At 38.7% G+C, this 61,147-nt stretch overlaps 2 protein-coding genes across 2 annotated transcripts; both read left to right on the top strand.

The window, feature by feature from the left end:
• Positions 1–2,964: 2,964 nt before the first annotated feature.
• On the top strand, positions 2,965–37,353 carry LOC105070763 (uncharacterized). The gene is given in 7 exon segments (XM_074362022.1): positions 2,965–3,090; positions 5,142–5,201; positions 10,253–10,379; positions 11,819–11,911; positions 13,507–14,748; positions 34,188–35,182; positions 35,184–37,353. Coding segments are annotated over 6 exon segments (2,556 nt in total). The 5' UTR covers positions 2,965–3,090; positions 5,142–5,186; the 3' UTR covers positions 35,268–37,353.
• Positions 37,354–51,588: 14,235 nt separating this feature from the next.
• On the top strand, positions 51,589–55,138 carry LOC105070751 (lipocalin Can f 6.0101). Its single transcript, XM_074362021.1, has 5 exons — positions 51,589–52,356; positions 53,078–53,188; positions 53,549–53,650; positions 53,844–53,889; positions 54,860–55,138. Exons 1-5 carry the CDS (start codon positions 52,227–52,229, stop codon positions 54,864–54,866), a joined length of 396 nt encoding a protein of 131 aa, XP_074218122.1. The 5' UTR covers positions 51,589–52,226; the 3' UTR covers positions 54,867–55,138.
• Positions 55,139–61,147: the final 6,009 nt, after the last annotated feature.

Raw genomic sequence — 61,147 nt, 5'->3', positions numbered from 1 at the left:
CTTAAAAATTTTAAGATTTTATTTGAGCAAAAAGTGATTCAAACTGGACAGCACCAAACCAGAGGTGGTTAGAAGTGCTCTAGGCGGGAGCCAGGGGCAAGACTTTTATAGAGGAGACCCAGAAGCAAAGCAAGGAAATTATTTGACTGCGTGTCGCTTAGGCAGTTACCCTATTTGGGAAAGCCTTGTTGGCTATTTGTGATTGGTTGTCCTTAGGTTTTGATTTCTGAACATTGAGGCATTCACAGGCTTAGGTTTTTATTTGCCTACAAAAGCTGCCAATGCATTGGAATCATCTCAATCAAACGGCCTCCTTGTTTAATTAACTTACAGTAATAGCACTATGTGGCTTTATTAAAAAAAAAAAAAACAACAACTGGATCCCAAAGTGCTTCTCACTGACACCTATTTCTTCTTTATGTCAGCAAACAGTGAAATACCCAAATGAGTATTTCACAACCTTCCTCTACTTCACAAAAGAGGGAACTGAGGAAAAGTGGCTGACCCAAGGCCCTAGAGCAAGTTCAAGACCAGGTTGAGGGGTTCTGAATTAGCCTTCAGTTTAACCCTGTGAACGAAAATACTCCAATGTGAGTGAAAATACTGCAAACGTATCAGTAAACAAAGAATGCTGAAACCAAGTCATCAGCGGCTGCCGCCACCCCCTCAGTGGGGACAAGCCTGCAGCCCAGCCTCTGCAGCCACTCACAATGGTGCACCCTGAGGGGACTCAGAATAAGAAAGGACAGGATACTGGCCCTAGATAGCTAGGTGCTTGCAAAAGGAATGAATTCAGTGAGCCCAAATGTTTGCTTCCTCCCATACATAGAAAAGCACTAAATTCTTTAACTTGAGATGCCTGATTCTCTTTAGACAACAAGTAATCTTTTATTGTTCCAACTACCTGGTCTTTGTTGTAAAGCTCCTATATATCCTAGCTCCTCCCCTACCTCTTCGGAGCAGCCCCTCAATCCCGGCTCGAGTCCTCCCACCAAGTAAAACATAACTTTCAACTTTTAGGCTGCGCGTTTATTTCAGTTGACAACCCCAAACACCTTCCTCTGCTGCTATCTGATGTACAGATTTATTTAGCGGGGGCAGAGTCTTTCCAACCCAATTAGAGGAAGTGTTCCTGTTACGGAAGCGACAGGCCAGCCAAGAAACAAGCACCACTGGGAGGGTTGGAGTACTCAGATGTATTACGCTGGCGGGCTCAGAGGGGCTTCTGCTCCGAAGCTCTGAGCACCTCCAAGACATGTGCGTGAGGTTTTACAGGGTAAAGTACAAGCTTGGGGTATTTGGCCAATAGGCATGGAACAGCTTTAGCAGCATCATTATCACAAAAGTGGAGGCAGGGAGGCAGCAAACCAACATTCCAAAGCTAGATATCTCTTTGAAAATCCAGCTGGCTAGCAAAAAAACATGAACAGCAAACCAACGCTAATTAACTTAGATTTACAAGTTAGTCCAGCAGAACTCAGATCAGTATTCCGATACTTAGATTTGTGTGTTATCTTGTTAGCACAGCCCAGCTTTTCTTTCACATTCTTAGACTTGTGAGTTATCTTGTTAGACCAGCCCAGCTTTTCCTTCACATTCCTAGTGTTAGAGCAGGCAGATAGCTAGATATGAGCAGAGAAAGGGGGACACAGACCGTACGGCAGGAATTGGGCAGAAAGGAGGGGCACAGGCCAAATGCAGGAAACCACATATCATGTAAGCACCAGGGGTCCCTGGGCAGAGAAAGAAAAGCAGGAACCTTGGGGCTGATACAGGATCATGCCTTTTGGGATGACAAGTGGCCTGGAGAAGAAGAAAGAAAGGTGAGAAAAGGGAGGAATTTCTAGTGTCTGAATATAACCTTTTGCTCATTATGTCCTCATTTCAATAAAATTAGCCTTGCAGATCAGAAGTACCCATCAGGCACCAAAGCCATGACACTCCCGATCCAGACTAAACAAGGACAAAAATCCCTCCTCCCTTTGGGAAGGTGGAGTTGGGATGATAATCAGGGAATACGACCCCAAACCCTTCCCTCCCCAATGAATTTTCCGCCCATTCATTTTTACACCCTAGGTAGCTAACTTGCCAAAGAAACTCAGGGCAGCGGCTCACCTGAGCCTGCCCGCTCTCCCCTGAGAGTGTACTATCCATCCTTTAATAAATCCTCACTTTACCTTTTTTTTTTAACCTTTAAGTCTTGTCTGTGAATTCTTTCTGGGACGGGACAAGAACCTGGAACACCGGTTGCATCTATTGCAACACTAGGAGAAGACTTTTGAATTTCATTTTTCAGGATGATTATCTGAAGTTCGCCAGATGAAAGGCAACCTGACTTCCCCTCTCCCAGGGCTATGTCCAACGGAGAATATTGCACCATCCTGACTTCTGCACCTCATTTAAAACTCGGTTAAAACCCACTTCAGTAAACATACAGCAAATGCTCAATAAACGTTTACTGTTATTATTATTACATCTCAGATTGGCAAAATGAGGCAATGTGATATAGGTCAACCGACTTAAGCCCTCTGAGTCTCATTCTTTTCGTCTGCTTAACACAAGGGGCTTCCCTTGCTTCGCTATGCCATTTTCCCCATCTTTGCTTTGCACCTTCCACTGTGTTTCCATTTGCTGCACATCTTAGCTGAATAGGTCCCATTCTCATATACCTGGAATTCTTTTCTAGTTTACGTCTTTGCTTCATTGTCCCCGTGTACCTTTTCCATGGCTCCCATAATTTACCATACTTTGCTATGAGAATTCTTTTCTGTACGGCACCAACACCTATTCGAAATATGGCTCCATCCAGTCTGTCACACTTTTCGCTCAATGGGCGCGGCCATGTTAAACCCCTGGCTCAGGGAGACTAACGACCTGGAAAGTCTCGCGATAAAGGCGAGTTAGGGATCGCGCGAACTTCCGCGATAGCACCGAGGGTCTGGCCGCCGGGGCATTGGAATGGGCGGGTTGTAGCGCCGGAAGAGGCGGGAAGTTGAGGAGTCCGGTTCTCAGAAAAGGAAGTTTGAGTCACTGGCTGCGGTGTTGGGAGTAATGGCGTCGTGTATGGTCTGCGACTGATCGTTCGTAGAGGTCCGTATTTTCCGTTCCTGTTGTGGTTAGTAATTAAGGGGACTTGCCCTAGATAGTGAGTGACGCCCAGAGGTGCAGCTGGTAGTGGACTCTGAGGAATGTCAGCGGCCTACTGGGGACTTATGTGGCTAGCGATTGGGCATGACCGTGTGAGTGGTTCTGGGTCTTTCGGGGTCACGGATTGGGATGACATAGAAATCAATAAATGGGGCCGTGAAAGAAGGTATCCTTCATTAGGTTATTTTGGGTCGGTAGGGGCTGCAGTCCGCGACTATTAGGCGCCTGTGTGGTAGCTTGGGGAGCACGCGGCTCGTGATCAGTGATCCGGGCTCCAGCCTGAATTTTAAAGTTTGCATCCAGGCTGCACTACGCACACATCATGAGGTGGAGTTTCTTGTGTGATTTTCTTAGGCGGGTGAGGATGTTGAGGATAGAGGGAAAGTTCCCATCCTTCTCCCAGAGGTTCTGTTTCCATCCCTGAAGCTATCTCTCTGATTATATTCTCTGCTGCTAACTTTGTAGCTAGTCAGGTACTTCAAGCTGAACTCTTCCCTCAGGCGCTCTCAAAGCTTCTTTGTCATCTCCCCCTGTCCCTCAATCTTTGCGCTATCTCTGGACAATTGCAACCACACTCGTATCAGTTTTCAACCTGAAAGTCATGACTTGACAATCTATAGCTACAGCCCAGACGTTTCTGACAAGCTCCAGATTCACAGTAGCCAACTATCTCCTACACATCTCTGTGAGGTTTCCTTATAGGCACTTCAATCTTAGCATGATTAAAATAATTTATCATCTTCATACTTTACCTGTTCATCCTGCTATTTTCTACATCATTGTAAACGGCATCACTTTTCATCCAGAGAGCCAGAGTGAAAATCCTGAAGACATCTGTTTTCTCCCCACCCTTCTCCCATATCCCATCTATCTTTTGATCCTGGTGATTTTGCCTCCCTGACATCTCTCCAGTTTGTCCTCTCCGTTCCCACTGCCATGGTCTTAGTTCAGGCTGCATCATCCCTTGCCTTTTAAACCTGTATCAGGAAAACCTTGTATCTTAGTATTGGACTCTCTGGGGAAGTCAGAGTAGGGATGGCTGATTCTATCCAGGAGGCATCTTGAAAGCCTTTCTAGAGAAGGTGACATTTGAATTAAGCCTATACATTTGAACTGATCCTGTAAGTCTGGATGAGAGTGACTATTACAGCGTATTGAATCCCTTTTTATTTTCTTTCAGGCAAACTCCCTTTAGTGAATTGTGCCCTTTAGAACTTCCTTGATATGATCTTGGGTTAAGATGTTGGAAGGACAATAGCTGATAAAGATAATTACCATTTTTTTGTTTCAAAAATAATACAACTTATTCTAGAAACATTGGAAACTGGAAATGCTAAATGCAATTTAACAGAAACCACTTATAATACTGCCACCCAGAGATAACCATAACATTTTTATGTATGTCCTTTTAGACCCTTTTTTCTTGAAAATATATTTCTTTTCAATATATTTATTGTTTTATAACTTATTTTTCTTGCTTTGTAATTCAACAAGAAAATTTTTTCCAGGTCTGTAAGTACTTTTCTAAAACATTTTTAATGACTGTAGTATTCTATTCTTTCAGTAATTGATTTAACCAGTCCTTATTGTTGAGCATCTAGGTGGTTTCTACTTTTTAGGTGATAAAGCAGCACTGTAATAATGAATATCCTTGCAGATATATCTGTGTACATCCATGCCTATTTTTTTAGAATAAATAAATTTGTAAGGGTCAAGAGGGAGAAGCATTCTAAACATATAATAGAGTACAGTCACATTCTCAAATGAAAAACATCATACATGTTCCAACCCTTTCAGAACTGTAAATTAATAGATTGATATTATCACAGCATAATCCTTTGTGATCTCTCTGAATCTTTGAACAGGGCAGTCTCTAAAGGGTAGTCTTTTATGTAGTTGCTCATAGAAATTTCTAGGCTGATGATTGTGGGAATCGCAGGGCCGGCTCAGACTCTCAAGGCTATCTTTTTTTTTCCTCTCCCTGCTCATCGTAGCTCTCTATACTGATATCTGCTGCTTCTGAAGAGCAATGAGAGAAAATGGCCAAGTCTCAGGTAAAGTGAACTATTTATACCCCGTTTTGTTTTCCACTATATTTGAGGCAGTTTAAAAGAATTAATTCAGTTAAATGAAAAAATGTAAATAGAGATCAGGGAAAATAAAATAGAAGATCTAGACCAAGGAAACTTGGAACATAGTCATAAAAGTTACAGGATTTTTCAGAGTTAAAGTTAAGCATACCACCTGCAATTATATGATTTACATTGTACATTAAATGTGATAATTTCTTGAAGAAAGTAAAAATGTTTTGCACTTAGGTTTGAAGTTATTCTCCTGATGGGTCTGCATACATATGATATATAGGGGTCAGTGCCCGTAACATTTACCAACCCATGATAAATTCCATAGCGGGTTTCCCCCTAGCTGTTTCTTAAACCATTTCTCAAAATAAGTATAGGGCATAATAACAAGGCAGAATTTAATTTCTAGGCAGTAAAATTAGAGGTCCAAGTACACAGCTGCCAAACAGCCTGGCTTGATCCAAGAATAAATTCTATAATTTTGGGAGCAGCATTTTTCAACACTGAGAGTTTGTAAAATTAGTCCAGGGGATTCATGCAATTAAATGTAATACCTAATTTGCATTTTTTAACCAATAAAGGAAGTAGTCAGATATTTTTCCTTTACAATGCAATAGACTGAGAGCCTCGAAGTGTGTATCAAGTGAGCATGCTTGGTGGATAGTGGAGATAAAGTAAATTTGCTGATTTCTGTTGGTTTTTCACTCAGCTAAACACTGCTGCCGGAATTTTAGCTGTGATTGTCATACAGTTTTAAATGCTTTTATTTGAAGGTATATATTGTTTAATTTTTACCTATAATATTCCATTGGTTATACCCACTATGCAGCGTATAGCTTCAGCATAGTAGTCTTTAAAATGGGCAGCATGCATTATTTAGGAGATGTGCAAGATAATTCCCTGGGGTATGGGGAGAAAAGATGAGAACTTCTACTTATATGTCTTTTTAATGATCGTAATATCTCAGTATTAAGTACTTATATATAATTTATAGGTTTTTAAAGGTATATATTATTGATGTGCATCCTTTTTTTTTTTTTAACTGAAAAATGTCTCACCAAGAATCACCTCATTAGAACAAAATATGCTCCTGTCAACCAGGATTTTTGGAGCTCTGTCAAAAAAAATCAGACTCAAAAACCAAATATTAGAACAAAAGATGTTCCTAGTACCTTTATCCTTGGGAAATTACATAGGTTTTAGGAGCTATGACCAGGAGCCAGGGATGAACACCAAAATATGTTTCTTGTCATATCACAGTATCATGGTTTCCAATTTTAAAAGTTTGGGGACTCTTGTCTTTTTTTCTTGAAGTGTATTTGCTGTACAGTATTATAAGTTGCAGGTGTACAATATAGTGATTCACAATTTTTAAAGGTTATATTCCATTTATAGTTAATGTAAAATATTGGCTATATTCCTCATGTTACAATATATTCTTGTAGCTTATTTTGTACCTAATAGTACCTCTTAATCCCCTGTCCCTATACTGCCCCTCCCCACTTTGCTCTCCCCATTAGTAACCACTAGTTGGCTGTCTATTTCTGTGAAGACTACTGGGTTTTGTACCTATAATTCTGTACCCAATTTCAGTGTGGGGTTTTCCTCCTACGTACCACCAAGCAGTCTTTCAACGCCAGCTGAGTGTCCTATAATTTAACTTAATTTAATTTTGACACTGCCTACCTGGAGAAAGCATCAGATCCTACAGGTTAAGGACTTAGTCCCACAAGGCTGCTCTCCATCTCAGATGCCAGTCACAAGTCCAGATTGTTACCTTTGCGTCTGACCTACTGGCTATAAATCGAAAGTTCCTACCACCCACTCCTTTGTTTTGATTTATTTTCTAGAGGGGCCCCAGGACTTAGGAAACCAGTTTACTCACTAGATTACCAGCTTGTTACAAAGGATATTAAATGATGGGAATCAATAGTCAGGTGAAGAGATATATAGGTCCCAAACAAAGGAGTTTCTGTCCTCTTGAGTTTGGGGACCACCACGTGGCACATGGGGACATTCTGGTTCACCAGCCTGGAAATTTTCTGAACCCCCTTCTCATCGGTCTTTATGGAAGCTTCATTACATAGACATGATTGATTAGCATTGGCCATTGGTGCTTTGTTCAACCTCTAGCCCCACTCTCCTCTCTAGAAATCAAGGAATGGGGCTAAAAGTTCCAACGTCTATTCATGGTTGGCTTCCCTGGAACAGCCCTCATCCTTAGGTGCTGTCTTAAGATACCTCATTAACATAACAAAAGATACTTTTATCCTTCTCCTCACAGGAACTACAAGGGTTTTTAGAAGCTCTGTGCCAGGAACAAGATGAGGTCCAAATATATTTTATTATAAGTCATAGTATCACAGTAGTTTTGGTACTAGTGTACCTCCTCATTTTCAGAGGTCATTTTCCTTTATCTCATCTCAGCCACCAGCTCCCATAGTCATATACTAGATTTATAATTACCAATAACTCCAAGCATTTCACCCTCTGGACATTACTTCTGTTTCTAGATTGTTTACTCTAGTATCTTGACTCCAACAATTCTTCAGTTCTGTACAGACCTCTGATCCATTGACTCTTCATTTTCTCATTGTCCATTACATTCCTCTCCTTATTTCTTACTTTTCTTTTTTCTCAGCTTGAATTCTGTTTCTTGGTTTTTGTTAGGAGCAAGTGTCACCCCACTGAAGTCCAACTGCCTACCCATTATGGCCACACATAGATATCTATTATAATAGATGTCATGAACTTAACTGAGACAAACAGGATTTTTTGTGGTAAAACATATATAGTTTGCCATTTTAATGATTTGTTATGTCTACAGTTCAGTTACACTAGTTATATTCACAATTTGTGCATCCATCACCACTATCTGCTTCCAAAATTTTTTCATCACCCCAAACAGAAACTCTATACTCAAGAAGCAATAACTCCCCATTTCTCCTTCCCTCCCATGGCCCCTGGTAACTTCAAAACTACTTTCTGACTCTATGAATTTACCTATTGTAGATATTTCAGATAAGTGTAATCATAAAATATTTGTCCTTTTGTGTCTAACATATTTCACTTAGCATGTTTTCAGGGTTTATCTATACTGTAGCATGTATCAGAACTTCATTCCTTTTTATGGCTGAATAATATCCCATTTTATGGATATCCCACATTTTGTTTATCCATTCATCTGCTGATGGACACTTGGGATCTTTCTACCTTTTCACTTGATTGTGAATAAAGCTTCTATAAACATTGGTATACAAATATCTATTTGAATACCTATTCTTAAATCTTTAGGTATATACTAGGAGTAGAATTTGCAGAGTCATATGGTTATTCTGTGTTTAATTTTTGGAGGAACTGCCAGAATGTTTTGCACAGCAGCTGCACCGTTTTACGTTCCCACCAGCAATTTATGAGGGTTCCAGTTTCTTCACATCATTGCTAGCACTTGTATTTTCCATTTTGTTGATCATAAACATCCTACTGGGGTAAAGTGTTATCTCATTGTGGTTTTGTTCTGCATTTCCCTAATGATTAATGAGGTTGAACATCTTTTCATGTGCTTATTACCAATTTGCATGTCTTCTTTGGAGAAGCATGTATTCAAGTTCTTTGCCCACTTTAATTGAATCATTTGCCTTTTCATTATTGGACAAGTAGAATTCTTAATTCTACCTCTCCCCTCTATCCAGACCAGCTCTTTCTTGTCTCCTGGACTTTAATGGGATGCCAGTTGCTTGGACCAACCAAGGAGTTTTAGTTGATTCATTTCCTCGTACATTGTCTTTCAGATGTATCTTGGTTGGATATGATTAGCATCAAATTTTAAAACAGGTAGAACTTAATCATGGTTTGAAAAGTAAGCAACAATGAGTTCATCAGCACTTTTGTTACTAACTGATCTAAATTATTCCATTCTTCTCATTATTTCTAGATGTACATTTTAAAAATTAATTAGATTAACTATTATTTTAAATTATTTAAACTTTAAAAACAATAGTTTCTAATTTAATTTTTAAAAGTTTTTTAATGGAAAATTTAAAAATACGTAAAACTTTAGAGAGCAATATGATGAATCCCTTGTACTTCCTCATATTTTCAATAATTATCAGTATTTTACCAATCTGACATTTTCACTCTTTCTCTTTTATTTATTTGTTCTCTGGAGTTGCACATTTTAAAGCAAATCTTACTCATGGCATTTCACCACCATATACTTGCTTTGCATATTTCTGTTGCTATCTTCATGTTACAACAAGTGATACTGGTTTTCCGTTTAGTGGTTTCCTTTTAAAATACATTTATTTAAGTAAAAAAGTTGAATTGAGTTAAAACTATTAAGTCAATAATAGTGCGGATGACATGACATGCAGATATAGTAAAACTTGTGAAGGTGATACGTTTGAGAGCATTATATTGAAATGCTCCTAGGTCCTTGAATTTATCATGTTCTTCATGTATACATGCCTTTTTACTACTTCCTTCATCTGGAATGATCCTTCTTCCTCCTCCACAGATTACCAGAGAATATACTATTAATTTTTTATGTTTCAAAAACTTTTAATTTTATCATTACATTACAAAATTATTTTTATATTTTCACTATTCATTTTGCATAACTTTACATCTACAGAGCCCAGCTCAACATTCCAAAATAGAATCACTCTTTCGTATTTCTATCAAAATCCATTTAACACCTTAATAGCATTTATATACTTACTTGCTTGCCTCCATCTCTAGTCTGTAAACCTTCCATGTTTTGTTCATGTTTGTATAGTGAGCACCAAATAGTGCTAGTCATGATGGTGCTTAATAAATGCTAATGGAAAGAGAATGAATGATTCTCAGTGGCAGTTTTTCTTCTCCTACATAGTAGAACCCAAAATTGGCCTCAAGGTAAACGTCTTCTATAACATTGTGATAAACTCTGCATTAAAAAAAAAAAAGCAGAAATGTTCTCATACATCTTTTACACATCACTCAGTGTTTTTTACTTTAGAATGAATAGAAATGTCCTCTTACAGGGATTTGTGTCATTCCAAGATGTGACTGTGAACTTCAATTGGGAGGAATGGCAGCAGCTGGACTATGCTCAAAGAAACCTGTACAGGGATGTGATGCTGGAGAACTATAGAAACCTTGTTTCAGTGGGTAAGGACATCTTCCCTCACCTATTAGTCACCTATTTGCTGTATAACAATTATTCCAAAATTTAGTGGTTTAAAGTAAACATTTTTTACAAACAATTTCTGTAGGTCAGGAATTCGAGCTGAGTGATTCTGGCTTGTGGTCTCCCATGTGATTGTAGTGAGATGTTAGCAGGGGCTGCATGCATTTGAAAGCTTGAATGGGACTGTAGGATCCATTTCTAAGATAACTCACTCACATGACAGGAGCCTTCAGTTCCTTGCTGTTCATTGGCAGGGGATCTCGGTTCCTTGCTATGTGGGCCTATTCTCGTGACGTGGCTGCTAATTTCCCCCAGAAAAAGGGAGAGCAAGGAGGAAATCACGGAGCTTTTTATGACCAAGTCTCTGATATCACACACCATCTCTTCTCCCTTACTGTGTTTATTAGAAGTGAATTTACTAAGTCCAGCCCATGCTCAAGGAGCATGGAATTAAGCTCTACTTCTTGAAGGGAAGGGGGTGAAAGGATTTATGGGGCTATATTAAACCCACCAAAGTGCCCAACTGACTGTCTTTCCTTTATATTTTACTAAAATCTCTTGGGTCTCCTCTGAATGCTTAATGGGTTTCATCTCAAGCCATGAGTCAAAAGAATATTAATTTTGAGTACCAAATACTGGTGGGCCTGAGTTCTTGATTTTTATAAATTAATTGTGATATAATGTATGTAATAAAGTGTTCAAATATTAATTACACAACTGGTGCATTTTTTCATATGTATATACCTACTTGACCACTACCTAGATGAAGGTACAGAATATTTCCAGTACTCCAGCAGGCTTCCTTGAGCTCGAGTTCCCTTACCATTTGTCTTCTCAGAGATAACAACTTATGGTTTCTATCACCATAAATTCATTCTGTTTTTGACCTTCATGTAAGTGTAATCACACAGTATGTAAGTTTTTTTGGTCTGGCATCTTTCATTTAACATAAAATCTGTGAAATGCATTTATATTGCTGCATGTCACAGTGGTTTGTTGTTCCTTATTGTTGTATTATATTCTGTTTAATGAGTATACATTAATTCATCAATTTATCCATTCTACTGTTGATGGTCATTTGGGTTGTCTCAGATTTGGGCTATTATGAATAAAGTGGTTATTAACATTTTTATATATATATCTTCTGGTAGAAATAAGCATGTCATTTCTGTTGAGTATATGCAGAGGAGTGGAATTTCTGGGTCATAGGGCATATGTATATTTAGCTTTAGTAGATAGTCCCAGTTTTCCAAAGAGATTATACCAATTTATATCATACTAGCAATGTATGAGAGTTCTATCAACCTTTAGTAATGTCAGTCTTTAATTTTAACCATTCTGGTGCACATGTAACGGATGTGAGTTCTATGATGGTTAGTTGACCACTAACACCCAAATCCCGTATTATTCCCATAAACAGGGTATCAGTCTCTGAATTCAGATGTAATCTTTTTGTTTAAACAAGAAGAAACATGGATGGAGGAGGGAGAAATGTCAAATTGGGCCTATTCAGGTAAGTGAGAACCTGGCAAATGGGAGGTAGGGATGTAAGATTCATATTGATAAATGAGATGTTTGTTTCTGAAATATTTTTTAGGAAATCATTCTTTAAGGCCATAGACATTTAATAAGGGCTGAAGACAATGTGGGATTGTCAAATACCTAAATGACACTTCTACATATCAAACTCCCTCACAGTACTTTTTCTTTATTTGACTTTTAGAGAAATAGATAACCCTCTTACCCTTACTCTTGATCTTATCTAACCCATGTATTTAGGACATTTCTTAATTAGTTAGCATTCCTTTGACTAACATCTTCAGCTCTCCATTCTCCCAGAGTGGGGTTATGCTCCTCTTCTCATGCATTCATGCGTTCATGTTCTCTTTCAGAGTAACGTACTTAATAATGTTCATATTCATATTCCTTCTAATTACCTTCTTTCTGTTTTTCTCATCTTCCTTTCAGTGTAAAGCATCTTGGAGTTAAAATCCTTTGCTTGTTTTTTAAAAAATTCTTCAGGGACTCCAATAATAGAAATATTCCTTCTTTGCCTGTCTTCCTTTTCCACTGCTTTCTTTATGACCTTTTAAAAAATCTGATTCTTTATGTCATTTTTATTATATTGGTTGTTTTCCTTCCTTTCTTCAGTGCTGCTTATTAAACTTCCATTTCCCATCTTTTCTCCCTGGCTACACCTTGTAATTTAATCTTTCATTTTTACTCCCCTGAGTTCCATCAACTTTTTTTCATTTTCCCATTTTTTTTTCAGTTTGTTTTTTGTACTTAAAGTTCTGATTCATGGTGATTTTCCATGTCTTAATATGCTTATCTGAGTATATTTAATTTTGCTTGGAGTTTTAATAAAATTTTCTTTATGGCAAGACTTTTGAAGGGGACAGTTACCTCCGTTTATTTCTATTTTGTCTTCCAGGACCCTAAGTTTCCTCTTTTTTTTTTTTTTCCCTCCATCACCAGCATCCAATTACCAGATGGTGCTTCTTCCTTCTTTTTTGCTTTTATTCTCCCTCTGAAACTGCCTGTTCTTCTACCTCAGGATCGTCCCCTTTAAATAGAGTCTATCTTATCCTCTGCCTTTTTACGTCATCTAACCTTTTAAGATGCATGTAGTTGGAAATCCTTTCCCTGTAGTTCTGCTCTAATCTGCCTGATTATATATAAAATGTTTTTATATTTAGTGTGTGTTTGATATTTCTGTTGGTCACATCAACTCACTCCATCCCCTTTGCTAGCACCCTTCCTCTGTCTTTCTGAAGTTATGTTTTTGGTCTGCCTTCATTCTTCACAGAGCCTTGTAGGGGGAGTGGAGATGGGGCAGAAGTGTGTGGGGCTTTGTGGGACTATGACACTGAGCTCATCAACTCTTCTTTTTCCATTGCTCCCCTGCTCACTTCTTATGTCTATTTCTTTTTCTGTCTTTGGGTTTTAATATCATATTCTTAAATTTCAAAGTTGATCCTACTCTTTATTAGATTTCTATCTATTTCCATTAAAATGAAGAGTTTTATTTACTTTTTGTTTTTGTGTTTTGTGTTCCTCGATGCTAAAGAGCAAAGTAACATCATTTACACTTGGGTTTTCTTTCAGACTTTGAAATTAGACCCAAAATGAAAGAATTAACTCCACAGAAGAGCATTTCTGAGGTGATACTCCATAACATGATAGTGTACTCAGGTTTTGAAGACTGGAAACTTGAAGATGAGATAAGTCAGCAAGAAAACCAAGACAAGTTTTTGAACCAAGTTGCATTTATTAATAGTAAGTCACTGTCTGAGGAGATAGACCAAGAATGTAATGCACTGGGGAAAGGAGTTCATCTGAACAGAAGATCTAATGAACACATCAGAGCCTTCATACATAAATCACACCCCTTTGCACAACCGAAAATTCTAACAAGCAAAAAATCATATAAATGTGTTCAGTGTGGGAAAGCCTTCAGTGGAAAGTCAGGACTTACTGTACATCAGAGAATTCATACTGGGGAAAAACCATACAAATGTAATGAATGTGAAAAAGCCTTTATTCAGAAGTCACGACTCACTATACATCAGAGAACTCATACAGGAGAGAAACCCTATGACTGTAGTGAATGTGGGAAAGCGTTCACCCAGAAGTCAAACCTCATTAATCATCGGAGGATTCACAGAGAGGAGAAACCCTATGAATGCAATGAATGTGGGAAGGCTTTCAAGAGAAAGTCATCACTTAGTGTTCATCAAAGAACTCATACTGGGGAGAAACCATATAAATGTGATGAATGTGGAAAAGCCTTCATCTGGCAATCACAGCGCACTGTACATCAGAGAATTCACACTGGGGAGAAACCCCATAGATGTATTGAGTGTGGAAAAGCCTTCAACAGGAAGTCAGAACTACGTGTACATCACAGAATTCATACCGGAGAGAAACCATTTGAATGTAATGACTGTAAAAAAGCCTTCATCCACAAGTCAGATCTCATTGTACATCAGAGAACTCACACTGGGGACAAAAGACATCAGTGCAATGAATGTGGGAAAGCCTTCATTCGGAGTTCAGAGTTCATTCAACATAAGAGAATTCATACTGGGGAGAAACCCTATGAATGCAGTGAATGCAGAAAAGCTTTTATCCAGAAATCACAACTCATTGTGCATCAGAGAATCCATACTGGGACAAAACCATATGAATGCACTGAATGTAGAAAAGCCTTTAGCAATAAGTCACACCTTACTGCACATCATAGAGTACATACTGGAGAAAAACCCTATCAGTGCACTGACTGTAGAAAAACTTTCAGCAGGAAATCTTCTCTCATTGTTCATCAGAGAACTCATATTGAACAGAAATATTCTTAATGGAATGAGGAAACTAATTCAGTGGTCAAAATTTCATTACACTTCATGGACTTCATAGGCTAGAAAGTCTCTGGATATACTAAACATGGGAAGCTTTCAACAATAGTTCCAGAACTATTAAGCATAGAAAATTCATACTGAGAAGCAACTATGAGAAATCACGTTTCCAAGAAACATTACATTGGTCATCTTGGTTGAGACCAAAAAGTTTTTTTTTTAAGTGTACTAGAGAAATCCCAATTACACATGATTGACTTATTCACAAAAAAGTACATATTCTTAAATGAGAAAGTTGATTTATCATGACAATAAAGTGACAACCACACGTAATCATTCTGCAAGTGATGTAAGAATGGCATTTAAACCCAAATTATCTGTTAATTGGAAATGAATATGCATTTTTAACTGGTCTGTCTTTTTCCACACTAAATGACACTGTTTTCCCTACCTCTTAATGTAAAAGGACAATTTACAACTGAAGAAGCAATATGGTTTGTTACTTAACAAGAGTGTAAAGAGAGATCATGTATGGCTCTTCCCCAACTCTTTTGTGATGTGTATAGACTGAAGAGAGGATGAAGCCGATGTATTTATAAAGACTTCAGAAGTCACTGGTAGTCTTAAGAAACGTTATTTGGTGTAAAACATATAGAGGTAAGAAAGACACTGAATAACACAAGACTGAAAGAGGGCAGCAAAGTGTCCCTAGCCCGCGTTGGCATACTCAACACACGACAAAGGAGCTCTACACAAGGAATTTCCTGTTCAGGCTCCTGTTAGTTTTCCACTCAGTATGGTATTTACACGAGTACTGTTATGCATAGTTTGGGATCGTTGTATCCTTATGATAATCAGAATTGAATTTTTTAAAGCTGCTTTTATTGGATGTTTCTACCACAAAGGCATTCTGCTAAGCATTTTGACATGTACTTTTTTATTTAATCACTACAGCAAATGTATGAGACTGGCATTATCACCATTCTATAAAATGAGACAAGTGGAGCCTGGAGACGTTCCCTAATCCAGCAGAGGCCACATGGCTAGTAAGGGTTGGGATTCAAACCAGCCTTTTAGCCCTCATACTATTCTGTCCCATTGGGGTCATTGAGGAGTTGGTGCCATGCCACTTCAACTCCAGAGAGAACTGAGTTTAATTTGATTGAACATTATATGTTATTCTGTGTCCTGCCCCTACATTTTGTTGAATAAATTAACAAGAAACATGCATTTTAAGGGGGTTATTAGATTTCATTTTCTTATATGTAGAAGCTGTTGGAGATACTACTTTTTTTGAGATATTTATCCAGAGGTACCTGTTTTGCTGCTCTATAAATTTCCTTGTGACCAGCCTAAACATTAGAAATCATACTATTATTTTTCAGTTTGCTTGAAAAAAAATTGTTTGCTTTGTTGAGCTGTTATTTTATTATCACAAATAAATTTTCTTACAAATTCAGTCATCCAAGGCCTGCTTTACTTTTAAAAGGACAATAACCTAATCTTATATAAGTATTCATTGCCAAGAAGTATTATGAAAAGAGGGATTGATATCAAAAAACCTTTTAAAACTTTTCTTGAATGAAGGTGAAGCTCATATACCACATTGAACTTAAGCTTAAATTTTTTATAAATGAAATGCTTCCTAAGATATTTAAATGAAAAATGTTTTAAAATTGAAATTATTGAATAATAACCATGATTATTAAATTTTAAAGTGTTTAAGCTTTCAAATTATTATTTAAACTAAAAGAAGTAAATTGCTGTCATGCAATTTTTTATTAGTCACTTTAGAAGATGACTTTTATATTTTTAGTGGGTTGTAAAACAAAAATCTGTAAAACAGAGTATACAACAGAGACCATATATGGCCCACAAAACCTTAAATATCTACTATCTGGACTGTCATAGAAACTTTACTAATCCCTGAACTAGAACATAAACAGTAGGAAAAAGTCAATGAAAACAAAATGTGGTTCATTGAAGTGATCAATGCAATTGATAAATCTTTGGATAAGCTGATCAAGAAAATGAGAAGACAAGTTACTAATAGGAAATAAAGGAGATGACACCACTATTCTAGAATCAATAGATAACAAGGAATTTTTTTGTAACTTCATTTAAAAAATTTGACAACTATGATGAAATAGTTGAAGTAACTATTGAAGTAAGTGAGTAAAAAAGAAATAGAATACTTAAGTAGCCTTATTACAGTAACAGAAGTTAAATTTGTAATTTAAAATCCTCCCTGGGGAAAAAAAAAAATCCAGATCTAGATGACTTCACTGGTGAATTCTATTAATATTTAAGGAAGAATTAATATTAATCCTCCAAAAACTTTCAGAAAGTAGAGGAGGACAAACATTTTCCAGCTCATACTGGATCAGTAGTACCCTGAACCCAAACCAGATAAAGACATTCATAAGTAAAGAAAATTATAAGCCAAAACCCTGATGACTATAGAAGTAAAAATTCTTTAAAAATTAGTATACTGAGTCCATTAATACATAAAAAATGAAATACGTCCTGATTAATTCTTGGAGGCTATTCTAGAAATTCAAGTTTTTATTTAAACATTTGGTTATCACTCCATGTAATTTACTGTATTAAAATAATGAAGGGGAAAACTCACATAATACATACATAGATACAGAAAATGTGTTTAACAAATTCAACATCCATCTGTGATGAGAACTTTAGCCAAATGAGCAATATATGGTAACTTCTATACCTCTGCCATTTTTATGGTTACTACTTTCTACAAAAGATCACAAACAAAGCAAAAATATCTGTTCTCATTTTTATTCAAATTGTAGTAGAAGTCCTGGCCAGTGTAGTAAGAGAAGAAAAAAACAGGCATACAAATAGGGACAGAAGAAATAAAGCTTTCTTTATTCACAATCAACATGATCTTAGACATGTAAAATTCTAAAGAGTGTACAAAGATTAAAACTTATAAATGAATTTTGCAAGGTCCCAGGATAAAAGGCCAATATTAAAAAAAATTGTATTTCTATGAATTAGCAACCAAATATTGAAAAATAAAATTGAAGAATCCATTTTCAGTAACATCATAAACCATAAAATAGTTAGAAATAAATTAACCAAAGGTAAGCACTGGAAACTGCAAAATATTGCTAAGAGAAACTTTAAAACTAAATAAATGGAAAGATCAATCATCTTCATGGATTAGAACATGCAGTAATGTTAAGATGTTTGTCTCCACGTTGGTCTATTCAATCCCAATTAAAATCCCAACAGGCTTTTTTTGTTTTGCTTTGTTTTTTCCTGGGTGAGGGGGAGAAATTGATGAGCGGATTCTAAACTTATATAGAACTGTAAAGACCTAGAAGAACCAAAATAACTTGGAAAATGAACAAAATTGGAGGATAGATTTTTGTACTCTTACATTTATGTTTAAGAGCTGTTTTCAGTTAATTTTAATAATTTGTGAATTAAAGGTGATATATATATGTATTTGTATATGGATATACAATTGATCAGCATAATTTGTCAAAAAGACTATCCTCTATTGAATTACCATGACATCTATATCAGAAATCAAATATGTGTGACTTCTTCCTTCTTTCCACTGCTGTTGACATGTATGCTTACAACATTGTCTGGGTTTTGTAATTTTCTGTTAACTCTTGAAATCAACTTTATTCTTCTTTTTTCAGAATTATTATGCCTATTCTAGATCCTTTGCATTTCCATGTCATTTAAGAATCAGCTTGTCAGTTTCTACAAAGAAAGCTGAAAGGATTTGATTGAGATTTTATTGAACCTATAAATCAATTTGGAGATAATTGATATTTTAGGAATTTGAATTTTCCTTTCTACAAGTATGATATAACTATTTGTCTTATTTAATTTCTCTCAACAGTGTTTTGTAGTGTACAAAGTACAAGCCTTACGCATATTTTGTTAAATTTTCTCCAAGAATTTCATATGCTTAGGCTGCTATTGTAAATGATATTTTATTTTCATTTCAATTCAAATTTTTCATGGCCCATATATAAATACAATTATTAACTATATTTTATTCTGTAACCTTGCTTAATTCAGCTACTGGATTTATTAGTTTTTTGTAGATTCCTTAGGATTTTGTCTGTGTAAATTTTCTCTGTGTACATAAAAACTAGATTTATTTTCTCCTTTCCAATTTGTATGCCTTTAAATTTTTTTTATTCTTTTATTTTATTCCTAGCCCACTGGCTAGAAAAACTCTAATACGATGTTAAATACATGTGAGCAAAGTGGACCTAACTGCTTTTTTCTCAATCTTAGGAAGAAAGCATTACGTTTTCATCGTAAGGGATAATGTTAGCTGTAAAGTTTTTATTGTAGATGTCTCTTATTAGTTTGAAAAAGTCCTTTTTATTTCTAGTCTAAGAGATTTTTTCTTTTCTTTATTATGAATGGGTATTGAATTCTGTCAAATGCTTTTTCTACATCGGTAGAGATAAGCATATAGTTTTTCCTTTTTGTTGTATTAGTAGTTTTATTTCCTGACCTTTTTCTTTTTTAATTGAATTATAGTCAGTTTACAATGTTGGGTCAATTTCTGGTGTACAGCATAATGTTTCAGTCATATGTATACATATATATATTCCTTTTCATGTTCTTTTTCATTATAGGTTACTACAAGATACTGAAAATAGTTCCCTGTGCTATACAGTATACATTTGTTTACCTATTTTATATATAGTAGTATCTGCAAATATCAAACTCCCAATTTAAATGGGAGGCTATTAAAGTGTAAAAGGCAGTCTCAGTCTGGATGTAAGCTGACCTTTTGATGACTTACTGTCCTGATAAAGGCATCCAGAACATCTGCTAGAAACTCGAGGCACCTACCCTAAAGTAACTTGTAACTCCTTAAGGAAAAATATTTCCTGACTCACATCAGAGTCAGTCACAGTTATTGCCAGGCAACTTTTAATAACCTCGTCGCTTTTTATCTCTATAAGCTCCTGACCATTTCTCTTCCCTGGAGCACTCTTTCAGGGTTACCTGAATCTGTGTCTCCTGAATTGCAATTCTTAAGACCCCCCCAAGAATTCTTTTCTTATTTGCAGATGCCTGCAGAATATTTTGGTTGACACTATTCAAATATTTTATTTAAATTCAGTTTGTTGGAAAACTATGTTACTGAGATAGTCTGTGCCTGGGACCCTCTACTGGAGTGCTTGCATCTGGACAAAATACAAAGAAAGGATAAGGGACTAAAAAACCTGCATGCACGTACAGTTGGGGCAAATAAAGAACAGTAGGATACATAAAGGCCAAAACCCAACTGCCACTTCTGAAGTGCCAGGAGCAAAAGCAGGGTAGTGCATGATGCCTGAACACAGAACCACCAAGGAGGTGGGCAGACCACCTAGACCACCCCTCCAGCCCGACCCACTGATCTGCCCCTACCCTCACCCCATTTAAGGAACCAGCTCACCACCTTAGGGAGCAAGCAAGGGTACCTGTTTCTTATTTTTGCTCCCTTATGCTGCAGCATGAGTCCCAATAAAGCCTTGCCTGAATTTCTTGTCTGGCCTCTTATCAAGTCTATTGATTAAAGAGCCTAAGAACCTGGGCCTGTATCATCAAAATTAAAATAATGGAGAATAATATTTATTTTTTAATTAAAAAATTTCAATCAATACCTTAATAAATCCACATAGAAATTCACTTCAAGTGCCTTGATTAAATCCTGCTTACATAGGACACTTAGACAGGGAAGCAATGTCAAGACCATACACAACAGATAGAATGGTTACTGAGGCAGGAAGCCCCATAAAAAGACCGGCAGGAGCCCTAGACAGGGATACTGCTCTCCTCTTAGCACCTTCCGGTTCCCTGGCCCAGAGACTCTATCTCACTTTTTGCCTCTAAAGCGGCTAACTTACACCTAAAATTCTATTGGTTCCCTGAGCTCACTTTTGATTGGTTATTTCCTTCACTCCTGATTGGTTATTACTCTCACTCCTGATTGGTTATTACTCACACTTCTGATTGGTCCACTTCCCTAACTTCTGACTGGTCCATTTATAGTACTTAATTTGCATGGAGCTCACTCCTGATTGGTCTATTTGTACAAAGCTTGTTCCTGGTTGGCCAACTTCTGTTGTACTTTATTTGCATATAATGTTGCAAAGTGTAAAACTGGCAGCCTATAAAAGGCTTGTGTAAAGCTATGGACGGCGTCCAGAGCTTGAAGTGTTAACTTTTTTGGGCCGGCTAGCGTAACAAACCTGAGTTCTCCAAGTCTTGGTCTGTCGCCGGGATCCGGGTTGTTGTTACAAGTGAGCTGTAACACCGAGCTTTAACACATTTTTCCCAATATTACTCCATCTTAATTTACAATGGCCCAATATTATTCTACCCCATGCATGTAACTGCTCATATCATTGACAGAGTAATACTTAAAAATATGATGGAATAGCTACCAAGAAATTTAAAAAGTACTTTCAGTATATGACATTGCTCTATTTTTAATCTCAAAAGTATATATAATACGTGTTAAGTGTGTATCTCTTAATAAACGATTTCATTTTAAAAATATGTAATACATACTTAAGCGTATGTAATTGTATATAATTTGCATACATGCATAGAAATAGTCTATATTTGTATAATACTGAGTATCTGGGCTTTTATCTGATTTTAATTTTGTTCTGTTTTCTTACCTCTTTTCTGCAGTCTATATGTTCTTTGTATAGGAAACAGGTATGTACGTTCCTTTTTAATTAAATTCATTTATTGGACATTATTCATAAGAACAGATGTGGAGGGCACATATTAAAGTACAAGGAGTCATCAAAAAGTACTATTTTTGGTAGCATTAAAATGAACTTAACCTAAATTCCTAACAGACAGACAAAAAAGGCTAGAAAAAAATTTATCGTATAGTATAACTTCATTTTTGGTTGGAATCAAGCGCGCGTGTGCGCGCGCGCACACACACACACACACCATAACGAAGAGTTGGGGCGTCAGAAAGATTTTTTAGAATGCTTGTGTGCACCACAATGTTAATAGTGATTCTCTGTCTTACGGAATTCCATCTAATTTGGGATTTTTTTTTTCTGTCCTTTTTGCTTATCTGTTGCATGAGAGGTTATTTATAAATCATCTATTGATATAATGAACAGATGTTACTTTTGTGTAAGAGCGAAAACGTTTGTTAACGAAAAATTTGCATCCCTTTAAATTCCTTTTTGTCTATATCGAAAGGAAAACCTTTTTTTTTTTATTTAAATAACGACGGTGAAACGCACTTTTGCAACTTGCAAGGAGGTGGGACCGCCCAAGCCCAGTAAGAGTCTGTGCGCAGGCGCCCTGCCTTTGCAGAGCATGCTGGGAAATGTAGTTAGCGGCCGAGGGCGCGTGCGCATTTCCTGGCTTGAGGTGGGCTGGAGGTGGACCGAGTTCTTCGTTTTTCGGTGTAGCTGGTGAGCTCGTTTTAAACTTGCACGCGGGTGGGAGTTAGGGAGGGAGCTCTGTTTAGGAATAACACCCGCCCCCAGGGATGGGGAGGGGCTGGAGAGGCCTGAGAATGCATTGGTCGAGCTTGGTGGCGGGGGCGAAAGAAAGGCGGAGATAAGTGCTGCGGGGTTGGTGTTTGGTTCGCGTTGGAGTCGAATGCGGAGTAGTGACCTGGACCCCGCATCCCAGTTATGCCTGCTTAGAGCTGTCTCTGGGTTACAGGGAGACAGAGCCTTGGTTGTGCATCCCAGCCTTAAGGACGAAGGGTTTGAGCTCTCACTGCTGGGTGGGGGGCGTACGGGGTGGGGAATCACGACAGAGCTTGGGGCTTTTGGGCTTTGTCTCTGATGGGATCAATCCGACAGACAAATACACGAAGGCGAGGGGCGGCCACTCCAGATCTAGGCAGGGAATTACAGGAAAACTGATCTGTGAACTTAGTGGCCCTAAATTTAGGTCTCCTGACATCCAGTTCTTTGCTCTTTCCCTGAAATGCACCTCCTCTAGAGATGGTTTTTGTTTTGTTGTTAATTTTCTGAAGACTCTTCTGTAAAGAGCTGTGGAATTGATTCTCTACTTTCTGTGGGCTATGAAGAGCAGTTGATTGTTGTTTTTGGCATTTGTGAATGAGTTGTGAACAACTTAAGATGTTTTACAGGTGTTACGCTTTTTATCAGTAAACAGGAGGGGGCTGATTTACCAGATGTCTGTTCTTGGGAAGGCCAGGGCTTTGGAGTTAACCCTGTTTCTGGATTGCAAGATTGGAACTGTGCCCCTGAACACTGCAGTGCTATAGACATGGGATCAGAGCTCCAGATGGCAATGTTAGTGGCCTTTCTCTTTGTACTCTGCCGGAAAGGAGTCTGTTCCTAGACTCATTCTGACCTTTTTAGGGAGGGTGTGGGCTACATCCAGGTGGTCAGACAGGATTCCCATAAAACAATCCTGATTTTTTAGGATCTCTTTCCTTTTTCAGCTCTGTTTTCTCAGGTTTCTACTTGATTAGATAAGATGGACTTAAGAAGGAGGACCTGACCATTGACCCCTCAATACAAGTCTTTGGTGAGCAAAACTTTTTAATGTTTTTGTATCTTGCTGGGTTTCACTTCTAAAATTAACACCTGCAGTTTGAACTATCACATGTAGTTAAATATCTCTTGAAATTCTCTTAATTGCTTATAATTTATGTGTACATGTTATGTGTACATAGCTTTGCAGTACTATATGATATAAATGTAACCAAATACATTCTTTAAACATTAAAATAACTCTTAGCCTGGCAAGATGCTCATTTAGGAGAGCCATGTGACATTTGAGACTGAAAACAGCAGAGTCTCCCATCTCACACTTAACTTCAGATAGCATACTTTCTTGAGCCTATTTGGCAAATTTGTACACATAAAGCATACAAGTGACATCTCTCTCCTGAAATGTCATCTCTGTGCCCAGAGGGAGGAAATTTTTTTTTCATTCATTGAATATTATTAATTAGAGACCTGCTTTTTGCCAGGTAATGTTTGAGGCACAGGAGATACAGCAGTGAAGAAAACAAAGTCCCTGGCTACATGGAACTCACAGTCTAGGATGAGCACACAGACAATAAACAATACACAGTGGGTCAGATGGTGACTAGTGGAAGAAACAGCACTATAGCAGTGATGTTAGGGAGGGCCTGAAACAGCTGTTATTTCGTATATGGGGTCAAGGAAGGCTTCACTGGTAGTGTGACATTGAGTAGAGACTTAAAGAAAATGAGAATATGGGCCTTGCAGAAATCCAGGAGGGGAAAAGTTCCCAGACAGAGGGAACAGCAAATGCAAAGGCCCCGAGGTACAAATGTGCTTAGCCTGTATGGAGAAAATCAAGAAGGCCAAGGTAGAGGTTGAGATGACAGAGGAAGAGGAGTTCAGATTGCACAGGGCTGTGTAGGACATGTCAAGGAGATTGGCTTTTACTCTGAGTGAGAAGGGAGGCCACAGGGAGGTGGTTGTAGTCGTTATTGTTTAATCAGCTCCATCGAGGTATAATGTACCAATTTCCATAGGAGGATTTTGAGGAGAGAAGTGACATGATTTGACTTGTATGTTAAAGGAACTATTTTGGGCGCTCTGTTCAGTATAGACTGTAGGGGATTGAGGGTAGACACAGCGATGCTGGTTAGGAAGCTAAGGCAATAAGCCAGGTGAAAGTTGATTTCCTTATTTCCTTCACTCTCCTGCTCTTTAACCATCTGACACTTCACTCACATCCGACCTTCAGCTCCTCCCCCATCTTCACTCTCAGTTGATAATCCTGCTTCCCGTTTCACTGAGAGAAGAGAATAAGCGGTAAAGAATGCCCAAAGTCTCTCACCACCACATTCACCACCTTTCCTGGAAGCATTCCCACAGTCTGTCCTCCCTCCTGGTACTATAGACAAAAGGTCTGTGCTCTGATTTTTGGCCAATTTAATGTTACTTGTACATTAGATCCCACGTCTCACCTATGCAGGACAGTGCCTGGCATAATCATTGGGCAAAATTCCTGATCTGTCATTCATATTCTTTTTAAAATTTATTTGGATGTATGGACAACATTAATTTTCCTAGAAAAATAGAAAAATTCAAATGCAGATTATTAAAAATTATAAATGACCTAATACCCATCAACACCTATTTGCTCTAGAAGAAATCTTTACAAATATATTATGCTATTATCATTCTTGAGTTACAAGGGACTTCTGTTAAGAGTTTAACTGTAACCCCATTGGAAGAGAATTAAACACATAGGATTTCCTTCCTTTTCATGAATATCTCTTCCTATTGTTCTATTTCTCACCCCTTTCCAAGATCCTGTCTCATTTTCAAACTTAGAATGTTAAGAAAAGATATCTTGGCCAATTCTCAAAGTTCTGGTATATATATGTTTAGTCTGGGTTTAGACCATTTAAATATATCTTGATCTCACTTCAATTGTATACATACTCCAGTGTCATTAGTAAATGTAGCTTTGCTTTACAGGCAATAAATTGCATTTGTCAACTATGAGGCTTTCCATTTTAAATGTTTATAGTTATGTGCCTGTTTGATTAAAATTAATACATTATCATGGTAATATTAGTTAAACATTTAACTTATAATGTATTCATGTCTTCATAAAGACTCACAGTGACCTGAATGGCTCATTGTTTTTTCAGTAAAATCTCTCTACAGAATTCTGAACCAATGACTTAAAAATCATTTTTTCCCTCTATGAATTAGAGTAATAATTCAAAATTATTCTTTGGGCCATTCTTTTTATTTTCTTTTCAGAAGTAGCGTTTGGATTATTTTTAAATGGAGAGGAATAACATTGAACTCAAGAATAGGGGAGAGGCTGTAGTCCTACCCTACCAGTGGCTAACTGTGTGACTTTAGGCAAGTCACTTGTGATTGTCGCCTTGAATTGGGTGTTGGGGAAACTAAGGATATTAATCCTAATGTTTCCTGAGCCTCTTTCTAGCTCAAATACACTGGCATTATGACATCAGTTGTGAGGCTTAGAAAGCAAGAGCCTCTAGCATCTGGTCCTTGTGTTCATCTTCTTGTCTTTACTGCTCTAACAACATCAGAGTGAGCCTTGAAAAAGTGAAGAATTCACAGTTAGATGGTCTGAAGTGTTGGCAAAGATTAGCACAGCCATGCAACCTTCCCTGGATGATTGGAGTTATGTGTTGGAGAGCATAGTAACCACAAGGTGTTTTTTTTGTTTTTTTTTGTTTGTTTGTTTTAATAATGGATGTCAGGTCACTAGCATACCAGGAAGGAAGAGAGACAGGGTCTAGAATTACATTTTAAGGGGTAATCATGGGTTCTGTCTGGCTGCTCAGATCCAGAAGCCACAGATTCAGCAGCAACAGCAGAAGTATAGTGTAGAATTCTGACAGGCAGGCTTCCAGAAACTAAACTGATAAAGGAGTACATACCAGTTTACAGAATGTTAATCAACAAGTACTCATTAAAACATCTACTGTGTGAGGGGCACTCTGCCAAGTACATGAGGGTTAAAAAAAAAACACTGCTTATAGTCCTTGCCCAGAACCCTAAGAGCTGACCACAAGAAACATTAACTCTAACTTTGGTTTGCAGTTAGAAGACATTCAGAAGTCTTGAATTGAAAAATGTAACTAATAATGTTTTAGCTGTAGATAGATCTGCACAGAGGAAGGGGGCCCACTTAAATGATATTTTAGGATCCTAAATCCTACCCAGTTCTGAACTTTATAGAAATATCATGAGGCAGTCTGGACATATTCGTGAACTGTTGAGACATATGAAAAAATAATGTCTTAAATCCCACCTCTTTAAGATAGCAAGTTTAACTAGCAGCATGCTGTAGTACAAAGACCACTTGATTGGGACTCAAGAGAAGACATTATTCATTCACTTGTTCAAGGAATACTTACTAAGTGTGTGACAGATGCCAGGTTCTATGTGTGGCCCGGAGGACAAAAGAGTACATAAGTTTGTATCACTGTTACAGTGTAAGACAAGACATTGGAAGTAGAACATTGAAGTATAATGAATGTAGTAATAGGGGAAACATGAGGTTCTGTGAGTTAATTCTTGCAGGTAACATAATTATTATTAATATGTATAATTTAAATAAAAATAAATTATTGTCATGAACCTGATATGACTGTAATGTGACTTTAATACATAGAAATAAGTGCCCTTTCCAGGAAAGATCCCATCCTCTTACAAAGGCTGTTTCAGTTTAAAAGCCCACTAACAGTGTATGAGAGCATGTGCTTAATACATACTTAAACAGCACTGGATGTTATATGCTTTTGACATTTTTTTTGCCAATTTGATGTTTGAAAAATGCTATCTCATTTTCAATTTTCACTTACATGATTAAAAGTGAGGTTGAAAATTTTGTTATATGTTGGCCATTTGTATTTCTTCTGTAAATTTCCTGTTCATATCTTTTGTCCATATTTGTATTGTGTTACATTTTTTCCTAACTGACTTGTAGAAACTCTATATAACTAATGTTCTTTTTCTGTTTTATTAGTTGTAAATACTTCCAGTGTGACTTTTCTCTTTTAATTTGCCCTGTTTGTGTAGTCAAATCTGAGATTCTTTTCCTACATAACCTCCAGGTTTTATATATTTTTAAGGATTTTCTCACTGTAAAATTACAAAAATATTCTAATAGTTTTCTGATTATTTTATAATTTTAGTTTTAATGTTTAACTAACTTATAATTTACTTTTGTAAGGTAGTGGTGGTAAGTTTATTTTTTTCCCTAGATGAATAAGCCAGTTGTCACAAATCATTTATTGAATTTCCAACGTTCTCCCAATTTTCAAAATGTCCTGTTTATCATTTATTAAGTCCCTGTAAGAGAATGGTCCTATTTCTAGACTCTATTCTGTTGTATTATTCCTTCAGTCTATCCTTGTATCAGTAATACAGTTTTTAATTAACATTGCTCTATGTTTTGATATCTAATATGGACAAATCTCCCCTCATCCGCATCTTTTTTCTTTTTCAGAAATATATATTATGTATATTAAGCTGGGGATGTATTAGTTTCATAGGGCTGCTGTACCAAAGTACCACAAACTCAGTGGCTTAAAACAATGGAAAGATACTGTCTCACAGTTCTGGAAGCTGGAAGTCTGAAATCGAGGTGTTGGCATGGCCATGCTGCCTCTGTTAACTGTAGGGGAATCCTTCCTAGCTTCTGGTGGTTTGCTAGCAGTCTTTGGCATTACTTGGTTTACAGCAGCATAACTTCAATCTCTGTCATCAGTGTCATGTGGTGTTCTCCCTGTGTGTCTGTGTCTTCACATGATCATCTTCTTGTAAGGACACCAGTCATGTTAGATTGAGTCCTACCCTATGACCTCATCTTGTTTTTTCTGCAATGATTTCATTTCTAAATAAAGTCATATTCTGAGGTACTAAGGATTAGGAGATACCTGTATAATACATTTTTGGCGGAGAACGCATTTAACTCATAACAGAAGCGAACTGGCATCTTTAAATTATTGAGTGTTTTCATCCCCAAATGTGAATTTTTTTCAGTCAGTTCTCTTCCGCTGTTGAGAAGTCAGGAGAGTATTGCAGCTGACAGTGCCACACCTGTCTCTTAAATGGCTTTTAAGATTGGTCTCTCTGTCTCTGATTTTAGAAGTTTGGCTGTGATACCCTTGGGTGTGCTTGTCTTTGTATTTACTTTTCTTATGGTTTGGGACTTCTTGAATCTATAACTCATTAGTTAGAAATATCTTCTATCATTATTCCTTCAAATATTATATTATTTCTATTATCTCGTCTTGTTTTGAGACTCCCACTATATGCATGTTAAGCCTCTTGAGTTAAGTCTCACAAGCCTCTTATGTTCTATTCTTTTTTTTTAAAAAGAGATAAGCTTATATGAAAAGATACAAAAAGAACTATATAGACTGCATCATCAGGAAATAAAACATAAGACAAGGCTAAATGATGGTCAAAAGGGAAAACATAAGTTATAGGAAAATCGTTGGGGTGAAACAGGAGATTAACTGAAATATAATGAAAGCTCTTTTTGTTTTCATTGATAAACTTTTTATTTTAGAATAGCTTTAGATTTACAGAAAAATTGCAAAGATGGTACACAGAGTTTCCATATATTTCACAGCCAGTTTTCCCAATTAACATCTTACATTAGTTCGGTACATTGTCACAATTAATGAACTAAGGTTGATGCATTATTGTTAACTAAAGCCTGCATTTTATTCAGATTAACTCAGTTTTTAACCTAATTTGTTTTTTCAGTTCTAAGATCCTATCCAAGATCCCATGTTATAGTTAGTCATCATGTCTTTTTAGACTTCTCTTGGCTGTGATGTTTTCTAATCCTTCTTTAAATTATCAATAGTCTCTCTCTCTCTCTCTCTTTTAACCTCTGTGCTTCAATATGTGTATTTTTATTGATCTATCTTTCTCTCAGCCCAATCTGTTGATATACCCATGTAATTGAGTTCTTAATTTCAGGTATTCTGTCCTAAATGCTTATTTGATCCCTTCTGGTTGATTTTAAATTGCTATTGAACTTTTTCATTCTACTTTGTCTTCCTTCTATTTTGTTTTCTCTGGATTATTGGTCAGTGGTACTGACACTTTGTATGTCTTCTAAGCTTTTATTATGTGCTTGTCATCACGATAAAATTACCATAGAGGTTCAAGTTGATGTTATCTTTCACCAGGAAGAGTTCTGTTTTTCTCTCTTTAAAGTAGATAGGATCACCTCAGCCAAACTGAGTTAGTGCTGGGTTGCAGTTTTGATAAAACTTATTTTACCTCTTGGTTGCTTCTTTTCCTAGGATATGGCCCTCCTAGGCACTCAGTTGAAAATGTGGTAGCTTTTTGTCTCCTCAGCCCCGAGAAACTGTGGGAGATTTCCTTCTGACATTCAGAGGTTTTCAGCCTGGCTCTTCAGACTCCCAGCCCATGCAGCCTAAAACTTCAGATTCCTTGGAAAGAATCTGATCATTTGTTTGAGGCCCCTTCCATCCCTAATTACGTTACTTTAGACACTTGTAAATGCCAAAATCTATACTGGTTTCTTTGCCCTTCTGGAATGGCCTTCTGTGTGGGGTCAAGTTTAGGTTCTCAGCCAGAATTGGTAAGAATTTAGTTCTCCAGGTGAAGAGTGGCTGTAAATGCCCTCACTCTGTCTGTGGAGTGTGTACCTGCTTTAACTTTAACCTAAGCACCCAACCCCCACACCTCCTGGCCTTTCTCTTGCCTTTTGAAACAGCCTACACTCAATACAGTATGCATCTCTCTAAATAAATCTGCCTTTACTCAAAAAAAAAAAAAAGTTGCTGTATATCCTCATTGTCAGTTTATCACTCTTCTAGAGCTTTCTTTTGCCTGTTTTGTTTTCAAGCTCCTTCCACATCTCCATTAAATTTTTCTTTCCAAATAGAAGACATGTCTTTTAAATATCAAGTCCTTGTATCTGTTATATCTTTTCTATTATCTATATAGGGTAGCACAAGGGAAATTGTATTGCAGTGTGAAATATGACAGACAGTGTTTTCTGGGTAAGTTGATTAGCTGTTTGACCTCTGAGGAATCTCACTGTGGTACTTCCCCATCGTCTAGGGTCTGATCCTCATATTTGCAGATTCAGAGAGTTGAAGTCAGTGGAGAGATAGATTCAACCGTGTAAGTTTATAAGTGACTGATGAGTTAAACAAAAAATGGATTTATATTACATTGAGTTCTAGAACTACCAAGGAATTCAGATCTTTATGTTGTCTGGCAAGAAAGGGGAAAAAAGGCAACAAAATTCTAATCCTAATTTTGCCTTGCAAGTGTGGAGTTATACCAAAGGGAGTTAATGTTGTGATGCAAATATGCAGTGCTCTTAGACAATGTTATAAGTTCTAGCCCCACAATAGAGTTCTGCCCACTTACTGAGGTAAACAGATCTATCTAGTACTCAGTGCTAGTCTCTCTTCTTCCAGATTATGTATGAATAGGAAGAACCTACTATTTTTTTGCATCTCTTAACACCTCTTTTTTAATATGTTCTGTTATCATCACTTTGCTTTTGATTGACCCATATTTTTTTATGTATTGCTACCATCAGTAGGGTTATAACTATGTCTATTTATGCATTATCTATTTATGATACCTATATACTTTGTTATTTCTTGAGTTGAGTTTACATTTCTATATTTATAGTTTATTAATAGATAGATGGGTAGATAGACAGACAGTTCATATTTTCAGTGTTTTTGTAGGGAAACTTCAGTATTGCTTCTGTATATTCTCAACAGGTCCACAGTAGGCACCAAATAAGTACTTTTGGCCACTCTTGAACTTAGAACTTTAGATCCCTGAACCATCTTTGAACAATTTCCTAGCCCTCTACTTCGTTATTTTCAGTTATCTTTACTCTTTCATAAGTAGACACATGAAGGATCCCTTTGTAAATAGGTATTTGTTTGATGTTATAGGAATGAGTGGCATTGAAGGATGTCCCAGTGGGCTTTACCTTGTGGCAAAGAAAAAAATCAGAACATTATCAGATACTGTACAGGGGAGTGATAACAACTGCAGGTGCCATAGCTCATTGGATGAGTATAGCTTTATAATTACTACAGAATGCTGTGACTTTTCCAACAAATGTCAAAATATGTGGGATTATGCAATTTACAAGTTCTTATCTGAGCTGGACTCTGAGTTTAGAGGCCAGAGGTTTTTTAAATTTTATTTGTGCATAGAGACAAGATATTTCTTTTATTATTAAACAAATGATTGTTCTTTCCTTTCAAACATTGTGTATATATATATAAGTTTATTATGTTACTTTAGCAGCATCAACAGTCCTATATTTCAGAGTTCCTGAAGACAATTTAGGACACAATTCTGAGATCCATCATAACCACCCAAGCCCATATCCTTCACCAGGAATACAAGCATCAGCTTTTTAAATCAGGTGTTATCTTCTAAGTAGGAAGAACCATATTAATAGATAACAGAGGGATAAGTGAGAAATGTCACAAAACACTTAGCCAAGAAAGAATCAGTAACAATCAAGTAGCTAGATATCCTTGTAAATAATAGTCCATTGGTCCATTGTGATGGTGGACCATGACAATGTTGGTCCTGGATGGGAGACTTGGAAGTACTGGTTAGTGTCTACTGTGCAGAGCCCCTCTTGTCTGTGTAGAGAATGGAGTTCATCTCTTGGGAGCAACATCCAATTTCATTTCTGCATATCTTTATCCATCTTCTCACATATTTTTGTGATCTCAGAGGAAGAGATTACCTTCTTTCATTTGTTAATAAATCCCTCTATTTGTGCCCCAAACTCTATTGTTTTTCTACTTGTTTTGGGGCCTTGATTTAATGATTATTTCATAATTCAGTCTCTCCCTTTTCTAAATTTAGACATTCAAAAGATTTTTCTTGCTTTTAAAAGAACGTCTTGTATAACAATATTTTATTTTTAATTTACTTTTTAATTTTATTCTCTCCTTTCATTATCAAACTTTCATACTCATAGCTAACAGCTTCAATTCTATTCTATTTTAATCTTTGAAGTTAGATTTTTGTTGTTGTTGTTGCTCTATTTTTTTTTAATTTAATTTTTTTAGGTGTTTTTTTTTTTTTTTTTTTTTCCGGTTAGGGGGAGGTAATTAGGTTTATTTATTTATTTATTTAGTTTTAGAGGCAGTCCTGGGGATTGAACCCAGGACCTTGTGCATGCTAAACATGTGCTCTACCACTTGAACTATACCTTCCCTCCAGAAGTTAGACTCTTAATGTATATCTTTCTACTAAAATTATTTTGAAGAGACCCCCGACTCCTGAATTCTTTCTTGATAGAAACCTGTTGTTAGTTCTTTCCATATTCAAACTTTCTGCTGCATTTGATATTTTGTCTTTGCTTGCGTGACATCACTAGATTATTTTCTGTTCTAATCTCTTTCCAAGTACTTTTCCATTAGTTTCACTTCCTCCCTAACACAAATGCATGCCCTTTTAAGGTTTTTTTTTTAAACTTGTTGATTTTTTTATCCCAAAGAATCTATGCATTCTGATATCCTCAAAAACAATCCTTCCATGTCATTAATTCCCTGATATATTCTTTTCAGCCTGCATATCTCATTTGATTTCCCATAATTTCCCTGCTTAGAGTCTATCACTACTTGAATGTCCCACTTCACTTTAAATCACTTTAAACACAATATGATAAAAAGTTAAATCACCAACTTTCTCTAAGTAGCATCTTTTTCCTTCTTCAGTATTTCTATAATTTTTACCACTATTAGTTCCAGCTTTCTTGGCTAGAAACCAAGTATCTTTATGAATCTCATTATGTAAAAATTCCTCATAATCAATGTCAGTATGTTTTTATTTCTTCCTTTTTATGTTTTAGATTTACTCCTATACTAAATTCTTACATATTATCCCAATCTTGGCCCATGTTCTTTATATTATACTTTCTTGCTGAATTTGATAGCTTTATTCTATTATCCATTTTAGATGAAATGAACAAGCACTTCATTTAAAATACTGCACATTTTTCATGTTGCTACTATGACTGAAACCTTCAATTTTTCTGTCTCCTACTAGATGACATTTATCTGCTTGTCAGAATTTGTTACTCCCATTTTCCTTTTCCTTTCTTATTTTTAATCTCTTCTTTGCAAATACATTTATTTGAATTAGTATCATTGACTATTTTTCATTTACTATTTGTATCTTTACCTTTGATTATACTATGAATTTTGATTCAGTGCTATCATTCCTTTTACCATGCTTTTCTATATTAATCATTTCCTTGTTTAAACTTCCATATTAATCAGAACCTATGCTGTATACTTTGTTTTATCAGCACTAGTTTATTTTTATTTTTATTATATATTTTTCTGTAACTAATGAGTGAGTCTTATTCTCCCCTTTATATTCCAGAGGGAAGAGATACTGTCTTCTGTTTAATCCTGAATACTATATCCAAAGTCAGAGCATTAATTCCAAAGCAGAAACCTTCTGAAAAACAAATAGTGTCATGGCATAGTGTTAGAACATTTTTCAGTGATGGTTCTTCACATTAGAAGAATTGAAATTTGATAACCAGTTTGAGAAACACAAGTAAAATTAGATTATAAGGAAAAGCAATTCAAGAGGAAGATCCTGAATATAACGATTTGAGGGAAATATTTAATCTCAGCTCCAGTCTTTTTAAACTGAGAGTTTCTAGAAGATAAAGACCTCCTAATTATGATACAAATGGTCAGAGCTTAAACCAAAATTCTGCTTGAGTAGAGTTTTTTAAAGGCAACTTATAAATGAAAAATGTTTTTAGGTATGAGAAAAGATGTATTTGTATCTCAAACCTTACTTATTCTGGAAATGATTTAAAAGTAAAGCTATAGTTCAGTACAAATGGAATCTAAGAAAATTTCTATGAGAGAGAAACATGAATGTAAACTATGTGGTAAATCCTTCAGCCGAAACACTAATCTTATTCAACATCAAAGAATACATACTGGGGAGAAACCTTATGAGTGTAATGAATGTGGAAAAGCTTTTAGTCAGAGCACTAATCTTACTCAACATCAAAGAGTCCATACCGGGGAGAATCTACCTTATGAGTGTAATGAATGTGAAAAAGCCTTTAGTCATAGATCATCCCTTAGAAATCATGAGAGAATACATACTGGAGAAAAACCCTATCCTTGTAATGAATGTGGGAAGGCTTTCAGCCATACTTCAGCCCTTACTCAACATCACAGAATTCATACTGGAAAGAAACCATATGCATGTGTGGAATGTGGGAAAACCTTCAGCCGGAGCACACATCTTATTGAACATCAGGGAATACACTCTGGGGAGAAATCCTACCAGTGTAAGGAATGTAGAAAAGTTTTTTGCCACAGCACATCACTAATCCGACATCAGAGAATTCACACAGGAGAAAAACCCTACAAATGTAATAAATGTGGAAAAGCCTTCAGCCATACTCCAGCCTTCATTCAACATCAGAGAATCCATACTGGAGAGAAACCCTATGAGTGTAATGAATGTGGAAAGACCTTCAATCGGAGCACACATCTTACTGAACACCAGAGAACTCACACTGGAGAGAAACCTTATGTTTGTAAGGAGTGTGGAAAAACTTTCAGCCGAAGTACACACCTTGCTGAACATCTGAAAATACATTCTGGTGAGAAACCCTATCGATGTAATGAATGTCAAAAATTGTTTTGCTACAGAACATCACTAATTCGACATCAGAGAACTCATACAGGAGAGAGACCCTACCAGTGTAATGAATGTGGAAAATCCTTCAGCTTAAGCTCAGCCCTTGCTAAACATAAGCGAACACATACAGGGGAGAAACCTTATCAGTGTAATAAATGCGGTGGTGTTTTTTGTCATAGTACATTGTTAATTCGACATCAGAGAACTCATTTCAGAAATGAAACCTTATCAGAGTAGTGAATGTGGGAAAGTGTGCAGCCATAGGTCATCACTTACCTCTGAGCACTCGCAGTAGTAAAAAACAAACAAATAAACAAACAACTCTAGGATTGTTATGCAAGAAAAACTTTAGGCAAAATACTCACCTACTCAGTATTATAATGTTTGTACTGAGAAGAAACAGTGTTCTTATAATTCATCTGAAAAATGTGTTATTGTGATGAAAACTTACATGGAACTGTTTATTTCCAAAACTAAAGTTTGTTTTTCAGAGAAATATAGGAAATTATTTTTTGAGATAATTTATTATAAATGTATATATTTACTTATACTAAAAGCCTTTTCAGATACACAGAAGTTTTAGAGGGGTGACAAAAATTGTTTATATGTCTTTTTAGTAGTTCTCATTTAAAATACTAAATAAACACTGTTATGGAGGGTTTGAATTTTAAAATTTGACAAGTTTATTTAATAGCCATAGACAAGAATGCTTTCCCCCACAGAGATAATATGCATTATTTTCCAGTATTCATGGAATATTTTTAATAGACTATATAGTACATATATGGCTACAAAGAAAATATCAACAAATTCTCCCTGAGGGAAACATTCAAGCTTTCCCTGTTTATTTTTTAGTACAATGAGATGAAAGAAATGAACAACTAAAAATAGCACCACAGTGTTATTTAGAAATTAAAAACATTTTTCTGAGTAATTTTTGTGTTAAAGAATATATTCAAACAGAAAAAAATCAGTTATTAGAAAATAATAAAACTGGAACATAGGCATTCAGTTAAAAAAGATAGAAAACCAAATAACAATATAAATCCAAAGAAAATAAAAGAAATGCATTAATAAAGATTAAAAAAAAATACATTAATGAACTAGGTACAAAAAGTGCACTTGATAAGCCAATATACAAACTCTAGCAAGTAGGATGATGGGGGGAAAAGGAGAAAACACAATATCTAGGAGTAAGAAAAGGAACATAAATACAGATAAAAGGGAAGTTAAATATTCTAATTGAATCATTAACAGGTCAAATCTAACAGTTTAGTAAAATCAATACTGTGATTTATCATAGGACTTCCAGACTAGTTCAAAAGTAGAAATGTACATTAATAAAAAATGTATCTTACTAGATGCTGTGAAAGCATTTGGCAAAATTCTCCAGGCATTGATGTTTTTTCTAAAGTTAGGAACAGAAGGAAACTTCCTTAAATTGATTAATGATATTTACCAGAAACCTACCAAACACTGCAGATAACTAAAACGTTCTTATCAGAAGCAGGAATGAGACAAATGATGGTCAGTGTCACTACTCAGCATTGTTCTAAAGATCCCAGATAATTCAATAAGAGAAAAAAGATACAGGCTAGTAATGTTTGAAAGGAAGAGAGAGGAAAAAAAAAATACTTGACATTATTTGAGATGATATATTTGGTAACTAGAAAATCCAGCTAGCAGAACTACCAAGATGGATATGGATATATACATATGTAAAATCTATCAACAGTGCCCAAGTAAAAAGCTTTCTTAAATAGAAGAAATAAAGTGTAATGGGAAAAAGTGACAGCCACAGTATTGACCAAAATAAATAAATAAATAAATAAAAATGCCAGGAATAAAAAAAATTTCAAGAGATTATTATAGGATAATGCTTTCATAATGAACATAGAATAGAGTAAATGAAACATGATTGAAAAACAGTATAAAGATGTCAGTTTGTTTTAAATTTATCTTTGATTTGTAAATTTAAGTCAAAATCTCAATGGAATTTTAAAAAACCAGCTCTATTGAGATACGATTTTCATACCACACAATTTGATCTTTCAGAGTACAATTCAGTGGTTATTAGTATATTCACAGACTTGTGTGACTGCCACCACTGTCTAATTTCAGAACGTTTTCATCACCCCCAAAAAGAAACCCATACCTATTAGCGGTAACTCTCTGTTACTCTTCTCCCTCCAGCCCCTGGAACCACTCATCTGCTTTCTCTTTCCATGGATTTGCCTATTCTGGCTTTTTTGTTTTGATGGAATCACAAAATATGTGGCCTTTTCTGGCTGGCTTTCACTTAGCATAATGTCTTCAAGCTTTGTCCATATTATAGCACACTTCGTTTCTGTTTATGGCTAAATAAAGTTCTGTTGAATGGATATACCACATTAAAAAATCCATTTATTGATGGACAGGTTGTTTCCACTTTTGGTTATTGTGAATAATGCTGCTATGAACATTCATATATAAATTTTTGTGTGGGCATGTTTTCAGCTCTCTTGGGATATATATACCTGGAAGTAAAACTGTTGAGTTATATGTAAACTCTATGTTTAGCCTTTCAAGGAAATGCCAGACTATTTGCTAAAATAGTTGCACCAGTTTTCAATTGCATCAGCAACATGTGAGAGTTCTTATTTTCCCACATCATTGTCGGTGCTAATTTTTTCCTGAGATATATATATGTATATATATATATATTTATACACGCACACATACTGGTTTTTTTTTTTTTTTTTGGAGAAATGTCTGTCAGATGCGTTGCCAACTTTAAACTAGGTTATTTGTCCTTTTGTTGAGTTGTAAGAGCTCTTTATATATTCTGAATACTGAACTCTTACATATGTAATTTGCAAACATTTTCTCCCATTCTTGTTGATTATCTTTTCACTTTTTGATGATATTCTTTGAAGCACAAAATGTTTCAATTTTGATGTAGTCCGGTTCATCTAATCTTTATTGTTTGTCATGACCTTCACCCAGGGTTGTGAAGATTTACATATTTTCTTCCAAAGGTTTTATAGTTTTAGATCTTACTCTTAGGCCTATGATCCATTTTGAGTTAACTTTTTTTGTGTATGGTGTAAGGTGGGGTCCTGCATCATTCTTTTGTATGTGGATAGTCAGTTGTCTCAACACCTTTGTTGAAAAGACTGTTCTTTCCCACATTTAATTGTCTTGGAATCCTTGTCATTCAATGGGATTTTAAAGTGAAATTTAGCACACTAACAATAAGTATGTTAGAATAACTAAACAACTGTTAAAAATTAGAAGCAACAAATGGGGCTGGCCCTCCAAGTAATTCAAGTGGTAGTCTGTAGGAAACAAAAGTAGTTAGTATATCACAGATGAAACAATTCTTATCTATAGAATAGGAAACAAAGAGAACTTATTCCTTTATACATGAGAATTTAGTGTATAATAGAAACAATATCTCAAAACAGTAGTGAAAGAATGGATTATTCAATAAGTGACATTGGGATACCTGGTTATTTGTTTGGAGAAACATCTCATAATATGCATAAAATTAAATTTCAGAAGGGAATAATTGAGTGCTACTTTGTTTTAGTTTTCCAGAAGACATGAGCTGGGCACACAAATCTAGAGTCTTCTTCAGTTCCTTCCATAACCACTACTGGGTAAGCACAAATTTTAAAAGAATTTTGAAAAAGTTTTATTATAACCACTGATAGAATTATAATGGCATGGCTCTCTTCAAATCATTTAAAAGTTGGAAAAACAACATTACTTTAGGGGAAAAAAAGAAAAATAATAAACCTAAATAATAAAATAGTAAAAGTAATTAAACCTAAAACAATAAGATTGGGTATAACCATTTTATCAGTGAACTTTTAAATTAGATTTACAAAAAGGACAAGTAACATTTGTTGGTTTCTAAATTCAATAGTACAAGAAATTAAGGTGCTAAGGTTGTCTAACTCATCCCAGCTTTTAAGGGCAGAACCAGGATTACAAAACAAAATACATCTAAAATTATGCAAAAACTTTCATAATAAAAAGTAGACAAAGATAAATTTGTAGGGTTCTGATGACACACAAGGGTCTATGCCATAGAGTAGATAGAGCCCCTTACTGGGCAGAATACTGACAACGGAAGCCCAAGATATATGCATATTCATTTCCTGAGGCTGGTATAACAAATTACCCCAAACTAGGTGGCTTAAAACAACAGAAATGGATTGTCACACAGTTCTGGAGGCCAGAAGTCTGAAATCAAGGTATTGGCAGGGCCACATTCTTTTTGGAGCCTCTAGAGGAGAATTCTTTCTCACCTCTCTGACTTCTGGTAGCTGTCAGCATTCCTTTTGGCTGCATCACTCCAATCTCTACCTTCATGTGACCTCTTCTATGTCTGTTTTCTCCTTTCTGTCTTTTATAAGGGCACTTGTCATTGGCTTTAGGACCCACCTGCGTCATCCAGGGTGGTCTCACCCCAAGACCCTAACTTGTATCTGCAAACACCTTTTTCCCAAATAAAGTAACAGTCACAAGTTCCAGAGGTTTGAACATAGACATGTATTTTGGTGAATTCTGGGCAAGAGGGATGTACATGGGATTGTGCACAAGCACAAAGTAGATCTTCATGTCTCAGAAAGAACCCCTTACAGAAGAGGCACTTGAAACCAGACATACCAGCAAATTTCAACCAGGCTGTGTGTCTTTCCACCACAGAGCTTGTGCAGTGAGCTCGTGAGCTGAGAAACCAAGATCGCAGGGGTGGAGGTGTTACCTGAAGGGCCCAGCAGCGTAGTCTCCTCACCAAGACTGAGCTGGCTAGTGCTGCTGTTGAACACCTGAAACTTTAGCAGCAGAGGCTGACTCTAAGCCTCTGTGGTAACATCTTCAAAGAGATCGGCCAGCCGCTTGGTGGCAAGTTGATTACAATGGGCACATTCTATCCTGGAAGAAGAGGTGATTGGCCTTACTGGAATTGACAACTAACCTGGATGTGGGTTTGCCTTCACTGTCTGCAGTGACTCTGGCTGCAAAACTAGTTGAAAGCTTACTGAATGCCTGCTTTATGCATGTGGGACCCTACAAATCATGGCTTCAGCCCAATCAGTGTGCACATTTGTAGTGAAGGACGTGTGAAAAAGGGTGTATGATCATGAAATCCACTGGTCCTACCATAAGCCATATCACCTAGAAGCTGCCGGTCTAAGAGAATTTGAGGATGGCCTCTTTAGGACTCAGCTAAGGTACCAGTTTAGGAATGACTCCCTTCAGAGGTAAAGTGCTGTTGTCCAAGTTGTGATACATACATTGAATCTATGCTCCCCAATTGTTCTCTGTCCCTGAGTTTGAAAGATTGAGTTCTTTGCTTCCTGAATAGGGAAAACCTAGTTCTCCACCTCCTGTGTGTCTCCTTTTCTCTCACTACTACCACACTCACACAGAACCCTTCACTTCTGCTCACCCAAGCAATTCTCCATGGCACCAGCTGGGTGTCCTACAATTTAACTCAATTCTAACACTACCTATTTGGTGATAGTGTCAGATCCCACAGATCAAGGGCTCAGTCCCACAAGACTGCTCCCACCTTAATTGGAGGCCGGTTGCAAGTAGCAGGTCCTCAGGTTACCACAAATTCTGTCTGATTTGGTTACAAATAAAGGGTTCCCATGACCCCCTCCTCAGTTTCAATTAATTTGCTACAGCAGCTCACAGAACACAGGGAAACACTTTCTTACATTTGCCAGTTTATTAAAGAATATGATAAAGAACAGAGGTGAACAGCTGGATGAGGAGATAACATAGCGTGAGGTCTGGGGTGGGTCTCGAGCGCTGGAGCTTCTGTCCCTGTGGAGTTGGGGTGTGTCACCCTCCTGGTGTGGATGGGTTCACCAACTCAGAATCGCTCTGAACTCTGTATCAGTAGGATTTTTTGAGGGTGGTAATTAGGTTTATTTATTTAATGGAGATACTTGGGATTGAACCCAGGACATCATAGAGCAAAAGGCTGGGTCATTTATTTTTAGACTTTTCTTTTTTCATAAAAAGAGGTATTTAACACTACAAATTTCCTTCTAAACACTGCACTGGCAGCATCCCACAACTTTTGATATATCATATCTTCACTGTCATTTAACTGACCTGAATATTTTCTAATTTTCTTGTGATTTCTTCTTTGGCCCAGGCTCTAGCCGCCCATTCCCAGCTCCAGTGGGCGCCTGTGCTGAGTTCTGGATGCCTTCATCTCAGCCCATTAGGTGTTCAAGTCTTTGTAACTCTTAGGCTTTTTTCTTTTTCTCAAATTTAAGTATAATGGTCCTTTTAGATTTTTTTTCATTAACCAGCATGTAAATCAGCTGTGTGTTTCATTTTATATTCCAGCAATGTATGGGAATTCCGGTTGTTCCACATTCTTCCAGAATGTGATGTTGTCAGGTTTTTGTTTTTGTTTTGGGGGGCTTTTTTTTTTTTTGCCATTCTAGTTAGCAGAATATAGTTGTAGTTTTAATCGTGTTGTAGTTTTCAGAGCATAAACAACAAAATATAAAAATATCATTTATGTTCCCCTCCTACCCCAGGAAGAAAAGAGTAGTAATATCCTTTTTGGCTGAGTAATTTGGACACCAGACTGTCACATGTTGTTGCTGGAAGTATAAATTTGTGCAGGTTCTTTGGGGGCAATTATCTATTCGACAAACCTTCACTTACTGTCTGTCTACACGCCAGGAACCGTCCTAGGCAATGAGTATAATGGGGAATAAGACGAAGTCCTACCTTCATGGGAAAGACATGATAAAAAAGAAAATAAATACAAGATCTTACGTATCATTATCAGTGCTAAGAGGAAGATAAACAGGTGCCACAAAGTGAAGGACAGGGGCTGGAACACCTAGATGACAGGGTCACAGAAGGCGCTTCAAGGAGGCAGTATTTAAGCAATTTGGATACGTATGAAAGGTAAAATGTGCTTACCTCTTGACTAAGAAACGCCTCTTCTAGGAATCCAGATTACAGAAAGACAGGCACACAAGTATGTGGGGGAGGACGCGCACTCGCCTTCCTCTCTTGCCCACCACCATGCATCGTAGCTCACAGCGGCCAGTGTGATTTCTTGAAAACTCAAATCTGATTATGTCCCTTCCCTGCTTAGAACCCTTCAGTTACTGGCACTTTGGATAAAGTCCAGACTCCTTACCTTTTGAGCCCACAATAATCTGGCCATTCCCTATTTATAGCTAAACTTTATTTTATACCGTTCTCCCCCTGCTCCTTATGGTCCAGCCACTGTGGTCTGTTTTCTGTTCTTCACGTGGGCTAAGCCTTTGCACGTACCGTTCCCTCTGCCTGAAAGCTCTTGCCTGGATGCTTCCTGTGGTAGGTTCATCCTCGGGTCTCAGCTCGGGTGTCATGTTCTAAGGGTGGTCTTCCTGACCACAGAGATGGCTTGTGTTCTGTCAGCTTGCTTAAACTGGGAACTGTATTTCCCAGTATCGCTTTCCCTGAACAGTTCCAATTAGAGTTGGCCAAAAGAAGAACTTGTATGAAATTTGGAAGGCAGAAATAAAGCAGCTGCCTTTACTCTCTGAAAGTCATTTTAGTCAGCTGTGGTGATGGACAGATGGATGCAGAGGTACCCAGGAGGTTCCAGCTGGTGCTCGATCTCCCTACCCTCAGCCCACCATGTCTGTTCTTTTTTCCAACTCCTGGTCCTGCTGACCAACACCAGAAGCAGTTTGGATGGTTTTCTAGGAGCGATGGAGACAGATTTTGAGCAGCGGAGTAAAGTGATCTTATTTCCGTTTTATCAGTTTACCCTAGAAGCCGTGTAGAAAATAGGCTATGCTTGTGAATGGAAATCACTGAGATGAAGATTAAAGCCAGTACCCATTGCCACATTTCTCAAATTTGCCAAATTAAGACTTTCCAATTTTTAAAGGGGACTAGCATGGGTACCACTTCTGTACTGTTGGGACACTTCAGCAAATAGTTGCAAATTATATTTATATGTGTACGTGTGACAAAAAATAAACATTTAACACTCCTACCTCAGAAACCTTCTCACAATGCCCAGAGGAAGAGAGGAAGCAGGATGAGGAAGCCCCGCGGGCCGGGCTGGGAGCGGCCACAGTGGGACTGTAGGATGCAGGTCGGCCCTCGAGCTGGCCACTAGAGGGCGACCCTGCGCCTCGCTGCACTTCCAGCCGCTGGTCCGCTCAGCCAGGCATTGCGTCGTCAATCTTCCTCTTTGCCAACTTCAGTCAGCTTCAACTGCGTCCCAGGCTGCTGATGCAAAATGTAGTTATGAATTCTTTTCCTTTCATATGTGGATGAGTTTGGGACAGACCCAATGATGGACAGTTACAGAGATCTTGGAGAAGCTGCTTCCCTGTAGCCTCATAGAAACAGGTGTTTCTAAGGCCACCTGTTATCTTCCGGATACTAAATCACACGGATATTTTTTCGGTCCTCATTTTACTTGGCTTTTCATCAGCGTTTGACCCAGCCCCTCTCTCCTTCTTTTCAGAATGCCAGGCAAAAGTGAATTGGCAAGAAAACTAGACTTGGTTTAAAAAGTATGTAAATTTAGTGCTGTTATGCACTAAACTCAGGAGGAGACAGAAAACCGAAGAACAGGAACCAGCTGTTTCCCTTTGGAGCTCAGTGTCCTGTGGGGGAGAGATTGAGACATTGCTCCATGCAAAGCCATAAGTAAAAGAAAGAAAAGAAGAGAAGTATTTTGGGAAGGGACTCGCTATTTTTTCGAGGCTAGCCTCTTTGTGAAGTCAAATATTAATTAATTAAAAACTCAGAAGGTCTAAATTATTTTTTTGTCTGGTAAATATGTAAATGATTTCTGTCCAGTTGAGACAATAATCATACAGGTTGTAGATTTATTGCCCTGTGGGACATTAACCACATGTGTTCAACTTAGCAATTTAATTGCAGCATTTTTTTTTTCACTAACTCTGTATACATCAGTTTCTATATCCTCCTTGGAATCGGCTGTCATTTGTTTGGTTCCTTCAGTAAAGAGTTAATTAAATCTTCGACCCGGGCTCACTATATCGTTGCATGAGAGTTATGGGGTGTCTTTTGTTTTTGGAGGAGAGAGAATAAGATTTGTTTGTTTGTTTGTTTTTAGTGAAGGTACCAGGGATTGAACCCAGGACCTCTTGCATGCTAAGCACATGCTCTACCACTGAGCTATACCCCTCACCCTGAGAGTTACGTTTTTTTAACTCTTTGAGAATTATATTTTGACAGTAGCACAAGCCAATGAGTGGTTGACTGCTGTAATGTGGGGGTAAAACTCTAGGTGCTATGGGGGACATACAGAGAATGAGAGGAGCAAGCCTTGGAGAATCAAAGAAAAGGAATCCTTGAGCGGGGCCTTGGAGGAAGGGTAATATTTGAACAGGCCGAGAAGGGAGGGCTTTCCAGGAGGGACTGCAAAGCGTGAGGAAAAGAGAATTCAGGGGTTTTTGTGGAGGCTGCAATAAAAGGAGAGGCACTTCGTTTGGTCTTGTTCCTCACGTCTTGCACCTGATCCTTATAGGGTCCACAGTGTGAAGATTAAAAAGAAATGGACTACTGTAGAAGCTTAGTAAGGGCAGGAATTTGAGCTATTTTTTTCATCAACAGTGTATTCTCAGGGCTTGGACATAGTCAGCCAACAATGACGGTTCATTGAATGACTAAGTTGATCAAAGGAAAAGGATATGATTATCTTTCATTAATTGACCACGTATGATGTACCAGGCACTATGCTAAGCTCTTAACATAAATAATTCCATCAGATCCTTACACTGATGATATGAAGCAGATTCTCTTATTGTTCAAATTAGGTCCAGCCTCTGGCAAAATTGTTACATGGATGATTTTTATCTTTGGGGCTCCTTGAGCCTTTCCTGAAGAATGCAGAATCCATAACTTGTGATTATTCGTTCCACTGCCCAAACTGCCCCCTCCCCCCAAGCCTGGTGGTGTCAGTATCACTGGAATAAATTGGTCCTAAATGATGTGCTACTGAGCACCCAAGATGGACCCCTGAGGAACCTGGGCTTTTATGGGTGAATCTGGAGGCACCAGTCACTGGGAAATTTGGTTTTCTTCCCTACAGTGTTTGGTAGGAATTTCAAACTAAAAAAGAAGGAAAGGGTTTCTGCTTCCACCCCACCCCTACCCCATGGGGGAAGAGAATGCTGGACCACTTCTGAGGGGGCTGCCTATTTCTGGATATTAGGATGCTATGCCAGATAGAGATGTATTGTGCAGATTCTCCCTTCAAGAAAAGGCTCATCGCCCAGCTGTGAAGGGTGTGGTTGGCTCACAGCCTCCGCTGTTAACTGGGTCAGATTGGCCTCAAGCTGAGGCAGTGGTCTTCTTGGGGTGACTCCATCCAATGACTGTGCAAAACTGTGGTACAAGGTCCTATCCATTTCTGCCTAACACAGGGCTCTTCCAACATGCTCGGAGTTCCTGGCTGGGCTGACAGAGACTTTGTCAGATCTGCATCATGGCCTGGTGACTCCCCTTCACTAATCTTGTTTCTTCCTTTTCTCTCTCACAAGTGTTACTCCCCCCGTAAGCCTTTGACACCCCTAAATCTGTCTCAGCTTCTGTCTTCCGGATGACACAGATGGGGTGTTGTTAGCACCAAGCAACCTTTCATCAGCGAAGGGAGTGGATCCTTTAGAGCTGGATTTGAGCCAGTCCCAACCAGCAGAATATATAATCACCCTGGATGTTGGGGACCAAGGAATATTTCCACTCTGGCACGAGAATCGAATAAGCTTTATTTCTTGCTGTCGTTCTTGGCGCTGACTATGTCTTGACATTATATAACATGGCTTGAATGTTCCTACTGGCTTTCTCAACAAATAGTTTGTTCAATGAATTAAGAGCGTGACTAAAGACAAGGTCACTAAGTTCATTTCCAGTCAGCCAGTTAGTTTCAGTCGCATTGCCTGTTATCAATGGACTGTTACATGGCCATATATGGACTCCATACATCCCTTACCCACCCTGAGTCGTGACTTAGGCTAGTGGTTTCTCAGCCACTTGACCGACTGTCACTTCCCGTGGGTCACTTATAAAATGCTCTATTTCGGTGTTGGGTGAGGAAGTCTCTCTTTTTTTAATTTTTGTTTTTTGTGGGGTTTTTTTTTGGAGGAGGGAGGTAATTAGGTTTATTTATTTATTAATTAGTATTATTTATTTAACGGAGGTACTGGGGATCGAACCCAGGACCTGGTACGTGCTAAGCACGTGCTTGACCACTGAGCTATACCCTTTCCACCGAGGAAGCCTTAATGTGGTTGGTGACCAAGTACTTAAGTTGAAGCCACAAATGGAAGGGAATAGATTTTGCTTTTTTTTTTTTTTGGCATGGAAGCATCACCTAATTCTGTATTAGAAGAACGATGCTCCCCAAATCATCCATCCATCTGTCCATCCGTTCATCCAGCAAATATTTGTTGACTGAGAGAGTCACTTCACTTACTCAGACTCCTTGCTCTCCACTTGATCAGACTCCTGCAGCTACACCCATAATGCCACATTCTTGGGAAATCTCCTCGCAGCTTCTTAAGTAGTAACTACCAGGCAGACACCTCTGAGGGTCTCAAGCATGACTTATTCCGTCCGTTGTTTGTATCAGTAACATCAAGCCTCGACCTGTGTTGTGGTGTCAGTAAGAGTAAGGACTCTAGGATCAAACGGTCCTGGGTTCAAATATAGGTTCTGCCTCGTACTGGCTGTGTGATCTTGGTGAGTTTACTTAACCTCTCTGAATCTTAGTTTATGCCTCTGTAAACAGGATAATAGTACCCATTATATAGAGCTATTATGAGGATTTTTATGAAATAATATTTGTAAAGCATTTATCTAATGCTCACTGGTACTCTACTTATGACATAAAAATATTGTTTTTTAATGTCTGGCCCCTGAACAGATGATTTTTGTGCTGCTGCAAAATGTATCCCCATTGTAACTATTTGCCTTGGTAAGTGGATTCTGGCACAATCCCATCTTTGAACAAATATGACTTTGAACAAGACCTTCCTTATTTGAGTACCAGATTGTTTCCAAGTTTGTTTAAGAGCCTTAAATATTAAAGTTACTAATGCAACTTGACTATAATACAGTAGTTGGAATTCAAGTGTCAGTGTCATCTTTTAAATATGGGAATATGATTGAATTTTAGCTCTCTTTTCTTTTAAGATTGGTAGATGTTTAGGGCTTGGGCAGCTCAGTTCTGCAATGACTGGCCACTCTTAACAAGAATCAGGACCATATTCAGTTGGTCCCATAGAAGAGAAGGTCCAAAGTTTCCCAGGGTGTTGACAGAGGATGGGATGTATGCTTGGTCCATCTGCTGCTGTCGTACTGACTGAGACTGGCCCATCAGACTCACTCATCCTTCTCCATAAAACCTTTACGTCCCAGAGACCCACCCTATCCCTGTCCACTGGGCCAGGAGAGGGCTGGGGTCCATTAGAGCTTGTGTTCTTTAAATAAAGCTCTGCTCATCTGGAGGGAAAGAATTCTTCTGGCTCCATTCCTGGAATTAAGTGGTCAGTCTTTAACTGGATCAAGTCATGTTTCATATTTCTCCTTCTATTCCTCTTCTTCATTACTATTGGCTTCTGTTTCCCTATGCAATTTTTTTTTTTTTTTTTACTTTCTACCTTATAATCAGATTGTTTTCAAATCATCCTCACACTGGTCAGGAGTTTCTTGAGGACACAGCCTTTACTTTGTTTATCTCTTCAGCCCCTCAGAGTGCCTAGTATAGGCCCAGCGTAGAGCAGGCTTTTGGCAACAGTCGCTGAATTAAGCTGAATCGTTACTGTTCAAAAATCCTTTAGTAGCACTGTCTCCTAAAGCAGCTTGCCACACCACAGACAAAATTGCTCTGCATCGAATGCTTGCCCTCTGGATCTTGTGTTATACAATAGCTGTACTCCCTATGGATGGGTAGCCAAGTGAAATTTATGAAATGAATCCTTATTCCATGCACTTACACCGTCTTCTGGGAGACACTAACACCAGTGGTGACTCTTCTCCTATTTTATTTTGTCATCTTTCCCCATCTCTCTACCTCTTCCTCTCCTCCGCAGTATAAAAGTTGGTAATTCGTTCACCTGTGATATTTACCAGTCATCTACAATGGACAGGAGTATTTTCAGATCATTAATTTACAACTCTTACCACAAATATTTAAATGCAGCACAGGAATGTTATTTAAGGGAATCCTACTGCAAAGACAAGCATCGCTTTTATTTATTTATTTTTTATTGAGTTATAGTCAGTTTACAATGTTGTGTCAATTTCTGGTGTAGAGCACAGTTTTTCAGTCATACATGAATATACATCTATTCGTTTTCATATTCTTTTTCACCGTGAGCTATACTACAAGATCTTGAATATATTTCCCTGTGCTATATAGTATAAACTTGTTTATCTATCCTATATATACTTGTCAGTACCTATAAATCTCCAACTCCCAGTCTGTCCCTACCCATCCCCCTCCCCCCGGCAACCACAAGTTTGTATTCTATGTCTGTGAGTCTGTTTCTGTTTTATATTTAAGTTCATTTGTCATCTTCTTTCTTTTTTTTTTAGATTCCACATATGAGTGATCTCATATGGGATTCTTCTTTCTCTTTCTGGCTTACTTCACTTAGAATGACAATCTCCAGGGACATCCAAGTTGCTGCAAATGGCATTATGTTGTCATTTTTATGGCTGAATAGTATTCCATTGTATAAATATACCATAACTTCTTTATCCAGTCATCTGTTGATGGAGATTTAGGTTCTTTCCATGATTTGCCTATTGTAAATAGTGCTGCTATGAACATTGAGGGGCAGGTGTCTATTTAAATTAGGGTTCCTTCTGGATATATGCCCAGGAGTGGGATTGCTGGGTCATATGGTAAGTCTATTTCTAGTCTTTTGAGGAATCTCCATACTGTTTTCAACAATGGCTGCACCAAACTGCATTCAAGCATTGCTTTTGATTGAGTTCATTTTAGTCCAGCTTTGGTTTTGTCTGGGTTTTCTTTCACCAAATCCCTAGCTGGACTGCATCAAACCTCTTGGGTATATTTGCAACCTTGACCTTACCATCTCAGTGTTTACAAGCTGTCTTGGCAATGCTTAAGCCAACCACCAAAAATGTGTGTAGATCTGAAATGGGAGTGAATAGCCAGAGCAGGGATCAGTCAGCTCCGATCTTAGTAGACAAGCTCATCCACCACATAGGCTTCTGATCATAGATTTCAGTCCTATGCCCTCTCTCTAGCCCGTGGCCTGATAACATAAATTACGAGACCACTGCCCTGGGTAACATCTCTATTTACAGACAGATTTTCTATAAGGTTACTTCTAAAGCAAGAATCCCTAGTGCTTTTAAGATAGGATTTAGGGCTCAATCATTCCCAAGTTGATCCTCTGTATAGGTGCTATGGTAGGTACAAAAATTGAACAAAAAAGGATTCTCCACCAGCAGCAGAAAGTTACAACATGGTGCTACGATATGAGGGATGGGAGCAGTGGTGGGATGGGATAGTGATCATGTGTGATGCTCCCCTCAGCATCATAGCCCAGGAAGAGTTCATTTCGAAAACTTGATTGCTTATAGGCCGCCATCTCTTCTTGGAAAGAATCAGATGGAGGGAATAAAGTACACAGCCTTTGCCACCATTTATCAAGTTCAGGTGTTCCCTCCCAGGGCCAGGAAAATCACGAGCCCATGATGACTAAATACCGATATCAAAATACCAGTGACTGATATTAAGCGTGAACTGGGAATGATCACACAAGGGGTGACTTTTTAAAGCAGACCACAGATACAGTGCTGCAATTCTTAGATCCACTGCCTTGTGCCCAACTCCTCCCGTGATACCAGTCGCTTTCTGTTTTGGGGAGTGCAAAAGGGGACCGTTAGCACAGGGCAGAAAGAGCCATAGCTTTTGACAAGCCCCAGCTGGGGGCACAGGAGCCTAACACAACATTCCTCTCACCTGCAATGCTCTTCCCACATGCCTTCCGCATCTCAATACCCTCCCTAGCTTTCAAGACCTACCCCACGGTCTACCTTCTCCACGAATAAGTCTCTGACCGCACCAGCCCCTAGCATCACCCGTTTGCTGACCTACGATGATCTGGACTTGGTCCCACTCAGCTAGCTTATTTCATATACTTGTAGAATTAAGTCCTTATTGAGTATATGAAGCATTTCCCCACCTTCATTGAAGGGTGCTTAAAGGAAGGATGGCATCTTGTACTTCTCCAGTTCTCTTATGGGACCTCTAGTATAGTGAGGTATACGGGGTGATAAAACACCTGTTCAGTTATTGCGTGCAAAGGAAAGGCTCCAGGGGGTGAGTTCAGAGAATGAGGAAAAGGAATTTAAATGTACTGAATACTGGACACCATATTTTAAAGACTTTATTTTATTCAACTCTATTTTAATCAACTCTGTATTAATGCTTTGTGATACATACCACTGTCTCTGGTAGAGAGAGTTTCTTTGTTTCTGAGGCCCTAAAAATGGAGTAACTCACGTAATTCCACACACATCGTGAGTGGTGGAGCAGAGTCCCCACCACATCCCATTTCCTAGTTATGTTCCATTCCTGCCACGAGTAATTGGATTTCTGATTCCAAGCCAGATCCACAGTTAAGTCTGGTTCCAAAAGGCAGCCCTGTAGAACATCCACTGTTTTTCTTGAGTGTGTGTTTTGAGAAATGTAAGGTCAATAAGTAGATCTAAAAGAGATGAGATTGCCAAGTTTCAAAAGGGCAGGAACAGTCCTTGGCCTCACACCAGGGAGTGACAGACCAGTTCATGGAGCGGGAGGAGGGGAGGTGGTGCCTCGTGGACAAAAAACTGACCCAGAACAGATATAAAAACAGAGGCGCTGAGGAGTGGAGCCACCATCAGGGGAAGACTCACTCCCAGGGTCTGTAGGAGGCAGCACGGTCCCCACCCACATGAAGCTGCTGTCGCTGTGTCTGGGGCTGACTCTAGTCTGTGCCTGGAGAGAAAGAAACGATGTTGTGGAAAGTAACTTTGACATTTCAAAGGTAGGGTCAGTGGAGCATAGTGACTTCTGACTTTGTTGGGGGTGGTCTGGAGGATTCTGAAGCAAGGTGGCCCTACTGGAGGGCAGGAGTGCCTTGACATATTGAACAGAAGGGGTGGCTGCAGACCTGGGACTAAGAGCAATCGTGCCATGTTGAAAGATGACAACACTTGGGGACCTCCATTATCATTAGAAGGACAGTGGAGAGGGTCCCAGGTGTGGTTGCCAGTTGACCTGAGTTCTAATTTCACCTTCTTATCACTGTTAGGAGTCCTGGTCCACAGGCCAGAGTTCAAGGAGCCAAGTGTTCATGTTGTATTCCTCTCTCCTTTTCTCACGCAATCACTTTATTGATTTATTGCAGATTTCGGGGGACTGGTACTCCATTCTCTTGGCCTCAGACTTCAAGGGAAAGATAGAAGAAAATGGTAGCTTTAGAATCTCCATGGAGCACATCAGTGCCTGTGACAACTCTTCTCTGGCCTTGAAACTTTATACAAAGTAAATGTGGGGTTTTTTTGCTTGGGAAAGGGAAAACAGAATCCTGAGTAGGGTCTTGGACCTTTACACACACACACACACACACACACACACACACACACACACACACATATTCTCAGCCTCTATCCAAAATGAGTGCATTATCTGGCCCTGACTAGAGCTTGTTAACCTGTAGCTTTTCTAGATTCAGAGGTAAGAATTGGAGGCAGGAGTATATTTAAATGGGAAGAGATGGGGTAAGGGGTCGAGAGGTATCAGAATCCTAAGTCATGTGGCAATACAGCACAGGGCTTGGAATCAATGACCTAGCTCACTCTTAAATCTATCTCCTACTAGTTGTATGATCAAGAAAAATCATCTCTTTCTACCTCAATTTTCCCTTGGGTAAAAGATGATAAAAATTCTCTCTCATGGTTTTATGGTGAGGACCAAGTGAAGTAATGTTTGTCAGGCACGTAGCTGAGAGGCTGGCACGTGGTGAGAACTCAGCTAATTATCTAGACAAGTCGCTGTAGGAATAGTAGTGGGGGAAATAGTGGTAGAGTAACAGTGACAGAGGTAGTTGACTTATTCTCAAAGTACCAAATAAAGTGAAATAATGTAGATAAAAGTGCTTTGGAAAAACTACCCCAAAATGTTCAACAGTTAATCAGTGGAATCAGAAATTTAACTTATAGGTAGAGTATGAGGCAGCTCGTCCCATCAGTATCCCTTGAGCAGCAGCTCATTCTGTTTTACCGGGTAAATGGAGAGTGTACTGAAATTTCTTTGATTTGTGACAAAGCAGAAGAGGATGATGTATATACACTTACCTGTAAGTATGCCACAAAAAAAAAAAGTCTTTCTAAATTCTACTTCCAACTGCAAGGAATTTACTAAACCCCAGTATCTTCAGAAGCTTGATGAATTCCTGATCAGTACTTATTTCAGTAGTAGAATGGGGTCATCTAATAGCCAATGTCCTGAGTTTGGGAGAAATTTGTGCATAAAAGCCAATGTCTGGCACATAATTCCCTGAGATGAAGAAGACAGATAGGCCATATGTACCTCCTGCAACAAAAGAAAATTGGCACCAAAAAAAAAAAAAAAAAAGAAAAGAAAGAAAGAAGAAGAAGAAAGAAAGAAAGTAAGTAAATTGGCAGGACAGCTTCTCATTCCCTGCCCACTTCCTGGTGATGTCTGGTGGCCACTGCCCCAGCACATTACTGAGAATATAACTGGGTATATGATGCCAGTGGGGCTCACAGAGAGGACAGCCACATGGTGGGCAGACACGGCCGAGGGAGGAAGGTGAGTCTCAGGGAGGAGGATGGAGGGGAAGTTGCCACTGAGGCTGAATTTTTCTACCACTAGTCAATCCTCAGAAGCTGCTTCACAGAGCCCAGAGAGATGCAAATGGAAGACAGTAGATATCACTCTCTATCTCTTCCAGGCTATGCACTTGAGTTTGTTTTTGTGGGACAGAACAGGTAAAGGGTTTCACTTGCTTCCTGTGGTCCAAAGAAGTTCTGAGCTATGTTCTGTTTCCTCCACAGATGATGGATACAATATATTTTGCATCCTTGAAGTGGACTATGATAAGTATATTATTTTTTATCTCGTGAATGTCAGCAACAATGGAACATTCCACGTGCTGAAACTCAGTGGTACAGTGTTTTCATGCTGACGCTCATCTTGGGGGCGGGGAGACCAGGGAAGGAAGGAAGCCTGGAGGCAGTGTGGGCTTCCCGAACTTATCCTGGGACATCTCTCCTCCTCTGAAGACAGACGCTCTCACCTTTGGTAAAAATCCCTCAGGCTCAGTGATGGGAAGATGATGACTCTCTCATCGTGCCAGAAAGATAGCCTAAAGATGTCAAATCAAGTCAGGTTATATTCCATCCCAGGACTTCTGCCTGAGCCCCAGTCAGTGCCATCCATTTCCCCGTCCGTCTGGAGTCCCACCCCTCAGTGAGCCTCGATGGCCAATAAACACGACACAGCAGTTACTGTCACTCTTCCCACAGCCCGAGAACGAGATGTGACTGCAATGCTTAAGAGAAAGTTTGTGAGAATTTGCCAAAAATACGGAATTGTTGAGGAAAATATAGTTGACCTGACCAAAGTTGGTAAGTTGAGTGATCTCTGGCTTTCTCTGCTGAAATTCCCATCTTACCGAGGGAATGTTACCGATGTGAGGAATCCAAGAGGAGATAATATCCCCAGTCAGTCCCCTTTGTCCTAACCTGGAGAATCATCTGGCTTCATTCTGGGAAACAAACTGGGGTTGGTGTTTGAATGTGCCCTTCTCTGTCTCTGCAGATCACTGTCTCCAGGCCCGAGAGACTGCAGCTGACCAGGCCTCCAGGTTGGTGATCTCTGGTGGGGGGGTAGGTAACCCAGGGAGCAGTGCCTTCCAAAAGCATTGGGGGTTAATGTCCAAACATGACAATACAAATAATTTGGTAAGGAAGCTTGTTGGGAGAGCTTGAAATTGGGAGTTGGAGGACCAGGGTTCAGGATCCAACTCCAACCGTGAACTTTTGAGCATATGATGGAGCAATTAAAAGGCAAAAATAATGTCTACCTTACAGAGATACCGTGTGGATATAATGCTGGAGAAAAGGGGAATTCAGTCATTGATAATGTGCTAAAACCCGTTAAGACCAAGCTTTAAATGGGAAAAGGGTATGAGTACGAAACTCAAATATATTTCTATGTCTGTGGTCCATCTTTCAAGCCCAGAAGGCCATCTCACCCTCCAATTTATGGAAAAAATTTCTTCCTTTGATCGCTACACATCCTTAACTTCCAGTCTGGGAAGAGAGCTGTCCGACCTTGCAGTTGTCTTCCAGTCTGGAAAATAGACTCTTGATTTTCCTCACCTGTTTCCTACCTCAGATTATTCGTGGGGCTTCATTCAGATAATATATGTGAAAGTCTTAGCAATTACGGCTTACATAAAGTAAGCACTGAACGAAAGACAGCTGTGGCTTTTGTCATTACTCCTCAATTTACCAAAAATTCTTTAAAACTTCCAATGCTGAAGGTGGCAGAACAAGCCTAGGGTCCTTCATTGCTGCCTTTCTGATTATTTTCATAGACTCACTCGGGGGAAGGTTAAGACGGGAATCAGCAATAGCAAAAAAAAAAAAAAAAAAAGTCATTTACTTAACACCCTCCCTCCCCCTATTCTGGCAAATAGCAGGGGTTAGTATGCAGGTTGATAACGATTTCTTCAACATTTCTTTTTGGTAATAGAAATTCTCTTTGTCCTCAGCTCAATCTGAGATGCCCTTAATCAGTTTCCATGTTCTCTCTCTCATCTGCCGATTTAGCGCCTAGTGAATGACTTCTCACTTGAGCTCCAGGAGCTTCTCTTCCATGGGTCGCACGTTGTCCTGTGGCAAGTTCTGTGACCTGATTTCCATCCCTGTCGCACATGAAGACATTATCTCTACATCTTCAGGATCTTCCCTAATCATCTGGGAAGACTCATTAGCTCACCAAGAATCAAAGGTTTTTCTCCAAATTTCTGGCTTGCTTTATCATACCCGGGACAATGCTACTGTGAATGAGACTGTCCTCCACCTGATCAATAAATGATTCACCTTGCAGTCTTGTGACTTGTCTTCTGTTGTAAGAGATGTGAGGCTGACAGGAAGTGAGGGAACTTCCTCGGCCCTGTACCCATAAACTTCCTGTAGCTTCTCAGAATCTTCCCTGAGTTTCAGGATTCCCCCTTCTCTGCAATAATTCTCTGTCCCCATGAGTGCGGCTTGCCTTTTGAGCCGCCCATTTCTTAGTGATCTGGTAAGACAAACGATAAGACTTGCCCTATGAATTGCTCCATCCTAGAATTCTCTTCGTCAGTGGGGTATGAGGGAGCGATGCTGCTGGGGCTGATTCCAGCTTGACATGCTTCAGGATATGCCTTCATGCCCTTGCTTCTCTATCTCATCCATCCCCTGAGCTGGTCAACGTCCTTTTTAATCTTGGAAAACCACTTTCAACCACACTGTTATCTACTGTAAACATATTAAGTGAGATTCCATGAAATGTGAGCAATACTTATATCCAGCAATCTGTACTCAGGACAGTCAGGAGGCATCAAGGAGGCTAACTGTTATTAACCTCTTCTTTGGGGAGCTCACAGAAGAAGATCTTTAATTTCCCTTTCAATACAAGGGACGGCCACAATGATGACGGGAGATGGCTGGATAGTGCCATGTGTTTGGGAGCTACAGCCAAGCAGGAGGCACAGAAAGACCCTCAGGGGTTCCCAGGACAAGATGGCAGCATGAGCTCACACTGAAACCTACCCCTCAACTCCAAACATTTTATGCAAATGAGGCATGAAATTGTTAAGGACACTTGAAAGCAAGAAGTGAAGATGTCTGTGGGTCAGGAACAGAGCAGTCCTTAAAAAAAAAAAAAAAAAGGAAAAGAAAAAAAAAGGAAAGAAAGAAAAGGAAGAAAACAGATGGGAGTGATGTGAGCAAACAGGCCAGAGCAGATCCTCCCCCAAACCTGCAGTAGTTTCTTCCGAACATGCTCTTACTGAGACATCCATGGTTCCCCACTGTAAGCATTCTTCCTAGCTACAATAATAAACCCAATCTGTTCAACTGCAGGTATGTTCCTGGTCTTTGGCCAAAGAGCATTAACCAGGCCCACGTTATGCATGTGCCATCTGGAGTTCTGGGAAGCTAAGTTACAAATGCAAGACCTGGTTTAATGCTGTGCACACAGGATGCCGCCAAGGCTTTTGGCCTGAGAAACTGGAAGGATGGAATTGCCATTTACTCCAGTTAGCTGAGGGAGCGAGTTCAGTGGGGGAAGGATAGAATATCTGAGTGTTAGACATTTCGTTAGTTTACCTAGCTTGGCTACTACTGAGAAAGAGAGCTAGCTATAATCCAGTATGATTTACTAAAGATTGAATTAATCTGATGTGGGCCTTCCAATGTGGCTGACAATTCTGTTCCCTATAGTCATTTAGGAACTCAGTTCCTTTTATCTCATTTCTCCACCGCCCTAGGACATTGTCCTCATCTGTGTGGTTAAAGCTGAAGTGTAAGAAGTAATAAGGGAAAAGAGAATGTGGTGGGAGCAGGTCTTATGCCCACTGTCGTCTGTGGCCCCAGCTCTGGGAGGTTCTCCCTTGTCCATCACCGTCCACGGCCACTTCCTGCTTACGCAGGCCTGGAGAGATTATTTTGAGGGTTAGAGAGTCACTGTTTTTGCTACAGGCCAGACCTAAATTTCTTTTGGCAACACAAATTCCGCAAAAACTTAGTAAACTTCTAGTGTATTTGCCTCTTGATTTCTTTATTTGCAGATAACCAGACCCCCCAGATCTTATCTAGACTTAGATTTAAGCCTGGAAACTCTGGTCTTTTCTAGATTGACCTCTATGCCCTGCCCACTCCATCTCCTTCCTTTAATTTAACGGTGGCTAATCTGAGGCCATCTAAAGCCACAGATTTGGATGGGTTATTTTTTTTGGGGGGGAGGGCCTTTAATCCATCCTTTGCTAGCAGGCTCTTCACTTTTCATGCAGCAACACCATTTCTGCTAAAGCCAGACTTCCACTCCACGGGCACTACTTACAACTGCTTCACTTTGGGATACAGAAGCAGCGACTCTTAGTCAGCTTAAAGGGATGCTTCAGGCAGAAGAGGGTCTCTTTTAGCAAAGTTGTGCCACCTTCTCTCTCTACTTGCAGCCTGGCTGGCTCTAGCCTGAGTCCCTCTCTCTTGTAAGTTTTTCTGAAAGCACAAGAAGTCACAGACACATTAACAATATTCCAACACCCCAAATCTTTTCTATTTATTCCCCTAGCTCTACAGCCTTTGTCAGCACATGGTCTGTTTTCCAAGGTACAGCAGGCAACCATTTGACCAAATATTTTACCAACAGGTAGAGTTACCAGCTTTCCAAGCTGTGACAGTTGAATCCTCAGTGTCCAACATTGACCTTCCTCCAGTAAACTGGCTGCATGTTTCAGGTTCTATCGATTGCCTTAGCTAGTGAGTTTCCTCCACAACCTGTATTTCTGTAACCAGCCTTGCCTAATAAAAAATCATGATAAAGTCAGCCATTGTACTTGTTAATAAAGACTTATGTCAGTTAGAGGGCCAATGAAAAGTGGAATAATTTATGTCTTAAAAAGATCAAAGCCTGGGGATGTTTGCTGGCTAGTTTCCTGTGAAGATATGAAGAAGAAAAAAGATCTCAATCCAAGTTGGGGTGCGTGACCCTTCATATTCTGTGCAACCACCCTGTTAATGTAAAAATATCCTTGTTTATCTAATTTGCTTTGAATGTTCTCATTGACATAGAAACGTCCAGACTTTAAACACTCATTATTTTTTCCTGGGCATGTAACATTTAGTCTTAAAGCCACAGACAGTAATTGCTTTTCTTTGGGAAGTATGTTCCTCCAGTGGCTGTGACGCCCCTAGGAAAGAAATGAGTGCATTTTTTAAAAAACATTTTTTAATTGAAGTATAGCTGACTTACAATGGATTAGTTTCTAGTGTTCTGCATAGTGGTTCAGTTATATACGTATATATATTCGCTTTCATATTCTTTTTCATTACAGGTTACTATAAGCCATTGAATATAGTTCCCTGTGCTATGGAGTAGGACCTTGCTGTTTATTCTGAGTGCATTTTTAAAGGAGAGAGCATTAAGACTCTCCAACCACCTCCATTTGTACCTGATTGCACCAAATCAATGCCACTGATTTAATAACAGATTTCATTATCAGCAACATAAATGTGAATTTTCTTCAAGTTAAAAGGGAATGTACCAGATCTATATGAGCATTGTTAGATCTCAAAAGCAAATTGTAAAAATCTTGTAGCTCACGGTGAAAAAGAATGTGACAATGAATATACGTATGTTCACGTATGACTGAAAAATTGTGCTCGACACTGGAAATTGACACAACATTGTAAACTGACTATAACTCAATAAAATAAAATTTTAAAAAATTAAAAAAAAAGCAAACTGTAAGATGAAAAAAGACAGCTGCTGAATAATATGTGCAGAATGACACCATTTCTATAGCTTTTAAATAACACACAGAGCAATGCAATGCTTTATTTATGGAGTCCTGCATGTATGATAACGCAGGGCTTCCTGTAACGTGCATGCGAACCACCTGGGGGTCTTGTGAAACAGCGGGCTCTGAGTTAGCAGGGCGGGGGCGGGGCCGAGGGCCCGCCTTCTAACAAGCTCCCGGAGACGCCCGTGCTCCGCCATCTTGGGACGGGGGGGGGGGGGACGGGGGGACCGCAGGTAAAGTGAAACCGTTCTTACTCAATTATTTCGCCCCATCTGCGTGCTGGAACCTTTCCGCTGTACTTCCGGACTTTCCTAAAGGTTCTCAAGTCCATGAGCGGTTGTTAAAATAGGTGTGTCTGTGGGGCTGTGAGGATTAACACCTCCTAACCCACCGTCTTGCTGATGTCAACCCGAATCAGTGATCATTTCGCCTGGAAGACTCACAGACACAAAGACGCTGAGTTTTCAAAGCTTTTTTTTTTTTTTCTAGAATATCTACTGAAATCAGGGGTCAAATGAAAACTATGGTGGAGTTGTTACCGACTTGGGTCCCTGGACTCTGTATTCAGTAGAAATGATTGGAGGCCAGACGAGGAATTCAGGCAAGGCTTTACTGGGACTCGTGCTGCGACACAAGGGAGCGAGAACAAGAAACAGGTGCCGTTGCTTGCGCCTGAGTCGGGGGTGAGCTGGTTCCTTAAACGGGGCGAGGGCAGGGGCGGGTCGGTGGGTCGGGCTGGAGGGGTCCACCCCCCTGGTGGTGCTGTGTGCACCCGCTTTTGCTCTCAGAAATGGCAATTGGTTGGGGCCTTTTTGTCTCTTACTGTTCATAATTGCCCGAGACGGTGCATGCTTGCAGCTAAGTTTAGTCCCTTATAGTTTCTTTGTATTCGTTGCTGAAGGAGATGTTTGTCCAGGTGCAAGCACTCAGGTAAAAGGTCCCGGGTCCCAGCCTATCTCAGAATCAGCCGTCAGTGGGAGCGCTACTGCTTCTTGGTACATTTTGTTCAGAGATGGAGGGCCAAGCTCACAACCAAGTCCCAGCGGGGATTTTCCATCATGATATTTAAGTCCTAAACTCTGTTTTTATTAGTTCCTTAGCACCTTACTACCACCTCACTGCCCGTCAACACATTCTTAGGGCCTGAAAGCAAACTGAGTTAAAGGAAGAGAAATAAGTCTACCGCCAGGAGCACCACAGAATAATACTGCAAATGCAGGTGAGGTAGGATTACGCAGTAGATCACACACACCACACTCCCTTGCAAGAGCTGAAAACTTATGTTAGAAAACTCAACTGGTGTATCAGCAACACAGCTAGGGAGCTCCATTCTTGGCACCCAGCTGGACAGGAGAAATGGGTCCTATATTAGTTTCCTTTTCCTGCTGTAGCAAATAACCACAAATGTAGTGGCTTAAAACAGCACACATTTATCATATTACATGTTCTGGAGGTCAGAAGTCTGATGTGAGGCTCACCGGGCCAAAACCACGTGATCCCAGGGTCTATAAATTTATTCAGATCATTGTCTATGTCCTTTCTTAGAGTTTTATTTTTTTAATTTTTTTTAACATTTTTTATTGATTTATAATCATTTTACAATGTTGTGTCAAATTCCAGTGTTCAGCACAATTTTTCAGTTATTCGTGGACATATAGACACTCATTGTCACATTTTTTTCTCTGTGAGTTATCATAACATTTTGTGTATATTTCCCTGTGCTATACAGTGTAGTCTATTCTACAATTTTGAAATCCCAGTCTATCCCTTCCCACCCTCCACCCCCCTGGTAACCACAAGTCTGTATTCTCTGTCTGTGAGTCTATTTCTGTCCTTTATTTACGCTTTGTTTTTGTTTGTTTGTTTGTTTTTGTTTTTGTTTTTTAGATTCCACATATGAGCGATCTCATATGGTATTTTTCTTTCTCTTTCTGGCTTACTTCACTTAGAATGACATTCTCCAGGAGCATCCATGTTGCTGCAAATGGCATTATGTTGTCAGTTTTTATGGCTGAGTAGTATTCCATTGTATAAATATACCACATCTTCTTTATCCAGTCACCTGTTGATGGACATTTAGGCTGTTTCCATGTTTTGGCTATTGTAAATAGTGCTGCTATGAACATTGGGGTGCAGGTGTCATCCTGAAGTAGATTTCCTTCTGGATACAAGCCCAGGAGTGGGATTCCTGGGTCATATGGTAAGTCTATTCCTAGTCTTTTGAGGAATCTCCACACTGTTTTCCATAGTGGCTGCACCAAACTGCATTCCCACCAGCAGTGTAGGAGGGTTCCCCTTTCTCCACAGCCTCTCCAGCATTTGTTATTCATGGACTTTTGAATGACGGCCATTCTGACTGGTGTGAGGTGATACCTCATTGTAGTTTTGATTTGCATTTCTCTGATAATTAGTGATATTGAGCATTTTTTCATGTGCTTTTTGATCATTTGTATGTCTTCCTTGGAGAATTGCTTGTTTAGGTCTTTCTTAGAGTTTTAAAGTTTTCTCCTTGGCGATCTTCTGGTATATTCTTGGTTGGTAATGCCTATAT

This window comes from Camelus bactrianus, chromosome 4 (assembly GCF_048773025.1).
Source record: "Camelus bactrianus isolate YW-2024 breed Bactrian camel chromosome 4, ASM4877302v1, whole genome shotgun sequence".
Classification (NCBI taxonomy): Eukaryota; Metazoa; Chordata; class Mammalia; order Artiodactyla; family Camelidae; genus Camelus; species Camelus bactrianus.
The sequence above is the reverse complement of the archived record's forward strand: the minus strand, read 5'-3'. Positions and strand labels throughout refer to the sequence as shown.

What these genes read in the sequence shown, in the direction of transcription:
- LOC105070751 (XM_074362021.1), top strand. Translation starts at nt 52,227, where the DNA reads ATGAGGCAGCTCGTCCCATCAGTATCCCTTGAGCAGCAGCTCATTCTG. An exon ending in CCACGTGCTGAAACTCAGTG is followed by an intron (nt 53,189 to 53,548) that starts GTACAGTGTTTT and finishes CTCTTCCCACAG; the next exon opens with CCCGAGAACGAGATGTGACT. An exon ending in AGTTGACCTGACCAAAGTTG is followed by an intron (nt 53,651 to 53,843) that starts GTAAGTTGAGTG and finishes CTGTCTCTGCAG; the next exon opens with ATCACTGTCTCCAGGCCCGA.